Consider the following 72,089-nt stretch of genomic DNA (forward strand, 5'->3'; position numbering starts at 1 on the left):
CAGAGCTGGGACTAGGTCCTAGTCTCCTCTTCTCTGGGACAGGAAGCAACAGAAGCCTGCTGAAAACATTGCCTGGTATCCAGGGAATTTGCTTGTCTGCGGTATGGAGACAGTCTGACCCTGGAGAATCTAATTCCAAGACTGTTACACATGCATTCCAGCTAAAGATCCATCTTCATTTTAATTGAAATAGAATGACAGACCAACACCTCCAATTTTTTTTTTTTTTTAAGAATAGAAAAATAAAACTCTTTATCTCGTATTATAAAAGCTCTGTTTCTTAATATAAGTGACCAGAAAGTCCTCCAGAGAGCCTCATCCAACCAGCAGCAGGTCCCAACACACCAGTGTAAGAAACTGCTGCGCCCAAAGCCTGCACTGGTTCCTTGCTTCTTTCACAGGGTGAGCAACGACCTCTTGCCCACTTCCTTCCCCACTCACAGATCTCCTTAGCAGCAGCTCTTCTCCTCAAATCCATCCATAATGCTTCAACCTCTTTCTCCTGGCCTCTCTTTCACCATCATGAGATCGCAAAACAAAAATCCAGAAAGTAGTTCCTCTTCACAAGTTTGGGACCATCTAATCTGGTGGCTCATAAATTATAAAATGGAATAATGAAGAGAACATGGACTTGGTGAGCACTCATAATCCAGTTCAAATGTGACTCTAACTCTGAACTCTTCAGGAAATCCTCAATCTCTCTGAGGCTCAATTTCATTATCTCTAAACTAGATATGATTAGTGCTTATCCCATAAATTGTTGTAGAGATTAAATGAAGACATACCTAAGCATCTACCACAATGCTTGGCACATGCTAAAACTCATTCTTTTCTGTCTCTCTCTACTGCTCACTTTTTCTCCATTTTCTAGGAATCCACTTGAATATTCAAGTATTATTTGTTATACAATTCTCTCTACTTTTATATACATATTGGAATTTCCAATGAGAATACATTTTAATGAAATAATTTAAAATGATCCTTTTCTGATGTTTAGTACATACAAATAATCTTTTGATTGTATAGATTTCACAAATAACATTTTTTAAAAAGAACAATCGATAATTTAGAAGCTAAAGAATATATTTCATTCAAACTGAGACAACTTTCAAATAGCCAAAGTTCTTAAGGAAGTTTTATTCTAATATGTAAGTTATATGACAAGACTGTACCAGCTGACCACCTTAACTATTGCCTATGAAATATTATTCTGATTATACATATTTAGAAAATATATTTTTATTAAGAATATTACCTATTTTCCTTTCAGTTTATGTAATTCATAATAATTATGGGATTAATTACCCTCAAATTGGGTATTTTTTCAAGCAAATTAGTTTATCATCAGTTGTCATATGTAGTTCAATGTTGATCAGAAACTGATGAAATATTCAGTTTGATGCATTTAATTAAAATCAGTGAGCTCATGGTTCAGAATGAATAACTTTATATTTTTTAGAAAGTACTGTTATCCACTTAAGAGGTAACATTTTGCCCTTTTTGATAAAATCTCATGCTTTTTCTGTCTCAACTATAAAATATACATCTTTTAATCCATGGTTCTGTGTGTTGCTTGAGAACAATATGAATAAATTCTTAGGGCCAACACATTTGGTCTAAATTTCAGTTTACCAAGTTAGATGAATAATAAAACCTTACATTTTCAATAACACTTTCTTTTAAAGAATTCATAATGTGTTGGACTACTCTGTTATTAATTCTGAAGCATTCCTAAAGACTTAGTAGAGGGCATCTATTAAATGTAGCTTCCAAATGAGAACCACAGCCATGGACTGAGTGCCTTGCCTAAGGTCACACAGATACAGAGTTATAAAGATCAAATGATATAACACATAGCAAGAGTTTGACTACCATAAAGTGATATATGAATGCAAGGTATGACCAGAGGTATGATCAGATCTGTGATGACTTCTCGCAGTTATTGACTGTTATTCTTAATACTATTTTCCCTTGACTTTCTCACCCAAACTAAAATAATAATACCACCAAAAACTCTCACACAGCGTAGTGAGGAATAAGGAGAAGTTGGGAAATAAACAGAAATCTTTGAAAATACCGTGCCATGCTATTGGTATGGATATTAATAGTGACCCTGCTATTGAAATAGCCATCATGATTCTTTTTTTTTTTTTTTAAGAATAAAGCTAAGTACTTCTATAGCTTTTCTTCTTGCTTCCTAATTACAACCCTTAAATAAAATTCATGCCATATATCGAATTTACTGAGTATCATAATTCTTCCAAGGGGTAAAGACACCTCAAGACAAATACTGGGCATAGAAGCCACAGGGCATAAATATGCAAAGAAGTAAAAAGCTAACCTTTTCAAACAATAAGGCTTCTCTCTCACTGATCAACTTTACATTTCCCTGTATGGCCCCGGAAGATGACTGGTTAGCCAGAGACGGGTAAGATTCCTCAAGGGAGGAACAACCTAAGACAGGCACAGTTGCAGGGGGGCCATCAGGTGAGAAAATGGGGATCAACAGAGGTGAGGCTTAGAACCTCCCCCCACCCCATTCTGAGAGAAATCTTCTGCATACGTGGATGTTTTATTGCCCATGTCTAGCTTGGATTAACACATAGTCTACAGACACACACCTGATCATCTACATTTGCTCTCTTACAACACTAAACTATGTTTTCTACCTTTATCTTGTATCTACCTACCACTTCAGCATTTTATTAAAAATAATAATAATAAAGAGAGAAATGTGGTATCCACATATAAATCAAGTATAAAAATCAAATGAATATTCATATTTGAACTGACTGTTTATAGTTCATAATGCATGAGCAAAACCGAAAGCTTCTGTGATGACTGCCCCTGTAATGTTCGCCATGTAACTTATTCACTATGTAAGAATTTGTACTCCATGTAAGAACTTGTTCATTAAGCTTCAAAAGATTGGAGACTGACGAAAATTAGGCTTGGGGTGGATTAATGATTGTGCATTGAGCATTGACCCCCCTATAGAGAATTTTATTGTTGTCAACAACCATTTGATCAATAAATATGAGAGATGCCCTCACACACACACACAAAATATATATATATATATATATATATACACGCACTTCCAATTGTAAAATAAATAAGTAACCGGGATGTAATGTATAGCATAAGGAATATAGTCAAAATATTGTAACAACTTGGTATGGTGATAGCTGGTACCTAGAATTATCATGTATATAAATGTTGAATCACTGTGTTGTACACCTGAAACTAATGTAATACTGTGTGTCAACTACCCTTCAATAAAAAAAATAAAAAAAAAAGAATAAAGCTAAGCTTGGAATTCTGAGCAAACTCTAACATGGGGATTGACTCAAGCACTTCTGAATCTCTCTGCTGCATCTACTCATTTTCCTACTTGGCTGGAGAATTATTAAGAGATCTTGTATTGCATTCTAAGTACTTTCTGTATGATGCTCTCTACACAGCTACAAGATATCAGCAAAACTTGTGTATTATTCTAACCTTATTCTCAGAACTGTTTCAGAGGGTAATGACCTGCTTCAAAGGGGTCCTAAGACTTTAATGAAAGGTGTTTAGGACATGCCAAATACCATGGTTGCTATGAAAATTATCAACCAACTAGAAACATTCACTATTTTATGCCAAAAAACTGTTTTAACAATTCATTTTTGGTCATTAGCTGATTATTCTGAGTTCTCATTATCTTGCATCTGTATTGGCATAAAGAAAATATATTTTCAAATTTTGCTTCTTATATGTGATGGCTCCAATCTCTCATGTACCAACCATAAATTCCTTGCCTCTGGGATTGCAAATGTTTCAGTATGTAATGCAAAGTTAGTATCACATGGCAAGACATTTGTTCCCATTGCAGTGTGAGGCCAAATCTGAAATTCAAACCCTAATGAGAACAAATATGTAAATGAGAGCAGTCAAACCAAACAGATGAAGAAAACAAAGCCCAAGGACTCTATAAAAAACATTTTTTTAGCCTAGGTATTCATTAATCCATAGCATTTAGACCCGGTGAATTTAAAAGAGCCTTTTTTCTCCAGTAGTTTGCTACTATGATAACATATTTATAGACCTACATTTAATAAACTAAATGATAAGAACTTTTTACTCCTACAGTTCTATTTATTAAATATTCTTATGTAAAAGAAATGTTATTTAAACTAAAGTACCAATCACTAAAAATATTTCAATGTGTCTTAAATATGATTAAAAGTACTTATTGTCAAAGCAATGTGCATTTTTTACCAAAACTTCAGTCTAATGTTTTCTACAGAATACTACAGATGATGTATTTTCAAGGACTGAAATTTCTACAGAACTGCTTCAATAAAAAAGTTTTAAAAATGTTTGCCTAATAATTTAAATGTGGTTTTTTTTTCTGCTTAGAGATACATGTTTATAAAAGCACCTGTTTTTGAAGGGATTTTTCCACTGTACCAATGTTCCATGTTTACTGGTTTTCTTCCATAATATTGAATGAAACTGTTGTAAGATGTTATAAAAGTGGAAATTCATTTATACAATATTTATTGAGACTCTAGTATGGCCAGGTTCTAGTATAGACCTTGAGAATAGAAGAATAAACAAGTCAGATGAAAGCCCTTGCCCTCCTTGGAGCAATCCATCTTAGTGTACGAATATAGACAACAAAATAAACAAATAACATAATATATTAGAAGATAATAAGTACTACAGAGAAAAACAAAGCAGAAAAGAGGGATGGGAGTGGGAAAGGTTTGCAGTTTTAAATAATGTAGTCAGAGTAAGACTCACTGAAAAGGTGACATTTGAACAAAGACTTGAAGTGAGCGAGGGAATTAGGCATGCAAATATCTCAGGGAATAAGCAGAAGGTACAGTAAGTGCAAATGTCCTGAGGCAGAAGGGTAGCTTGGAGTATCAGGCAATAACTAGCATATTTGAGAGTTACCATAACTGAAGCAAAAACACTTTCTATATCCATTTATATGTTGGTTGTTGCATGCAAAATCAAGACTCCAAACTTGTCCTTTAGGCGTCTAGATTCATAAAATCTTAGAACAAAAACAGTCGTCTTCTTAGTCAACCGTCTTATTTTACAGATAAAGAATACAAGACCCAGGGAAGTAATGACCTATTCAAGGACATATGGTTAGAATGCTGCAGAGCCTGTAACAGAACAAAGGTTTCCTCATACCCCATTTTCTTTCAACTTTACTTCTCTTATTTTAATTATTTTTCTGTCCTTTATCTCATCCTAATTCCTTTTTTTAATTTCATAAATTAACTCTTTAAAATGTCTTTGCATTAATTTGATTCAAGCGAAAAAGCACTCATCATTCCTAATACTATCTTGAGATGGTATTCAAATACATACTAACCTTGGGGGCAATTTATCTTGGGATAACAATTATGAAGAGTCATCTATCACAGGACTACAATTATAGTCTCATGTGTTGTTTACCTTTACAAAGTTCCTTTGGGTAGGTGGTGTGTGGGGGTACTCTTTTTATAAAAAAGTAATACATTCAGATAAAAATCATGTGTGATCATTGTAGAAAATTCAGAAAATATTTTCAAAGACATGAAAAAAAAGCCTATAATCTCATATTACATATGAGATAGCTGCTACCCTAAGGCAGCCACTATATATATAAATTCTGATGTATTTTCTCCAAAATTGTTTTCCTGTAATTACATGCATATAATTTTCCTTCAGATATGAATCAACTTTGTTTAATGTTTTTTAACTTGATATTCTACTGTATTTGACATTTTTAAAAATATCATCAAAGGATGATAAATGTTCATCTTCAAAATGATTTTGATTTTTGAAAATAGAAGTCAATTAGAAGTAAATTTCATTAATAAGATGAGCTATAAAAGCTTGAGTAATATTTTTCTACTTATAACAAGTAAGCTTCATAATTAAGTTATAAAGTAATTTAAGAGTTTTAGAATGGCATTTAATAAAAATACAACATTGGAACATGTGTTTTAAACAATTTCACAATGGCCTTGGCATGCTACCCTTCCTCTTTTTAGTGTTAATGCTCTATAACTATACTTAAAACACTAAATTCCATTAAATAATAATATGTTTCAAAAGTATTGGATAACATAAGCAAACTTCCTTTTCCTTTTTGTTTGGAAATTTATTCAAGATCATTCACATTTACACTGGGGCCTATGGTACAAAACATCTAGGTGTTTCTTCTCCCATGTTCCACCAGGAAAATAGATGAACTTTACATGCTCCAGAGAAAAAGCAATGGCCTATATATCTATCTTTGCTAAAGCTCTCAGATATGGTGACCCTGCTTTGGAGTTTACCATGGTAAGAACAAATGTAACCTTCATACACACAGACCTGGAACTGGGAAAATTAAAGGAAGGAGCAAAGAAAGTGGTCTGGCCAATAGTCGCAACCAGTGCACAAGAATGCAATCTTATTAAAGGATGCTATCTTAAATATGGGTGAATGTAATAACCACAACATTGCTCATGTGAAACCTGAGCATAAGATTGTATATCAATGATACCTTAATTTAAAAAAAAGAACACTATCTTAGCATTCTTTTGCTAATAAAGAAATAGCCCATGAAATAGAATAAAACTAACCCACTGTTCAATTGTACCTTACAAGGAAATTTTTAATTATCTCTAAAAGAGAAGTAACCCACCAATACCAAAATGTATGGCCTTGCCTCCTACCTCTTCCATAAAGGTCCCTCTTCTGTGGCTCTTTTATGATGTTCAAAGTGGCTCTAGATTTATCTATGTATATTTCTATCTCACTGGAAGAATGAGGCTCAGCCCTTTGAGCCTCCCTAAAATTAGCTCTACTTGTTAGAAGTTCTCGTCAGGTGGTTCTATCACACTTACCTAATAATTACATTTAAACAAAATGGTTTCTTTTTCACTGCTTTTCACAGTTGTTTTTCAAGTGGGGCATTTCAAATTCTTCTTGAGTAAACAAAATCACTGAGGGTAAACTTGTTAGGGTTTCATTAATAAAAAGATTTCCCTCTTACAGGTCTTTAATTAGTTTTTTGCTACAAAGTTACTAAATCTCTGTATAAAAATGTCATCTAGATTATAAATATATCTACCATTTTAGTATTTTAGTATAACACATATTACAGCCCAATAGAGAAACTTACCATTGAGTATGTTAAAGAAGCCTTTTTTTAAAAAGTACATCTTTCTAAACATAATATACATTTTCTAAACTTCAAGAAAACAAAAAGGCTTTTTAAAATATAAATCAGATCATGTTAACCCTCTGTTTATAACACCCCTGTGACCTCCCATATATTTAAAATAAAAGTTCCTCCCCTTGGCCAACAAGATCCGTAAGATCTGGCACCTGCCTGCTTCTCAGATGCCCCCAGCTCCCCCCCGACCACACTTAGCTTCTACCACAGGGTCATTGTCCATACCTGTCTTTCTTCCTTAAGTGCTGGCTCTTAACAAGAAGCTTGCACTTGGCAGAGTCTTTCCTCAGGACCACCTGCCAGACACCTAAGATGCTGTTGCCTCCACCTTCCATTGTTACTTTATTTCTTCTTAACCCTTATGAATCTTTTAAATTACCACATTTATGTGTTTATTTCTTTGGTCTCTGTTGCCCTATTAAAATATAAGACACATTACAGCACAGACTTTTCTTTTCTTGTCTATTTTACAACTCATTTCCCCAAGGCTAGCAAAGACAAAAACACATAAGTCTTCTAAATATATGTTGAATGAATGATTAAGCAGATATTTGGAGATATTTGTTCAAAAGATAAGCTTGATTCTACTAGGGTTTTTTCTTACACCAAAGTAAATTGTTTCAAAATAAATATTAATAAATAAATTTATTTTAAACACAGTAGTTAAGCTTAAAGAAATTCAGTGGAGAATACTTGGACAATGTGAATGAATCATTACCACATTTATCTTTCTTGAAAATACGCATTTTTGTGAAAGTGGTTGCTTTTTCTTTTCTAAGGTGGTAGAACCACTGTATTGATGGAAAACCTATTAAAAAAGTAAGAATGAAGTATTTGTTCAAAATATAAGATTAATTCTACTAGAATAAACTACAAATCTAAGATGTTATCAGTTGTTGAATAAACATTTGCAATATGTGAAAAAGAATTAGTATCAAAATCCAGAAAAAAATGGCCTAAAGATGGAGAAAATATTCTAAAGATTTAAAGATGAAAATATATTTGTATTTAGTCAATTAGTTAAAACATAGGTAAATCTCACAAAGTGGTATCATGGCAATACTGCTATTATTCATTAGAGATTTGATAGCCAAAATTGGAATAGCCCTATGGTTACCGTTTTATCTTGATTTTGCATTTTCCCCCTATTCTTTACTTCTTAAGAGCTTCCTTCTTCTCCAAAAATCCCCTCCCCGATGGGGGAGGGAAGCAAGTATTAATTTGCAGAAAAGTAGCTCATTAAATGGCCATTTTAAGTAATTCCCAAATCCTTGTGCAAACATGGATCTTGGGTTGAGCTTTTAATGTGTGTGAATGCTGTCAAAGTAGGGTTTCAAGTATTCTAAAGTTAAATGCTAAAAGTGTTTTGTTTCCAGTGACTAAGGAACTAGTTATTTTGGAATTAAAACAGAACTGTGAATGCAAAGTAGTCGAGATTTTATCTGTGCTTTTCAACCTTTGGTTCATATGAATTAAAAGCCCAATCTGCCATGTTAGAATGACCTTCAGATAACCAGTCAACACTTATACCATCCTTCAGGTCTAAACCCAGTTTATAAACTTGTTTAGACAAGTTTCTATACACATTTTTTTGAAATTTATAAGCCAACAATAGTAACATACAGAAGGGACTATGACCCAGACATCTAGAAATTGGCAGTATCTTTCAATGTTCTTTGTGTTAGTTACAACTTAAAATTACAGGTATATTGCCACTTGAAGCAATACATAATTATACCTGTGCATACACCAAATTCACATATACAAGAAAGAATAGATGGTGATGATTCATCTTACCAAAGAATATTCCATTAAATGTCTGTAAACAACTAGCTCATCTACAACAGAATATGACTGCTTCATAAAAAGCATGTATACCCAGTAACTTTATTTTTTAATTAACAAATGGTATTTGAAAATTTTACTGCCAATAGTATCACGTTGAGGTGCTATCTTTTCTTCTCAAGATGCCAAAACACTGTCACATATTATCATTTTCCATCCACTCTTTCAGTGGGATTGGTAGTTTAACACCTCTTCACCACAATCTTGCTTCTTCTTAACAATAAGAAAATTGAGGGATTAATAGACTTGTCAGCTGTCACAACACAAGTTTCTAGCAAAACTGGAGCTTACACTTCATCTCGTTTTCTCCAATTAGTATAAATTTCTTTAATTATATCCCACGTGGTCACACATAATGTTTAAAAAAAAGTAATACAGTCATCAGTACATTTTCTGTTGAAGTTCCCTTACATTGCAGCATTTAAGCTATATTTTAGAACCACAGAATTAGTATTTTAGATTCTAAATTAAGTTCCATAATAAAAGAAAATAGATTTACTAGAATATTAAATTTATTATTAGTTTAAAACGCACCCTTTCTTCTACTAAATTGCTACATTTTGCCTGAAATTCAAAAGTCTTTGTGGTTCAAGGAAATCTTCACTATTAAAAAAAGACATCATTGTTTCATAGTATATCAAACTCTGGAAAAATATCTCTTTAAATGTGAAACTTTTACTCACTTCATTCTCATCATTTACTTTCAGATGATGAAAAGGATTGTGCATCTCAAACAGATTATATTTATATTTATAAAAGTATTAATGGAATTTCATTAGCCTTAGTCCTCTTCCATTGCATTTTTTTTCCTTTTTAGATAATATTACACAATGGGCATACTGCAAGGAGTTATTAATATGACATTGTTCCAGAAATGGAACCACAGAAAAATCATATAGTAACTATGGTTTATATAAAAAATAATAGTAATAAATCAAGTACTACTTGTTTAGACAACTGATACTTATTTCTAGCAAATGTTTATTGGAACCTGAAAACTAGTCTTCCACTTTATATTTTTCTAATAATTTGGTCATAAAAACAGAAAATAAACATTTCTAAATCCCAGAAAAACTTGGCTGGGATACAAGCTATCGAATTCCTGATGCACACAGGGAGGGCTCAATAAATGTCATTATCTGATAGCATTACTTCTAAAGGGTTACTCCTCTTAGCCTAGGCCAGTTGGCTTAATTTTTACTGAAAGAATGATTTTCTTTTCTCTGTGCCAGTGTTTAGATTAATATACCATTACTAAATATAATACGCATTCATTGAAAAAAAAAACGTCAAGTTTTCCTGAGTATCTACAGTTCACATTCCAGGATCTCAAGACTATGAAACAAATGACCTTCTGTTAATCCTCTTGACACAGTTAGATGATAACCTAGTAGAATTTGGGAGTATGATGCTCTCAAATGATGAAAAGGTCTTACTGCAGTAGTTGTTCTTTTTGTGTTTGTTTTCTGTTTTTCATCAGTAAAACTAGTCCTTAGTCTCTTAGTCGTCCTCCTCATCCCACCCCATTGTTCCTCCTAAATGTACTTCCTGTACATTGCTTCACATTAAGTCTTTGAGGGCAGTACTAGGTGTAGGACAGTCAAGTTGAGGGTTCTGAAGCATTAATCCAGGATTTCCACAGTTTCCACGTATGGTTTCTAGGTGCAGGCATGGAGCCAGGGTAGCTGAATTAAGACCCCTAATCTTGAGGTTTGGAACTCCAGGGATCTCCCCAGTTCTAGGGAATTAGGCTACCATTTTATTTACTACCAACTCTCCACACATGGTGCACACATACTTGCACATATACCCTGCTTTCTATCATCTTAATCAATTATGTGAAGGCTTTTAATCCTCTGTGGACCAACTATGAATTACATAGCTTTTTGTAATTTGATGATAGGAATATGATTTTTCTGTCCTTTATAAAGTGATTTCAAACCTATTCGCAACAATCAGAATTTCTTCATAGCAGTTTTATGCAATAAATTTTCTTTTTTAAAAAATTTTTTTATTAAGGTATGATTGATATACACTCTTATGAAGGTTTCACATGAAAAAACAATGTGGTTACTACATTTACCCATATTATCAACTCCCCACCCATACCCCAATGCAGTCACTGTCCATCAGTGCAGCAAGTTGCCAGAGATCCACTATGTCCCTTCTCTGTAATACACTGCTCTCCCCGTGATCCCCCACACCATGTGTACTAAACATAATACCCCTCAGTCCCCTTCTCCCTCCCTTCCCACCCACCCTCCCACACCCCTCCCCTTTGGTAACCACTAGTTCATTCTTGGAGTCTCTGAGTCTGCTGCCATTTTGTTCCTTCAGTTTTTTATGCAATAAATTTTCTATGTTTTAAAAGAGCAAATGTACAAAAGAAGTTAGGGCCTTTAAAACTTTTGGAAAACTTTCAAAATAACCACTGTATTAGTTTATATATACATAAACCCTTAAGTATATAAATAAAACATTTTAACCATATAAATCTTATTTTTTGCTAAGATATCTTTTAATATTGTTAACCCTATCTTTACCAGAAATAGAGCCCACTTACTGATCTCTTCCAAATTATATTTAACAATACTTTCACTTCATAATAAATCCTTTACATGTTCTTCAAGGAGCAATGGTATTATGGATTAAGGTTTTCTCCTTTAAATGTGTGACCTAAGAGAATCATAACAAGTAATCAAAAAGTTTATGTAAGAAAGTAATGTAATAGGACTAGCAGGCATCCGATACTTATTTTTCCAAAAGCCACCTGCTCAACATCACCCATAGACCATCACTTTTAAAAATATGGTAAATCAACCCAAAATTAAATTAAGCTCTTATAAATTCATATAGGATTTAACCTGTTTATCTAATTTACTGATGAAAAACTATAACAATAATGGAAATTACAGATTTAGAAACAAAACATTCCATTAGGTATCTTTGCCACAACAGCATAATGTTATACTTTGTTCTTTTACTTTCTCCCAACCCCTAAGAAACAGGGATATTATTATATGGTCTTATTTCACATCCTAACCTCAGTCACTTGGATTTGGAGGACATGGTTTCTACTAAGGTTAAAAGACATACTTCTGCATATTATTTACAGTAAGGATCTAAAAAATTATAAATTTTAATTATTGTAACATCCTTGGGATAAAAGTATTTTTACTCTTCAAAGATTAGAGAACTGAGTATAATGATTAATTTATTTATATAAGTCATCATGATATGATTGCTAAAGCTGTAATAGATATGAAATCTTTATTTCCAGCAGGACTTCTTAGATTTTACCTAAATGGTGTATTGGTATATCAAACTTCAAGAGCCACCTTCCCCATTTTTTAACTGTTTAAAAGAATGGCCTTACCATTTTTTATCTTTTTTTGCCAGAAAGTAGCTAAAAGATAATAAATTCATTAATATCTTCATATCTGCACTCTTCACTGGGACAGGAATGAGTGCTTTCTGACTCTTTCTGGTTGTTTGGTTCTGGACCAAACCAAACCTTTTAACACTCTGGCTCCAAACTAAAAGTTTTAGAATAAACTAATGAAATAACTGTTACTATTTAACGCAGTAGGTTCTACATGGAGCCCATAAGCTGACTTCGTGCTAAAAGTAAAAACAGCCTCAAGAGTTTCAATGAACTCTTCGAAGCTGGAATCACAACAAATTCAGGAAAATTAGGATTATGCTGGAAACCTCCAATCTTTTTTTAAACTGACCTCACCCTGGGCAAATAACCAGCTCCTGATGCCATTGTTGGAGACAAAATTTCTGGCTGAAAGATCATTTTTCTGCCTCAATCTGGCTTGCTATTGTTAGCTAATCATCACTATTTCTCTCAACATTTCATTCTGACCACAGTGGTCAACATTTGTTTTCAGGAAAGGCTTCTTAAGTGATTTCGGTTCTTCCAGCCGTCTCCCTTTTTATCCTAGCTAAATCCCCGACTCCCATTCCTATCGCCTTGTTTCACTTAAGATTTTGCTAAACAGTAGAGACGGCACATGACCTCCAGCCTTCTAGTGTTTCGGAACAACCGATATAAAAACATTCTATTGAGATTATAAACTTCTCTAGGCTTGGAATTTAAGAGTCTTTAGCTTTTCAACAGTTAAAAGATCTACAGCGCACAATTAAAGTTTTTAAATTTTTAAATTTAAAAAAACTCCTCTTTTTTATTCTTTAGCCCCGCCCACCGCCTCCCCCCTCAGGACTCCACGCGAAACTGCAGGAAACCGGAGGAGGCGGGGCGGTGACGCCACGACGCCGGTGCGTCACGGAACGGCGGCGGCTGCGGCGCTGGCGGTAGCTGCGGCTGCGGGGGCATTTTAGTCAGCAGCGGCGGCAGTGGCGGCGCTGCTACTCTTCCCAGCATCCCTGGCGCGGCCATTTCAGCCCCATCTTGGACGAGGGGAGGGAGCTGCAGCCGCTGCTTCAGCAGTTTGAATTTGTTTCTCCAGGGTCTGCGAACCAGGCGCACCGAGGAGGAGCCGAAGAAGCGACCACTGGTCTCTCACACAGCCGGAGCGCCTCTGCTCTCCGGCCAAGCCGGCCGCGGCCGCCGCCGCCCCTCACTCGCTCAGGAGCCGCGCGGGGAGGCCGAGACCGCCGTCGCCGCCGCCCGCCCGCGGGGGCGGCTCCCCTTCTGAGGGGAGAACCGAGCCGGCTTTCCCCTCCCCCGGAGCGGGTTTCCGCCAGAGACAGTCGACATGTCTCTGGGGCTGAGCTCCGGCTAGGGCCGGGAGGGAGGGCCTCTCGCCCGCGCCGAGGCGCCGAGGCTCCGTCGCCCGCCCGCGGACCTTCAGTCAGCCCCAGCCCCACGGCTTCTGGCTGAATCAGGAATCCCCGGCTCCAGACTCTCCACTCCTTCCCCTTCTCTCCTCAGCGTCCGGGAGCCCGAAGCTGACGGCGGCACCGGCCTGAGAAGCCCGTGCGGGGCAGCACCGCCCCTCCCGCCGTCGCCGCCTCCCCTTCGCCCTCCCACTCCCACCCCCCGCTAAGGCCTGCTGGCCGCGCGGTGCGCCGAGCTGGACTGACCACGGCGGCTCGGAGGCGGCAGGAGGAAGCAGCCGGCCCGCGCCTGAGATCGCGCCCTCGCCGCCTCTGAGGGGGGTTGAATTGAGGCGCCGCGACTGCGGGAGGCGAAAAGGGAGGAGGAGCCGCCGCACGAGTGAGGCGGGTAGAGCCGAGGAGACGGACACACAGAAGGAAACGGCGAGGAGGATGTCTCACAGAGCGGCCCGCGTCCGGATCTGCCAGTGACTTAACAGCGGCGGGCCTCAGACCCCAGCGCGGACTCGGACTTTGTCTTTAGGGGCCCGTGCTCTGCCCTTCTGGTTTCCAGCGAGATCACAGAGGAGCTGGCGTGCTTCTGCCCTCCAGCCTTCTTCACCATGTCCAAGATGCCGGCCAAGAAGAAGAGCTGCTTCCAGATCACCAGTGTCACCACCGCCCAGGTGGCCACTAGCATCACGGAGGACACCGAGAGTCTGGACGACCCGGACGAGTCACGCACAGAGGACGTCTCCTCCGAGATATTCGACGTTTCTCGGGCCACGGATTATGGCCCTGAGGAGGTCTGCGAGCGCAGCTCCTCCGAAGAGACGCTCAACAATGTGGGAGATGCGGAGACTCCCGGGACCGTCTCCCCAAACCTCCTCCTGGACGGGCAGCTGGCGGCCGCAGCGGCTGCTCCAGCCAACGGAGGAGGAGCCGTTTCGGCACGGAGCGGGCCTGGGGCGCTGGCTAATACTTTGGCAGCGGCCGCCGCCTCGGCCCCTTCCTCGGGGGCACCCGGCACGCCCCCGGTCGCGGGCTCATCTGCCGGGCCAGGGACTGCAGCCCCGTCGCAGCCCCCCACCACTTGTAGTTCCCGTTTTCGTGTGATCAAACTGGACCATGGGAGCGGGGAGCCCTATAGACGCGGCCGATGGACGTGTATGGAATACTATGAACGAGATTCAGACAGCAGCGTTCTGACCAGGTCCGGGGATTGCATTAGGCACAGCAGTACTTTTGACCAAACTGCAGAGCGGGACAGCGGTTTGGGCGCCACCGGAGGATCAGTAGTGGTGGTAGTGGCCTCCATGCAGGGGGCGCACGGGCCCGACTCGGGAACTGACAGTTCCTTGACTGCTGTGTCACAGCTACCCCCGTCGGAGAAAATGAGCCAGCCCGCTCCGGCCCAGCCGCAGAGTTTTGGCGTTGGGCAGCCACTGCCTCCGCCGCCGCCCGTAGGTGGGGCTGTGGCTCAAAGCTCGGTTCCAACGCCGCCGTTCCCTGGAGCCGTGGCCGGGCCACCGCAAATAATGGCAGTCGCGCAGCCAACCCAGCCCCAGGGAACCGGGCCCGGCGTCGGTCCCCAGACGCCCAGTGGACAGGGTCTGCCGCTGACGAATGTAACCTTGGCGCAGCCCGGCATGGTTCTGCCTCCGCAGCCGGGCACAGCGGTCGGCACTTCTGCAACGCAGCAGCCCCAGCAGTTTGCGTATCACCAGACTCAGCTACCGCCGGCGCATCTGTTGCCTATCCAGCCCTCTGGTCAGAGTGAGTACCTGCAGCAGCACGTGGTCGGCTTGCAGCCACCAAGCCCCGCGCAACCCTCGTCCACCGGCGTTGGAGCAAGCCCCGCCGCGGCTGCCAGCCTTCCCGTGGTCACCGGCCAGAATGCCGTCTCAGTTGGCGTGCAGATAATGGGCACGTCTTCCCTGCCCGGTGAAGCTGTGGCCCCGGGGCCGGGACCCGCGCAAGGCGTACAGGCCGTGCCTTGCCAGCCGGCTGGAGTGTCCCCGGCTGCAATGGGAGGCGCGGTGCAGCCGGGCCTGGTTCCTACCGGGGCTGGGCAGCCCCAGCCCGTGCCTCCACCACAGCTGGGTGGCACTAGTGCGCCATCAGCCGTGCCTGGTGGCTCCCACGCCATGGTGCCCGGAGTTTCAAATGTGCCTCCAGCCATGCCCGCTCCCAGCGTGCCTAGTATGTCTACCACTTCTGTTGCTATGCCAAATGTACCCGCGCCTCTGATCCAGTCGCAGCAGCTGAGCAGCCATACGCCAGTCAGCAGGAGCGGCAGCATAATCCAGCAAGTTGGGCTGCCCTTGGCGCAAGGCACACCCAGTGCACCAACAAGTCTACCACAGTCTGATCTAAGCCAGTTTCAGACCCAGACCCAGCCTTTAGTCGGGCAAGTTGACGATACTAGAAGAAAATCAGAACCCCTACCTCAACCACCACTTTCTCTCATTGCTGAAAATAAGCCTGTTGTGAAGCCTGTTGCAGATGCCCTGGCAAACCCCCTTCAGTTAACACCTATGAACAGTCTCGCCACTTCTGTATTCAGCATAGCTATTCCTGTTGATGGTGATGAAGACAGGTATGGAAATCTTACTTAAAATATTTGATAGGCATGCTTGGCCAAACATTGTAGTTTCGGATACAACTTTGGGAGAATTCTCTTTTCAGCTTGAGACCCTTAGCATTTTTAAATACAAAAATTTGTGTTTAGTAAAATTGTTTTATCAGTTCTTGAAAAGACATTAGTTTTAGATTGTTGATATAAAGGTGTGTGATGAGAGAATTGGTCTTGTCACAGTTTTAAAAGCACTAAAATGGGTAGAGATGCAACGTTGTTTTTTCAAAAAGGCAGATTTTAGCTTAATCCTCTCAATTTAGCATCTGTAGCTAGAAGGTTATGAGATACAGGATTGTCCCTTTCTTAGGTAACAATCACACTTGAACACCTAGGCAGACAGCTTTGTTCAGTGTGTTTTGAGACTGAGACATAAAGCTAGCAGTTTCCCATTCTGGAGGCCCTCTAGTAGAGAAAGATCCAAGTAAGATACCTTCTCCAGTGTATCTGGAGAAGCTGGGTAGACTAATGGTGAGGTGTCAGATCCAGCTTTGAAGATCATATCTTCATTCAACCTTTTAATAAAAAAGGATAGATGTCAGGAGGCTTCCCAGTAACTTCTCTTAAGATTTTTTTTTTAAGCAGTTAAGTGTGTTGAAAAGATGTTCTTATCATCTGTCGGTCTTTTTACTATAGGAAAGGGAGGTATGAGATAGAATCTTTGACAGAAGTAAAAGCTCTAGGTCTTGAAGTTAGTTTAATTTTTACTAAAAGTATGAATGTCAACAATTAGCTCCCTGTATTTAAGGGATGCTTTTTTAATAGCTTAAGTGAAAATTGGTGTATTGCCACATCAGTTCTACAAAAATTGATGCTTGGTTATGTATGGTTCAGTGAGAATTTTAAGTGGTTTTGAGGAAATGTCATGAAAATTTGAGATACGGTATGTAATGCAAATTCTTAAAAACTGATGTTACATCGCTTTAAAATTACATTTAAAGATTACAGAGTGTCAGTTATTTCACAGTTAACCATTTATTTGCTGGGGTTTTTGAGAGAGGTTAATTTTAGATGAGTTAAAAGATGAAAACTATTTTTATGGATTTCTACCATAATTGGTATGTAGACTACAATGAGATTTGCTAAAACTTTTTCTTCCTATGTTTCATCTGAGTTCTTCACATTCTTTTCTTAACTTTTCATTTCTAATTAGCTTTGTATTTTTGTTATATACTTATGTTGGTTTAAAAAATGCTCACTGAAATTCATCTAATCTGCTTTTTGTAATTCAAAGTTCATATTTTTTTGTAGGTGACTTGTTTGTGGGAGTATTTCTTCCATCTGAAAACTCTCTAGAGAATACCACATGTCCATAAGTCAGCTAAGCTAGCTAGTTATTAAGAAAATTTATATGGATGGGAGACAGGGAAAGAAACTGATTCCACAAGCCACTCAGAAAAATCCTTTACATGTGCTCCCATATATCACCTTTCACACATAAGGGCACACCTGAAATGCAGATTGTGCTTATTTGTTCATTTTAGGTAATAAGTCAAGAGGTATCTTCCTTATCTAGCTGTCAGAAGCCAATTTTTTCTGACATGTTGGTAAATAACCATTTACTTACAATTCTGTTGATCTATACTTCTCCCATATCTCTTCAAGAAATTACGGCTGATTTCCCAGTCTCCTTCCCCCACCCCCAAAAAAGAAACACATGCACACCTATGAATGAAGAATATATTTTCTCTCTTAATTAACATCTCTCTCAGTTTACAGCATATGTAATTATATTCCCCAGAACTTTAATGTGATGATATGGCATGAAGTAGAGATCAAGTGGAAACTCTGGGATGTATTCTTCAGGCTGTGACCTCAAAGATGCATTTATTTCTCCTCTTACTTTATTAGAAGAGTCGATCATTTCAAGAATCTCATTTCCAAACCTGTGAATATTTGAACTACAGATACTACTGTATCAGTGTTCTTATCAACTGCAACAGTTAATCCAGTGCAGGGGTTTTGATGTGTGTGCAGTCCTATTTTAAATGTGGCACTTCCCTCTCCCACCCCATCTTTTAAAATCTGCATTGCTTATCAAATGTACATTTCTAATTTTATTAGTCTTTTGTTCGTTTCTAATTTAACATGCTAGTTTCCAAGATGTAATCTTACACATTTGACTATATTGTCACTGGAGCAACACACCTGGTGAAGGAATAAATCCATTAAGTAGAAATAGTTTTTTTGTTTTTTAATGGAAAATCATTGTAAAAGAAAGGGCATTTTGAACTTGAATGCTTGAAATGAAATAACAGTTTTTCCAGGCGTTTGTTTAAATTATTGACATGAGTATTTTGAGGAGACAGTACTAACAAAACCATAATTTTAATATGGTGATTTGGGGTTGCCCTTCTAAATTAAAATCTGCATACAGTTTTATTTGCAGTCATTCAAATGTAAAATAAAACATTGGAGTGAGAAGTCTTGAATAATTATGACTTAAACTTTGTGAATAGGATGAAATTTCATATCCTAAGAAAAAATTTGTAAATAACATGTTTGCTCTTTTAAAAAATGTGAAGATGTTAGTAAACACATCCTCTTTGAGAAAAGGAAGGAAAATGGAAGATGAACAAAAATGATTGACATTTAGGCTGACATTGAAAACTCTGTCTTGTGATTTTTGGTTCTGTTACCTAATACAAGATTCTATGTTTGCTCATTTGTTTTAAAGAGTCAGACCTTTAAAAGGGTTAATGGCTGTATATACAAAGTAAGAAAATGTTCTAAAAGTTCTCAGTTAACATTGCCTGTTGACTCTTTATTATTAATTACCATAAAGTTCATATATCATTCTAGCTTGTCATCTCATTATAAGGACTCATAGTTACTGAGATTCTAAAAGTTGATTTTGTGTCAACTGGAAGATATAATAATGATTGAAAATATAGTTCATAAAAAAATGAGTAGTCACTTTTACAGTGAAAGTTAAAAAAATTTGTTCAAACTACCTACACCTAACAGACTTCCTTTTGGTAAGGGGGAGGAGATACAAAATATTACTGGCCCTTTTGGAAGAGGAACACAGTACAGATCATTTTCCATAGATAGCTGACCAATGTGAACCTTGTAGGCCACATTCCAGGAACTATTATGAATGGCTGCAATTGTGAACTGTCAACTGCAACCAAAAGACTGTTGAAAACCTGATTGTAAGGATCCCTTAGTGGAAAATATGTCTATTATCTTGTTATTGATTTTATTTGTGCAGTTTGTTAATGACTACTTATGAAGTATTATAAATTGTCAATATTAAGTGGTCTGTCCTGGTAGGTGCTATAAAAAGTTTTGTTCATGTTAGATACGATATATGTGTATCATATGTACACACACATTTTTAATGGATTTTTTAAGTGAAAGAAGTATGTAAATGTATAATATCAGGAGAAAGAGCTGTCACTCTTATTTTTGTTACTTCTTAGAGCTCTCAAAATCTTACTGCATTTAGTCTTTAAAAACAAAAGCTGTTTACTCGAATCTGTGTTTCTTGGGAGCTTACGTTCCCCTATCTAAATTGAATTATAAAGGTAGTTTTGCCCTTCCAGTTTTTCAGCTGATGTTTAAATCACACATTGGATACCATCTTATGCCTATCTAAGTAAGTACTCTTAACAAGGATTTTGGGATCAAAGTGTAAAATCTTGTGTATGAGTGACATTGTTTAGTATAAAAAGTGATAACTGCATTCATCAAAGTACTGTGCTGATTACTAAAATACATTCTAGTCACAAACAGCTCTAAGTAAAGGAAATTATCTCAGAATTCCAGAAAGACCAATGTCTAGAAGTGCCTAAAATTTCCAAAACTAAGCGTTGTATCAGTAGGTCTATGGCTTTTTTTAAATTCCCATTGACACATACATTGTTCAGAATTTTGTGTGAACTAAATTATAGAAGCTGAACACTAGTTAACTTTTTAGAAAATATGGGAGCTTGGATGTATGTGGATAAGACACTCTAACTAATTTAGTAAATCCTTGTTTTTTCCTTGTCAGGAAAAAGGAGGGTATCTTGGACTAAAGTGCCTTTATGAGAAGTCATTTTTTACAGTACTCATAATGAAGCATGTATGTTTTCTACTTCCTGAGAATAAATACAATACCATTGTATTCTTCAGTAATTCGGATAGCACTAATTTGGGAACAGTAAAACATGATACTGGATTTATGGATCTGATACTTGCTAATTTGGAATGGAATTTAGTCTTTCTGTGCATCAAAAGAGATTGAAAGCAATCATGTTTTCTAGGGTCCTTCAGTTAACAGAACCAATGAGATGGTGAAGAAACCAAAATGAATCTCTTTCCTGAGGAATGGTTGATAGGGAATTCTAAAAGGATCTTGACTTTTCTTTACTAAAATGGCAGAAGTTGGGGGAGTGGGAGTAGACAGTGATCACAAATAACCAAGACCATATATAGTGAATGACAAAATGTGGTCTCAAAAGGAATAGGAACACAAATGGTTACTAGTGAGGAACAATGGTCTAATTCCTTCTTTTAATAATTGTTTTTAGGCCAGTATGTCTAAACAGATTTCCTTTTCTGAACAGATACTGTTTGTTTTTTAATTGCATTACTCTCTAAATACTTAAGTTTGAGGAAGAGAGACTTTACAGAAACACATCTGTCTAGTTAAGTGTAGCCTGAATGGTGCTGTTTCCTAAGTGATTTTTTATGAATGGGAAGAGCAGATTTTTAATAAATCTTAGTAGCCGACAAAATTTAAGGGGTATGTGTAGCAAAATTCCTGAATTGGAATAAGTCCTTTTAAGTTTGGTTTTTCTTTATGTTAAACTAGTGGACTTGTGATTTGAGGCTGCTCTTCTACATGATATAATACAAATTAGTGCATCCACAAAGAATCTGCATACCTGAATCATTGGTATAATTTTGGTCTTTTCTACAGTAATTCCTGAGCATAACAAATTACTCAGTATTTGTTATATTCATAATCTGGCATTATTTGGGGCAAAAATTGGGATTCCTCTATAAAGATTTAGGAACAGTAGCCAATTTGTCATTGTTATACATCACTACATGACTTTCATAATATATTTTAATGTATGCACTTCAAATTTGGCTGGTAATATTAAAGGTGTATTGATTATCTGCTTTATCTCCAAGAATATGTGCATAATTTATACTTTTAAATCTGGTGAATTAAATTTCATCTATGTTACTCATTCTGGAATGCTTATTTTTCTAGTTTGAAGCCCAAAATCAGATTTAAGTAATTAGTTTTATTTCTTTGTACCCAAGGTAATACCTGTTAAAGAGAATGAACTCTCATCCTTTCAGTTATAAATTGATATTTGATGGCTATATGAAAATTCTGCATATCATTGAGTTGATAATTTTAATGGGTTCACCAAAAACATAGACTATTAATAAATGTCTTGCTAATTTATACTAATCAGAGCAGGCAAGACAAATAAGTCTGATGTTAAATTACTTAAAGCCTTTTCCCTTAAGCTTTCACTAAAATTTGACTAAAGAATATTGATATACATGAGAAACTGTAATTAATGTGTCAGTTCTTGTAAATAATGCTAGTGTATTTTAAATGTTATTTTTAATCTTATAGGTTATCCTTCCTCATTATTACACAAGTAAATTGTTCAATCTTTGGTGAAAGATACCCAAAGCAAAGTTTTAATGCCTAGTAGTTCCTAAAGTAGAACTAGAATTCAGTTTTACTAAATGGTTTTATAAATTAAACCAAAACAAATTCTTCCTTGGCATGTGATCTACCTAGCCTTTAAAAAGATAGCAAAAAAAAGGGGGGGGGGGGCTCTTTATCACAATAAATAGTGAGTTTAATTATATCTTAGCATATCTCATGCATAATCATTACAGACAATGGAGTCAGACATGTCTGGGCTGAAATGCAACTGTCATACATACCTGAGGCATTTGACCTTGAGCTATTTTTTTAGCCCTCTAAGCTGCTTGTTTCCCCATATGAAAAATTGGGATAAATGGAAAAATACCTACCTTGGAGAGTTTGAGAGAATTAAATGAGGTGTGCAGGTTAATTTGTGAACAATCCATACATAAGACAGTATGTTTGGCAGCCCTGTGTCACTGAAACCAATATTTGAAATTGTTTCAGTATTTCCAAACCGCTTTCCAACATCACCCCTTGACATGCCACATGTCTACTAAGAGTGTTCAGTTTTGATAGTGTAATTGCATGGTATTGATGAAATCAGAGAAAAGGAGACATTCTTTTAAGCCATAAAAGTCATGATGTTGTAAGAAGTTCAAGTTGTGTTCTAGTTCTGGCTCTTCTACCACTCAACTGGTTTCTTTGGTCAAGTCATTTAACTTCTCTAAAGTTTCCTCTTTAGTATAATGTAGAGTTGAGATTTGGTCAGATTTTAAGGCTCTGTATGTGTGAATCCATACATTTATGCATGTTTCATGAGGGAGCTACCAACCTAATAAACCTTCCTCTTGCCAAACCCTTTTCCTGACCCCATACTACGGTGGAACAAAGTAAATAAAGTTTGTAAATATTCACTAAGTAGGGTGAATGCCCAAGAAAACATTTAAAGCAACAAACAATATGTCAAATCATTCAACTTTGCACTTTCTGAGTAATAAATACTGGGATACAGAAATAAAACTATCCTGCCCTCCAAGATCTCAGGCTATATGAAAATAATTATCCGATGTTACTTTGATATACATTACAGGCTGTGTTGAAGTAAATATAAAGTGCTAATGGGAACCATTTAGGACATCAGACTGGTGGGGGGAGGAAGTAGTTAGACTGACTTCTGTTTAAAATTGATTTGTTCCCTGCATAGATAATACATTTATACAGTCCAGAATTCAAACTATGCAAGAGTATAAATTGAAAACCATTCTATCACCTATGCCCTCCAGCCACCTAGTTTCTGTCCCCAGAATCAATCTGTTAGTACTTGTGCATTCTTCTGAAGCTACTCTTGAACTGAATCTTAAAAGGGTCATTCAGATTAGGTCACAAGTAAGAGAAGGGAGTTATTTTCCAAGTAGAGGGAGAAGACAGTTTGCATAAGAAAGTGGAAGAGTGAGAATGTGTCAGATTTGGAAAATGATGTGATTTGATGGGAACCAGAGTGAAAGGCTTAAATGTCATGATAAGAAATTGAGATTTTTATCCTAAGTTTATAGTTGCTGTTAAAGGTTCTTATTGTTAAAAGTAGTATGTATCTTGGAACCATTTCAGTACCCTTTTCAGTGATTATTGTACTTTTAGTTAAAATCTTCCTTATACAGGAAGGAAATCCTGGGGAAGATCCGAGTCCCTGAAGTCAGGATTCTCATCCAGTGGAATGGATAATAGCTTGGTATACCTAGCTCTAAGTTTAAGTATTCTGTTTGCCTCAATATTACCTTAATAATGATGAGATTAGATATATGTAAGAAAATCTACTAAAGGCTTATTTTTATACAGCATAATTTGGAAACTGTAACCTTATATTAAATACAAACCAAGCTTGTGTCAGGCCCTATGTAAACATACACTCATTTGATCTTTTCACCATCCCTAAGGAAGTGTTTTCTTTCCCTTTTTATGATTTAAGAAAAACTGAGACTGAGGATATGAATCACATAGTTAGCTATTAAGTAACAAAGCATAGATTTAGGCCTTCTGACTCTAAAAGTACTCTTGGATATTCCCAGAGTTAGTTTTGTTTTATCACTTTGCTGAGCATAAGAAGAAGGAAAAGCTACTATAGACTGATGTGTTGGAACTCTTTAACTAAAGGACATTTTTAATCTTTTAAAATCCCTAAATAGTAATGTTGGAGATGGCCCTTTTTCCTTTGCTTTTTGTGTTTCCCTGGTTTCTATTTATAGAGATCTCAAATTGAATTTTGACATAAGAGAAGAAGAAGGTATTTGCTGTGTTCAGGGCTCATTCATGTACCTCATCCTTTAAGCTTCAACAACTTTTGTAGCTTATTTTGAGGTATGCTATGTATGTATGTTTTTCCTCTCTGTTAGTTACTATGCAAAGATAGTTTCTCAGTAAAGTAGGTAGACATAAGTCACATTTGAGTCATTTTTTGATGTTCTGCTTTCATATACTTGGAAATCAATATGAAAGACTATTTAGTAGATAAAGCCAGGGAGAAAAGAGTATATTTTGTACATTAGTTTTGAAAAACGTCTACAAACAGGAAAACAGCATATTTATTTAGGTAGCTGAAATGAATTTAAAATAAACCACACCTCAGTCTTCCTAAGAAGTGCTTTGTTGTCTCTATATTTAGTAGCTTATGTTGACATCAAATATGTTACTAGAAAACTGGTTTTAAGTTTGATTCCTTGGACAAAAGAGAATTTGTGACTAAATCTGCATATAAAAATCAGTATTTCTGTAATATATTTGTAGTATGTCAGTTGTCTCTTGGTGCCTTCAGATTTTATAAACTGTAGCCTTGAAATGATCTCCATTAACAGCGTGGGGAGGGTGGGGAGTGCGCGGTGTGCATGTGCTCACGAGAGAGTAAGAGCGCTCACTACTGCCTGCATTCTTTTAATTTCCTCGATTTTATGCCATTCCAAAACAAGTCTTTGATGGTCAGGCCTTTCAGTTTTTACAAATGGCTCCTTTGAAATGCTTGGTCATCTAGGTTTTCACAGATTTGACTCCTTTAATCTATGCTTCTTAATCAATGTTTAGGCACTAATTATTGTTGCTCTTTGCTAAAAATCCCTCAGTTTATGGATAACATACCTGCTGAAGTATTGCAGAAGCCAAAAATTTGATATTTTATAAGACTGTCTAAATGTTTATCCTTGGACTCTAGACTATTTAAATTTTTCTAGAGTACATAGATTGCATAACTCCATATGGCTTCTTCATTTTGAGTATATGTAGAAAGTGTAACTGCCAGCTTTTGCAACCTAAGTGTATTTGTTCTGACATGTTCTAAAAACTTTAGGTCCATTTATAGTATTATATTTCACAGGTTCTTTTCTCACCCAAAGATATACAACGACTAGCTGCTGATATATTCATTCTCACTTCTGCATTTGACTGATGAAAAACATTCCATTATTAGAGTCTATGCTATAAAAGTGGTGGAATTTCATAAAATAAGTCATAAAACTTCATTTAAAACCAAGTTATTTTGTGTATGAATTTTCATAGTAAATGTTATGTACATATTTTTCCAAAGTCAAGGGATCTAAAGTCTTGTAAAGAATGTCATCCTTATAAATATGCCTTAATGAATTTCAAATTCTAGACGTCCAGAATAACTCCCAAGTTTATTACTCTGTTACTCTCTTATGTTTACTACTTTCTCTTTGAGTCACTCTATTTTAAACCCAAGGTCTCCAAACAGACCTGTGTGAGTAGTATACTTGTTCCCATATGGTCCCAGCTAAGCCTGCTAAAAAAGCCAAATTGAGTTTTCAGTTTGTTCAGTTGGCTTTCATTTAATTTGGCAGATTTCTAAGTACAGTCAAAAAAGCCTGACAAATGTATCATAAGAGGATACAAGCTGTTAAATATACAGTAGTTAACAGCCTCTTAATCCTTTCTTGATATTAGTAGGGCTAATCAGTGCATGTTATTGCCTTATATCTAGTCAAGAGAAAAGGAGAGAAAGGGTTAAAAGAATAGAAAGGGGTTGAATTAGGGCTTGCAAAGTACACATACCGAAGACTCCTAATTAAGACTCCTAATTAATCAATTGCTTCAGTGACACTCTGGCATCATCTAAAAGGTACCCTACTGGTTAAAATTAAAAATAACTTTAAAAAAATTTTTAATTGAGTAGGTAATATAGTGAGTCTTAATCTGAGTTTTGAAATCATGGAATTCTATCAAGTATTTCTTTTATTTGATGATCATTGATAATTTGATTCCTATTCCATCAGAACTTGGAAATAGTTTTCTTATTATATTAACAATACTGCAGAAACTCTCTTATGATACTTGTTAAGATCTCAGAATTGCCATGTTGTATCTGAATTTCATTTTGATGATAAATAAAAGCTGTTACTTCGTGAGAATTGACTATATCGAAGGAGCTTTACATCTAGTCTGTTCTTGAAACAAGCTCAACAATAATAGCTGCCACTTAACTGATAGAGAGGCAGACCTAAGAGGTTAGAGTTTAACTCTGCTATATGTTAGGCATCGTAGTTCAAGAGCATTAACTCTGGGACCAGATTGCTACCTACTAGCTCTGTGGCATCAGGCAAGTTACTTCTATCTGACTCAGCTTCCCTATCTGTGAAATGGGACTAATAGAGACACCTACCTCTTAGGGCTGTTCTAGAATTGAATTAATAAATGTAAAGCACTTAGAATAGTGTCTGGTATATAATAAGCACTTACATTCTTAGCTTGCTGCTGTTATTCTGCTACAGAATGAGTCAAGAATTTTAGAAGTGAAAATGTGGCAAGTTTTTGGTAGTTCCCTAATGTACAGATTGTTGAGGGAGACTGGAAATATGCTTAAGTGGAGGGAGTCTTTAGCAGGTTTGTCCCCCTGCAAAAGTTCAGTAGTCCCCTGAGAAACCTTTCCTAAGATGTGAGGTGAATCATGCATGCTGGGAGTTTGCCATGCTGAGCCCATCAGTTAAGAGTCTATGTTAAAGCTCTAGAGAATGTATCCCCAGGGAATAGTAGAATTGGATAGTGATTGTGCTGTATATATAAGCTCTTACCCTTTAAAGGGCCACTATATTAATGCAAGAAATTAGGAAGCTGCCATACAATTGCAGTGGTAATTTTTACCTTAACCCAGAGAAACCATGCATAAATGGATTCTGAAGGTGTAAATTGTGTCAAGTCCAACTCACAAAAGGACTCATTGTTCATCTTCAAACCCTGCCAAATAGATCTTAGGAAGAATTTTTATATTACAAACTTACTTTGCATGAATATCTAAAACAGCTTTGTTAAACTGCTAATATATAGGGCTTTAGAAGGCATTTGATAGGGTAGTGTTGCTAGGCTATGAACTGGTCACATTCCTGTGTGTATGAATGTACACACAACTGGATGCTAGTTTTTAATTTTATCTGTATTACCCCTTTCTTTTAGAACTGTGATCCTGAATTGTTGTCAGGGTCTGCTGGATTTTGTCCACTTTTCAAATTTCTTTCAAAATGTTTTTAAGTAAGCTTATGTGTTTTTTCCTCTTTTTTATTAGAGAAGTTACTATATTAGAAGTCTAAATCTTCCATCTTTTTTGTGATTTTACTGTACCTTCTCAACTTCATTTCCATTTGATTCTTGGATCCCACAGGAATCCTTCAACTGCTTTCTACCAAGCGTTCCATTTGAACACGTTTCAGGATTCAAAGAACCTCTGGGATAGGTATGAATACTTAAATATGGAATGCATACATGCAAAAGTGTATGCATGAATTGCTTCACGTTGTACCAGTTTCTCATCATTAAAACTAAACTATTACTTTGGGGAAAAATCATGTAGTATCTAGTAGCATGGGACAAAGCAGCAAAATAAACCAAAAGGTCAATCTATATTTTAAATAGAATATAAACAAACTTTTCTTTTAACTGCACTTTTAAGTATATTGTTTTTTGAAGTAGTTACGTATTCAATTGGATTTTATTCTATGAAATAATCCACTTACCCATGTGTATTTTACTATAAACATATATTCTATAAAATAAAGGCACTACGGTTATTTTAATTTTATACTATTTTATATGATTTCTCTGTAAAAATCTTAGTGATTCAAAGCAAAATGTTAGTTCATATTAAGTAGGAGGGACAAGTCCAAGGTATCAAAAGGAGTAGTTATTCTTGATGAGAAACTTTAATATCAAGCTTATTTGCTAGAATTCACTGGATCTGCATTACTGTTTTATAAATCCTTAAAAAACTATTTTCTCACAAAAAGGTGTATACTTTATTTTTAACTTTAAAATGTAGAATGAACTCTTGGAGTCCATTTATGGCAAAAGATACTTTGGTTTATCTTTCTGCTTAATATACATTTTCAAGTAGTATGTGCTCTGTTCAGTTATTTTGCTGAATATTTATTAGCACTCCATAGTTCTGTATCTAATTAATTGAAGTTGAGCACAAATGTTTTTAAAATTCACACAAAGCTTTGCTAGATTCTTTTAACTCTGCCTGGCAACGTATTTGTGTCCTCTTGCATAGTTTGGATAACATCATGGACTCAACTCCATCTCTTTCATTAGAAAAGAGTATTGCTAAGTGCATGTACATGTCATGTTATGACATGATCTGCATTGCCTAGAAATGATAACAGTCTTTAGCTTTTAGGCTTGATTTAATGTGTGTGTCACTCTAAAGAAATTTTCTTACGAAGTATCTTTTGGAGATGTGTTCCTTAGCTGAAAATGTTTTAATTTTATAGTATGTTTGTAATTTCCAGTTTTTAAATTGCATAGCTATAGCATCATACATTAAGATGTAAATGTAAATTGCATGAAATAAGCATGATTGCTTTAATATTCAAATGGCTTATCAGATGTAGCTAGGGTGAGTACTTTGGGGTGTACTTCATACTTTTCCATTAGAAAAAGGCAAAATAGCACTCTATTTAGAAATGTAATAAGAATAGTTTTCCAGATGTATGCTAATTTATTTCAGATAGCTAATTTTCATGAGGTATCATGGTATCTATGTGAACAATATTTTCATCAAAACAATATAGAAAGGTTTGAGCTTTATTTTTTTATGTTTGGATCTAATATTAAAAGTTTTGTTTTGGTAAAAAACAACCAAAGAAGTTGCCTGCTCTTCATTTGTTCTTACACCTAAATATGCCTTACCTTTTTTTTTTTTTTTCTAATAGCAGAAACATCTAAGGTATCAGAAATGGAGCTAGTTGCTGTTTCAGTAGTTTCTCATGGGTTGAAAATACTCTCTTTTCTTTGTGGAGCCTATTGTCCAGAACCAAAGAAGTTAGTGGATACTTGCTTACAATGTGTTAATACCAGAATATAATCAGAATTTACATTCTAGATCATTATTCACTGTAAGTTGACCTATTTGTTCCAAGGTATATTGCACCTGTTGGTACAAATCCAACCCAGTAGAAACTGACTAGTGGCTTCCTTTTAACTTTTCAACTAGCTTGTTAAATTTTAAGTTAAGAAGACCAGTAGTGGCCAGCTTTATTCTAACTACAACTTCATTTGGCAAATATCTACAGATTTTTTTAATAGGTGTATTAGCTAATAAAATACTGTGAGAATGTTCTTTCTTTTCATTGCAGACCAGTTGAAGATTTGTGTGTTGAGGCTTGAAAATATTAAATATAACTTCTGACCTCATTTGTGTTAGATTTCACCAAATTGCCTTGTCCATTTTTCACTATAGTAAATTTAGGACTTTTAAAATTTCACTCCTAATTTGGTAGGTAAGTATTTTGCAGGAATGATTCTATTAGGTAGAATCATTCAGGGGTTTAACCGACTATAAAGCTCTTACATTCTCTACTTAGTTGAGGTATAAATTTGCCTGTCAGTGTCTATAGATACCATATTTCAGACTCCTATTAATGAAATCTTGGAAATCATTTTCAGTAGGGGCAGCTTTTAAGTTCTTTGCTAGTCTTCATTAAACCTGCCCTAGATAGCTAGGATCCTTCGTTTTGCCTTGCTTGAGAGACCGGAATCTTTTTTCCCCAAGATTCTTTTATAAGAATATCTTTTAGTCAAAATGTAAGAAACTAGTATACCTTTCTCACGTTGACTTATTAGAGTTCTCTAATGTCCACTTTGCTTCCTTCCCTGTTTATATTAGAAATAGCAAATTGAGATGCTTTTCATCAGTGTGTCCCTGCCTATATTTAGGTATTCTCTCTTTGCATTGATATCCAATGCTTTATTCAGTTATTGTACTAAAGTTGAAGCTGCCGTCAAGCCTTCCTCTCCCTTTCCCTGTAGGTGCCATCTGTCTTCCCCATTTGTCATTTGCAGAGTCTTCAAAGAATCAGTCATCTGAAACCATCACCAAATAGGACAATAGATACTAATAGTTGAAAAATAATACAGCTCTTTCTTAGGAAGCCCTAAGCCTGTTTTTGTTGACTTATTAAAATGAATCATATAGCTTCCATAGTGAGCTTTCTGGAGATTATCTTTTTATGAAGAAGTCAGTTTCTATTGGTATCCTGCTCTATTGGCATTTCAGAATAGTAACTTTAAAATTTGACTGTTTTTTTTTCTTTAAAAAACAGCTTTCCAAACTTAATTATTGGAATTGCCTTGTTACATTAACAGTATTAGATTAGAAACCTATCTTGATCAGTGAGGAGCAGATTCTCATTGGGAGTCTATTGTCTAAGCTTAGGGTAAAAATTTACAAATTTACTCTCTTATAAATATCAGGTCAGTAAGGTAAAGGAGCACTAGAAGGAGGAAGCTTTAGTTCAGGTAGACTAAAGGAAGAAATCAGGTAGCTTGTGAGGATTTGACCTTACTGGTAAACAAGAGTATTTGCCATAGTGAAGGAAAATGCGTAAATGTAGCAACAAATGAGATAACAGTTGCTAGGTGCACCATCACCTTGAGTCTCTTGTCCTTTCTTAAGATAGCACCAATATTTAAAGAGAGAATAGAGAAAGTTGTACAGTTGAGTTACTGATTTTAAATTTATATCTAAGTAAATTTATAGTATGTCTTTTACTGGATACTTGATTATTTGAATTAAGTTTTTTAACACAGTAGTTACATCTATTTACATCTAGTTAAAAATTTAGATTTTACAAGTTCTCATTTAAATAACCTTAAGTGTTTTATGTTGAAGAAGGCTTCCAGTATTTCCTCTTTGTTCCCTATGAGATTACATTTTTGAGGATTAAATCAGAACCAGGTTGCTTGCATGAGACAATTTGTTTTGTTTTACTCATCCCCCAAGAAGCTTAGATATATCATTAACACCTGCCAGTACTTGTTAACCCAAATGGTAAAACTCAGATTTCAGAACTTGGATAATCTGGTTTTTGAATGCTCAGTGATAAGACTTTTTAAAAGTCTTTTTATTGAAGTATAATTTATATCAGAAGATTACACCATTCATAAACATACAGCTCAAACTGAACACATCTGTGTAACCAGCACCAGATAAAGACACAAAATATTATAAGCTCCTTCATGACCTTTTCATGCCCCTTCAAACTACTATCCTTGCCCTATCATGATTTCTAATAAGTGGAATCATACATTATGTATATTGTATCTGTGCTCCTTCACCCAGAATTATGTATGAGACCCACCCTTATGGTTCTGCATAGTTGCAGATCTGAACCATGTAACTTGAAGGAATCATCATAGTGAATTACTTGGTGGAGATTGATACTGATTAAATGTCCTCTCCCAACAATTATGTTGTAAGTACCTTGAAGATAGGAACCTGAACTGTTTTATAACCCAAATATATTCCCTAATAATTTGTACCTAGTACTTATGTAATTTATTATCTGATTACATTTTGACCTATTTCAGTGAAGGCTATTTCTTAGAGGATAATCAAAGATGCTAAAAATTAGAGGACAAATTTTTAATGACCTATTACCGTTTAGGCTGGATCTCATGAAAATCTAAGGACATACTTTTAAAATGTTCACATTAACATTAAAGCAAGAAGTCAAAGCTATTATTGCATGACAATATTTATAAATTTAACAGTCTGAATCATGAGAAATTGAAAGAATTTGTATGTAAATTGAGGGAGGTTGAAACTTGCGTTGAATAGATAGAATAAAAAATACCTAGATGCGTTAGTTGCCTGCATTTTATGGTGTTGGTTAGCTAGTAATAAACCTGCCGGAAAAGCTAATTAATTTTAAGGCAATGTTTATATAACAAAAATAAACAGGAAAATATGGTGACAGACCTGTTGTGTTCCATTTCTGTAGAATAGTTGTTCTAAACACAGAGATGACTGGGAAATCTGCTTTCTTTGTACTCTACCTGGACAGGCACATGGGTGTTTCAACAGGCAGGCTTGAGCTTAATTTTTTTTCAAAGTACACAGGGTCCCCCAGAAAACAGTCTTGCCATCACTACAAATAACAGTCTTACTGGCTACTAGTCAGGAATATTGACTTTGAGTGAGGTTTAAAGCCAAGTATTTTTTAAATCTCTGCTCTGAAGAGTTTTATTCCACCCACTTAATTCTAAATGGAAAAGAAAAGAGGTAAGGAAAGCATTGGAATTGCTTAACTTCTGGTTTGTCATTGTTGGCCGTGAATATCAGAAAACCTCAAAGAGGAATCAAGCTGGGATTTTAATAATCTTGAGTTGGAAAAGTGGTGTAATACGAAGACATTTTTACTTAGCACTTGGGTTTCTAAATTATGTAACTCCTATCCTTTATATTCTGTTGTAGCCTCCTAGTTTTATTCTGAAAGTTGTTTAAAGTAGATTGTCTGCTACCAGATTAATCATAGATATATCTGATTCTTATTGTTTGAAATGGTATTTCAGTAGCTCCTAAGCTTCTTCTCTTAGCTTTTCTATTGCTACCTGAAATGGGACATCTAACATACTGACATTATTTTCAACATATGACCGCACTTCAGAATTGTTGATGAGAAATTGTTAACTGCTCATCCATTTTGTATGCAGCTGCTTATGTGTTTACCATCTTCCTCTTTAGTCTGTTAATTTTCTCAACACCACCACAGCCTACTCTGAGAAGTCATGGTAATTATTTTCAGAGTGAAATTTGAGAATCAGTTGAAAACGGTGGAAATATTGGTAAGGTCTCTTTATTATTGTAATAGGTATTTCAATTTACTTTATTTTTACTTTCTGCCAAATGGCTTTTAAGTAAAACCAAGCCTATGAACAGGATGTGTGTATATATGTAAGTGTGTGAATTTATTTGCTAAACCCAACTTATTTTTTCTGCAGTCCAAAGCTTTTTAAGAAAAAAACTTAATGAACTTGTTCAGATGAGAAGGAAATTTAGATATAGACTAAAATTGTTGAACCACAACAAACATGTAACTTCTGTTTGGTTTGGTTTTCTCGTCTAGTCCTCAACAATTTGAAATTTTAAACTCACACCTCTTCAATGTATTTAAACTAACAGACAGCTTGGCAACCTTTTGGGAAGAAATATTAAGGAATTACTCCCATTCTTTGTTGTCATTAAGAGAGTTGGTAGGTAGATAAATGACTGGCTATAATCTATTTGGCATTATTTGTGTGTACATGTGTGCATTCTAAATCACTCAAATCGAAAAATGTATTAGATTTTTTTATTAATACAAAGCATTTAAATGCATTAGCTTACCAAAACTTAGCTTGTGTTTAGGTGTCAGTTGACTACTTCTAAAATATTTTTCATATTTGACAGAAATACATTTAAACAGGTGGCAATCTTTCTTGATATTCTTAAGAAATAACATTTTTATGCCATTGTGTTTTCTGGTTGTTTTCAAAATTTGAAGATCCTTGGTTATAAATACTAAAGATCTGAAAGTGCTCGTTGTATTATTTTAAGCTTTTCATTATGATATTTGGCCTAGAAATAGTGGTGTATATAGTCTGTGTCCTGGAAGCCAAAAAATCATATCTTTCTTCATATCTACCTCGTGGTAGATACCAAGATAAAGAGGGTATTCTGTCCCTAGACCTATTAGAAGGGGAACAAGGAGGGAAAAAAAGTTGTAGTGTCTTGACTAATCCCAGTCCTGTGTTCATAGGGTTAATGAAGATCATTAACCACTGATCTTCAGAAAACTTAAGTATTTATTTGCAGCAGCTGTTTTTATTTTAGATATTGCTAACTTAGTCCAAAAAATGTTGCAAAATGTATGTCTGGAATAGTCGCAGCACACTGTTTCAAGAAATGAGATGTAAACTCTTAAAACCATAAAATACATGATGGTATCTTAAATTTTTAAAAATTGTGTTCCCTTTTTGTTAGGTTTCACTAACAAAAAGTTCAGAGTCAAATATGAGCTTTCTTTTATCAAATTCTGCAGTTCCTTGATGCATATATTTGAGTAAATAATAACTGGCTTCCATTTACTTTGTGTTTTTCCATTTTTGTCTTCCTCCACCCCCAATTTCATTCTCTTTTTGTATCTTCTGTAAGCTGTTCCTACTCTTTTCAAAAGAATGAGGGGTATAAATCATTTGTGAATAAATATCCATCAAAAATATCAAAAACCTTTCTTGTTAAAGCTATTTTTTAAAGCAGTATGTTAATGAAATTCTTTAAGCTGTATATGCATGTCTTCCACCAAGAGGTGTATTTGATACAATACTTAATGTGCTAAACACCTTTTTTTATATTTAGTTTTAACATAGCTAGTTGTCTTAAATTACCTCTTGCCTCAACCACAGGTTTATGTGGTTTCCTGTAATTGTGTATGTCCTTTATATGTGAATTTCTTGGAACACACTGTCTTTCCAGTGTTCTTATCCTATTAAGTATGTTTGGGCTAATTTTTTTCTCTGAGTTCATCTTTGGTATTTCTAGCCTCAGTTATCCATACGTAATCTGTGGAAAGACTATAACTTATTGGGGTCATACAGGGTTGCCCCATTTCCCCTTTTTTTCTCTATTTAAAAAATAAGCATTTCTGATCTTTAGGAAAGCAAGCATTGATATATCATGTTTAGGATTTCTCAAAACAGTGCAGTGAACCTGTGGTTTACTCTTGAAAGTGAAATATTTTGTATCAAATGAAGCTTAAGCACATTCATTGATAACAAGTCCCTTTAGGAATCCTTGTAGGTTTGATTTCCCATTTCAGTTTGCAAATAATGACTTGGAAATTGTTAATCATCCACCTTTTTACCCCGTGCTTTCTATTTTGTTCTATTAATATAAATTTACCATAAAATTAGCTAAATAATGGCAAACTTAAGCTTAGTTCTTGCTGGACTCCAACTTTTAATAGCATGTCCACAGTTAAATGAGATTTTTCCTCCTCGGAAATTGAAAAAGAATGAAATATGTTCTATAGGAAATATTCAGGATTTGTTTTTGATGGCAATCTTGCCAGAGATTCAAGATTATGACTGATATATTAGAACAGCTTTCTAAGTAAATAGTCATTTTTAGGAGAATTCTAACTTGAAATTTTAAAGGATAGCTGATTAATCTTAATTCTGTTCATCCACAAGCACTTCATTTACCAAATTTTATTTCATATTTTTAATAAGGATTTCCTACATGTTGGAATTAAGTCTTTGGAACTCTTCAAATGTGACCCCTGTGCTTGTTAGCAAATAATTTTGAAAATGCAATAGACTTTAGTGTCTTTTTAAATGTATACAGCTCTTAAACTAAATTTGCCATACATTTTTTATAGTGCACTCACCTTTAAAAATTTTTTCTGTAAGTAAAATAACTAAGTTTGCTCTATATGGCTGGTTTAATTCTATCTTCCAAAGGCTTTTCAGGCATTTTTATAACAATGTTTGTTGCTGGCAGGCCCTTTAAAATGGTCAGGCAGTCTGCCCTTTAAGTGACCAGTTCATCAAAGCCTTAGGAACAAGCAAATTCCCTGCAATTACAGATACATGTATTTCAGGATGCATTTACTTTACGCAGTATAGCTGCATGTTTTATCTTCTCACAGGGATTGTCCCACAAGAGTAAGTCCTCAAAGAACATTTTTTTTTATTTTAGTTTCATTAATCTACAATTACATGAGGAACATTATGTTTACTAGACTCCCCCCATCACCAAGTCCCCCGACAAACCCCATTACAGTCACTGTTCATCAGCATAGTAAGATGCTGTAGAATCACTACTTGTCTTCTCTGTGTTGCACAGCTCTCCCTGTGCCTCCCCCACATTATACATGCTAATCGTTATGCCCCCTTTCTTCCCCCCCCATCCCTCCCTTCCCAGCCATCCTCCCCAGTCCTTTTCCCTTTGCTAACTATTAGTCCATTCTTGGGTTCTGTGTTTCTGCTGTTGTTTTGTTCTTATACTCCACATATGAGTGATCATTTGGTACTTGTTTTTCTCCACCTGGCTTATTTCACTGAGCATAATACCCTCTAGCTCCATCTATTTTGTGTTGCAAATGGTAGGATTTGTTTTCTTCTTATGGCTGAATAATACTCCATTGTGTATATGTACCACATCTTTATCCATTCATCTCCTGATGGACACTTAGGTTGCTTCCATTTCTTGGCTATTGTAAATAGTGCTGCAATAAACATAGGGGTGCATCTGTCTTTTTCAAACTGGGCTGCTGCATTCTTAGGATAAATTCCTAAAAGTGGAATTCCTGGGTCAAATGGTATTTCTATTTAGAGCTTTTTGAGGAACCTCCGTACTGCTTTCCACAATGGTTGAACTAATTTACATTCCACCACCAGTGTAGGAGAGTTCCCCTTTCTCCACAACCTCTCCAACATTTGTTGTTGTTTGTCTTTTGGATGGTGGTGATCCTTACTGGTTTGAGGTGATATCTCATTGTGGTTTTAATTTGCATTTCTTTGATGATAAGCAATGTGGAGCATCTTTTCATGTGCCTGTTGGCCATCTGAATTTCTTCTTTGGAGAAGTATCTGTTCAGCTCCTCTGCTGATTTTTTAATTGGATTATTTGCTTTTAGTTTGTTGAGGTGTGTGAGCTCTTTATATATTTTGGATGTCAACCCTTTATCAGATCTGTCATTTATGAATATATTCTCCTATACTGTAGGCTGCCTTTTTGTTCTGTTAATGGTGTCCTCAAAGAACATTTTTAAAATTCTGGTAGTATTTTGGTTGATTGGAGACAAGAGTTGCATAAAAACTTCCTAAAAACATTTTGGTGATAATGTTGATGAAATAAATGATCACAACTTTAAACTATTATTTACCTTCATAAATAAATGGATTTTTGCCTTCACCAGGTCATTACATTATAAGGCTGTGCTTTGACAAAGGATAGTAAAGTTCCATGATTTTATTGAAGTCAAATGTGTTGGGAGATTACATTTGAAAAGATTATATTTGTAAATTGGAAAAATCATAATGGTTCTTCAGATTGTATGGGAGACTTTTAAATGACCATGTGTAATAGAAAAATTCCATTGAAAGTTAAAATCTGTAACTGCATAATTCCAACCTCTACATTTGGGTCAAATATCTCTGGCGATGGCTGCAGTTTCCTTTATAATGCTGTCTTTGAGTTTTCTATGGCTTTGCATGTATTGATTTTTTCTCAATAATAGCTTCCTTCTTCTCCCCACTCCCTTGCCTATTATGTCATTTAGAGGGATAATTTAAGCAAAATAATGCCCATAAATATGTGGGTTGCCTTTAAATAACTATTCTTATCAGACATAAAATTTCACTAATACTACCTTTCAGTGATTAAAATAGATGCCCAATTGAAAGCTTTCTTGTAAAAAAATTTAAGATTATATTCTTAATGAAGTAGTTTTTACCATTATTAAATATTCCTATTCCCAATTTCCTCCTGTCCCTATACACAGATGATCAGTAGGACCACCTCTGAATAGGATACGTTGTTATGTCTCTTATATAAAACACATAATAAAATGGTATTCTTTCCATCATGGTGTCTGATTTTAAAATTGGGGGTGGTAGAGACAGACTAGAATTTAGGTATAAAAATTGAGTGCTGTCTTGATCATTTAAATGATCAAGTATAGATTATTACTGCTCCATCCACCTGTGCTTTAAGTGTAGCTCATACATAGATGTGAATCAAACAATAAAACTCAAATGCCATTCTATAGGATTACAAAGTTGTCTATATCATAAAGTTATGGTGTTAAATCATAATTTCTGGATCATAATCTTAAACCTTTAATGGTTCCATTTCTACTTGACTCTTAACTAAAACGTATTCCTGATAGCCTGAAAGTCCATGTTGAAAAATATGAGGTATCCAGATCAAATATGAAAGTATTTCACATTTTAAAAAGTACTTAAGTACAAAATATCAGTTGTATAATCATGGTGAAACATAAAACTTTGCTATAAAAGATTTTTTTAAGGCTATTTGATTAAAACATTTATTTACTTAAACTCTTTGCTAGAATTTTTTTTAGAATTCAGCATCGGAGGAGGAATGTGACATAATAATGATCGAAAGCCGAAAGTTTAAAAGTTGAGATGCCCTCTCATGGTTGGAGGGTTATTCTAGCTTCTAAGGACTGAATGTTGTCCACAAGAGTGTCTCATCAGGTCATAAATTGGTAAGACTTAATGGATTAGATTTTATGTATTATACCTGATGTTATTGTATTGAGATGAATATTTATGAACAAAATGAGCACATTGTATAACAATATAGTATTAAACGTAAGTTAAAATTTGGAATTTTAAACACTTGGAGTATGTAATTCTTTCAAAGTCTCATGAGGCTGAAGGCCATATCTTTGCAGTGGTTTTTAATAAATAATCAGTTTAAAAAATAAAGTGACATCCTGTATTACAGTAAGGTTATTTAAATATTGCATCTGCTATAGATGCTTGCAGTAGAGTTAAGAACCCCAAATATTATCATCCCAGGACATAATTGAGAAATAATGTATTAATCTTTTATTTTAAAAAAGACATATCCATTTTCTTCATAAAATATGGCTTAACTTAATTTTATTGCTTTGGAGATTTTATTTTTCTAAATAAAAGACATTTTTCTTCTATATGTCTAAAAATAAAGCCAAGAAAATTTTCTCAATTCTTACATTGAGAATACCTAAGATGTCAATATTAAATGACAGTGATATATTGAAAGTCACTATACATTTTTTGTATGCCCTGAAAATTATAACATTTCCTTTCAGAATTGTATTCTGCTTAGAAAACAAATTTGTAACTTGTTTTGTGTACCTTCTTATTTTGCTTTGTTTTACGCAGCTGTATTTTGTAGATGGACTCTTAGATAATAAGATTTGGATTAGGATAAGATCCTAATCCTCATTCTGAAGATGATCATATTTTGCAGATGAAGAAAAAGAACCTGGGTTAAATGACATATCTGAGGTCATACAATTATAGAATTAATATTTTTCTCTAGAGTGTTGTGCCCATATCCTGTATGTCTATCAGAGATTATTTGAAATTATCATCTAAACAGGCTACCATATCTATTTCTGACTTATTCCTAACCAGAGATAGTTACTGTCTCCCTGATACACACACTTACATCTATTCTATCTTTTGAATAATATTCTAAACTTTTTCTGGTATGGTATCCCATGACTGTGTTGATCATATTCTACAAACTTCCAATTTCTTAAAAACCAGTAATTGGCAACCAATGATAGTCTGAAAGGAAATACAACAAACATTTAATAACAGTTTTTCCTTTCTCCTGTATACTTACTTTATTTTTTTTTTCATTTTCTACAATAAATCTATTAGGAAAATAATTTCTAATTTCTTTATTGTAGGATATGAAGAATTTTAGATAGAACTTCATATGTTTTCTGTGGAAGGTTCAGAGCATTTGTCAAGATTTTTCAGAGTAACATTGTTAATGAATGTTTGTGCCTAAAGGGAGAAGCCTTGTTAGACACCCAAGTAGGTGACATATGAAAGAAATCTTTAGTGTACACTGATTCTATAGCTCTTACTGGTATTTATCCATGGCTTGAAATAAGTGACCGTTAGACTGATGGAACAAGTCAGCCTACCTGCTTTAAGGAATTTCATACTGTCAGTCTGTGCTCAAATACTGATACTGATTTCTCCTTAAAAGTAGTTTTGTTACTGCGTAATTAACTAGGTGTGAAGCGCTGTGCTAAGTGTTTTTGGCATGTTATCTCATTTAATTTTCACAACAATCATATTATATAGATACTGTCAATATTCTCAGTTTACAAGAAGGATAGTGAAAGCTTAGAGAGATTAAGTAACTTGTTCAGGTCACATAGCTTTTAAGTGGTAGAGTTGGGATTCAAATCTAGTTTTCTAACTACAGCCTTTACTCTTAGTTGGTATACTGGTATGCAGAGCAGCCCTGGAAAATCTGAAGGATAAGATAAGGGAGAATTTGATACTGTATGAAGATGTGAATCCATAAATTTGATTTCATTTGAACTTTAGTAGCAGTGGGTCATCCTTTATTATAAAACCATCTTTGAAAGCACTTGCCAAAAAGAAATTTGGTAAGTTGCTTGCGATCTAAAATTAAGTATTTGTTGCATTAGAAAAGAATCTCTATTCAAATTTAATGCTTGTGATTATAAACAAATATGTATATATTAGACAAGTGTTAGTATATAACTAGAATAGTGTTGCAATAAGTGTAAACATTAAAGAATTCACCCTTTAGTATTTAGAATTTATTAATAGCTGACACTGGGAAGCAGTTTAAAAAGCTATTTTGAGCTGCAACTATATCTTGGGGTAGGGGGTTTAATCATATGTAAAGACCACCTACTAAGTGTTCATCAGAGTTTCCCATTTGCCCTTAGTTGTAAATAATTCTATTAAGAAATCTCTTTAATATCTACTTTTAAAACATGTATGCAACACAATTTATTTTTTAGATACAGGGATTTTATTTTAATTGAGCATCTACTTTGTGCAAATCCTTTTGGTTGGTTGAACATTATTTCACATCTCCCAACCTTACTGTTTTTTCCAGTTTTAGCTGTTTATAATAAAGTTCCCATGTGTAAATATGGCTTAAAGTTTAATTCACAATAATAGTACTGCTTAACACAAAAACAAGTAAAACGGTAAGAATTCATTTACTTGTCAATTAAATTGAAGTTGTCTACAGATCAAGTATAAACTTAATTTCTTCAGGGCTGTGGTTAAAAATGTACAAAAACTTGATAGGTCATCAGAATATGAGAATCCTATCTTAAAAGTCTTCTTTTAGATAATATATTTGTACCCCAGTTTCTTTAGTAGTAATATATATTTGCCTTATCAAAATTGAAACTATTGAAAGTTTGGGAAGTAGAATTAGAACAGAACAATCACATCTAACCCAAATTTGTAACATAATTACTTAGTGTTTGCATATTCCTTTCCAGACTTTGAGTACATATGCATGAATATTAATAGTGCAGTTGTGGTTAAGCAGCTTTTAATAGTTTCAGTATTCCAAATATTTGTCCATTTGTCCAAAGCTAATACTGATATGTCATAGGTTTTGAACTGATATTTTGACATCTGTGATACTATCACTTCCTGTTTTTCTTTCTACATCTGTTTTTCTCAGTCCTCTTGGCAGGCTTTTCCTTTTAAGTATTACTGATGTTCTCAGGATGCTGTCCAGACCCCCTTTTCACATTCTTCATCATTCTAAAAGCATACAGACAGATTTGGGTATCATCTATATGCTCTAGGTGCTCAAACTTGTTACATAGGCATCTCTCCCTACATTCAAACTTCTCTGATCTCTCGTAGCTGGTTAATCTGATTTCTTAGCCAGTTAATCACAAAGTACTGCCTGTCTACTTCCTGAGTATTTATTCTGCCTTTCCATCTCTCATCCCCCCATTCAGGTCACAATCCTTTCTAATATGGAAATGCAGCAGGCTTCTAACTGGTCTTCATTATTTGAGTTTTCTAACATGGCTAACTGAACTACTGTTCTTTTTACTTGGAACATTTGTGTGTGTATCTTTTTCTTCTCCACCCAACTGTGGCACTTCCTATACTAAATATTCTTTCCTGATCCTCAATGTTGATTATGTTTCCCCAAAACAGTCTCTAAAGTCTTGTCCTGTCTTACAAGCATTTACCTCACCTCCCACTTGACTATCTCCTGCACTAAACTATAAATTCACAGACTTTGGGATAATGATTTTTTGATATTATACCTCCATAATCAGCATCTGATAAGCATTTAAGTATATTATTACAATCCTGTGGCACGTGGCATGACAGATTTGGTATCTGAAAAGAATGTTAGAAATTATTGTATACAGTTAGAGGCAAGAGTTAAGATGTAGAAATCTAATAACCAGAACAATCCTAAGTCAGTGTTCCTTGTGTATTTCATGATACTTAGATTTTGGCCACTATACCTTACTAATACAAATTATATAGTTAACTAAGTGTGTAACATGTGCTACTCAAACACTAATGCATTACCTCTCTGCATTGTAGTGTCTAGTCCTATTATTATCCTTTTGAGAAGCTAAATAACCTGTGTGAAGTCATACCATAAAAGTGATGGAATTGGGGTGCAAACCTGGGTATGACTGCAGAACCAAATACTTTTATCCATTATCACCTTTGAGGTTAGCTACTGAGTCTAGAATTACAAATCTGAGTTGGAAGGGAATTTAGTGATCATTTTTCCAACCACTTGTCTCATATTTGAATTGTCTACAACACACCTCCCAATTTGTCGTCTAGCCTTTGAACACCTCTAGTGATGTTTATCTTGGCATTCTTATCTCCTTTCTCTTTCCATTTCATGTTTAAACCTTTTATAAGCCCTCCCTGTACAATGGAGAATCTAAAATGTGAAGCAGAAAAATCAGATGATTGTCATCACTTAAAACATTTTAGTAGAGATTAGGTTCCTGTAAAAATATAAGCTGTTTGGGCTCTCTTGTCCCCTCCTGGCATCAGCCAGGAGCTCTATTCTCTCACTTTATTTCTAAATAAAAGCCTGTACCTTGCTCTCCTAAAATATATATATATATATATATATATATATATATATATATATATGTATATATATATATATATATACACACACACACACACACACACACACACACATACATACATATATATATATAAGCTATTCTACAAATTGTGTGGAAACATTGACCTGAGAACATTCTTTAGTTAGTTCTGTGTTTTCATAGCTGCCCTAACCAAGAATGGGTTCCAGTTCATGGCCAAAAGTCATCAGTGTTAGTACAAATGTAACTCTAAAGTTCCTTCAAAAATGGATAAGCAGATGTTACTTAACATCTTAAGAGATCACAAGGATATTTTCCCACTACGTAATTACTGATTCTAGTGATGATGCAAGGATTGCACAGGACTCCTTTTATATGTGCTTTGATCCACCAATGTAGAAAGAGTGAAGCACGTCTGAATTTCTTCAGACTCCTAAGTCTGGTTCACTTAGAACTGCCACTTGTTCATGAGGCTTGCTTAAAGTCATGGCAGTTTAAACTGCCTTCTTTATTTGACCTGACCAAACCAATTGGCCTCCTCTTTCCACTTTTAAAACAGCATTTAGTTTATTTCACTTCTTTCCTTAGATTCAATTCTAATTGTCTGTAGAGAATGATAAATAGCAGTTGAGACCCACAAATGGGTATTTATGAGGTATGATTATACAGTTAAGCCTTTGACTACTCTAAATGATTTCTCCCTAAATTCATGATTCCAATGTAAAAAGAGCTTTGCCAAAGTTTTTATCCAAATGTCATTAAGAGTTTTTAAAGTCCACTTTATTTTCCACAAAGTCTTCTGTGACTTTGTTATCACTCTAGTTTCACGATGATTTTGTTAGAAGTAGTCTCAAAATCCACAGAGCTCTAGCTTTTCTATTCCTTGAACTTAGTTTTTCTACTTACTTCAGTTGCCTATATTATATTGAAACTGCTAACATGTTTTTTTTTCCTCAGTAGGTAACAACCAGATGCAAAGAAAATCACATTAAGATTTATTGGTTTTTTTATTGAAGCTCTCTTTGTCAAGGAGAAAAAAATTCCTCAGGAGGTGTGTCCATTTTTACTGTATTACAGTGACACCCTTCTGATTAGTTTCTAATAGTTGAAATAGCAGGTTAATATCTTAGTTTAGCTTGATAAGCCCAACATAACATAAGTTCCTGCTCAAGTTTACAAAATTAAATGAGATAATTTATTAAATACAGCTAATCCTTAAACCACATGGATAAGTATGTTGGAAAATTTTAAGGAGATTTTCAATAATTAGAAAAAACTCACAGACAAACCATGTAGCCTAGAAATATCAAAAAAAGAAAAAAGGTATGTCACGAATATTAAACATATGTAGGTACTAGCCTATGGCTTAAATTTTGGAGAGTCAGAGTTAATACATGGATTTTCAGCAGTGGGGGTCAGCTCCCCAATCCTCACATTGTTCAAGGGTAGACTATATTCTTTTATTCCATCTTTTTATTCAACTTACTGTTTAATATCAGTTATATACAGAATCTTATAAGTAGACCCTTGAGATGGATACAGTTCCTGCCTTTAAGGTTTTAACTCAAGGGAGAAGAACACAATAGACAACAAAAGCAAAATTATTTATGGAAGGGTAGGGCTTATAAGCAAGAGAGGAAGAGAGCAAGGAGAACATAAGTGAAGCATCGCATTCCAGTAACAGCTTTATCTCTAGAACCTAAATTGATATAACAAATTTCAGTTAGTTAGAGATGTTAGTCTAGAATTCATCATAAAAGATTTTATGCAAATTGATATGTACAAACTATTATAAAATTTTGTCATTTACTTTAGCTATGCTATAGTGTTGTTACTTGCCTAGAGGAATTCAGGGACATGGATCTAGATTAAAATGAGAAAAAGTCATTAGCTATTAAAAACTTTGTGACTGAAAACATACCTATTTGAGTACAGTTCTGCTTGAATGAAAAAAATCTTACTGATCCTTTTAATTTTATGTTAGTACTACTTTATACTTTTCTTTGTTGCCCTATACCAGAATGCCTTTTTAAATGAGGTAACTCTAAAGCGATAATTCTCAACTAGAGTAATAAATACATGACTTAGAAGCAAAGCAGTACTTTATCTCACTCTTGATTTGTCTTTAATAGTATTTATTATTGAAATTTCACATAACACTAAAGGAAGGATATTTTTAGTTAAGCACTTACTTGGAAAATTTTTATGTTGAATTAAAATATGTGTTGAATTCAATTATATCTCAGTACCCTTTGGAAAAATTTCCCATAGTAAATTAAGATTACTTTTAACTTAAAAAATGAAACATTGAGATCCTATAGAGTATTAATAAGAAATTTATTAATATTGTAAATACTGTGCTTAAGAAATAGTCCACGGGAATATTGTGCTTAGTAAATATTGATGTTAGTTTAAATCTCAAGTCAGATAATATTTATTAGCATGTATATCTTGTGACTGCATGCAATCTTTAACATTTGACTAATTGAGTACAAAGAAATAAGGAAAATTTATGGCATAACTAGGATTATTACATTTTGGGGGTAAGATTAAATGCACAGACTCTTTCTTACTACCAATCAACTGATTTTTGTTTGTACCTTGCTTCATTTGTAGTCTAAGAGACACTGGGATAGTAGACCTTCTACTGTGTCAAACTTCAAACTGATCTAAGCAATAGAAGGAACTAATTTTTTCTAGTGTTTACTGTTGTAAAAAGTCCCACCTAACCCTCACAGCAATCCTTTAAATAAGGTAGTTAAGACCATGACCCCATTTTACAGATGAGGAAATTGGTTTCAATATGTTAACTTGCTAGGATCTCTACACTAAGAAATAACTAGCTTTCCCAAGAAGAGCAGTTTCTTCCCAAGTCCATCTTCCATAACTCTTCACATGTTGGTATTCTCCAGTGTTTTGGCCCCATTTGTCTTCTCCATGTTTAAGCAAACTTCTTTCACAGTTTTAGCTGCCTACCACATTCTGACAACTCTCAAGTCTAGACTTATTGGCCATTGATTACTTTAGAGTAATTCTAAACACCTATTTCCATTGACCTTTTTTCTATACTTCTCTCCCAGTATCTACATCCCAGATATCTCAAAATTCAACAGTCCCAAGTGAAACTTAAATTTCTCATGTTCTCACCTTTATTCCCAGCTTCCTCTGTGGGTCACTCCTTATCTGTAGCATTCTTCTCTGGCACATTTAACCACCTTCCCACTTACACTTGCTGCAAGCTAAAAACTCTTCATTCTTTGCATTTGCTTTGTTTTAAGTGAGTCCCTTTCATCCCTCTGATCTTAACAGATTCTCTGTGCTTCTATTGTTAAAACTATCATTTTACCTTATTTAATGCCTGCAACCAAGCATTTTCCAGTGTTCTGCTATCTCTTCTCCTTTGCTTGTTTAGGTCACTCTTTTTTTCAAGACCTATCTCGAATAGTACTGTCTTGACTGCTTACTTACCACCCCCAATATATACCCCTCCAAAAAAAAAAAAAAACAAGAAAACAAAAAAACACATTCAAGTGGTTACACTAAGTTTCATAAAAGTCTTTGAAACTAAATGATGAAAGAAGAAAGCCCCCTGAGAGAAACTTGCCTTAGGATACTTGGCAAATGTGAGTTAAGGCCAAGCTGCAACTTCTATTTGCTAATTTTACATCTAGAGATCTTACCACTGGTGGACATTTTCTAACTTTATATTCTTACAACCCAGTATTCACCGAGTGTTGAACATCATACAGAGACAGACCAGAATTTATCATTTTTTACTAAAGTGTCACCAGAAAGAATTACTAAGATTTGGCTGTCTAGTAAGTAAGAGGCAAAGTTTGTTCAGTATTTATGACCTTTTGCCTCCAAAGGAATTGGGATTACCTAGATATATGAATTAGATTATTAGGCAGCAAGAACATGTGGCAAGTTTAGTTTCAGACTGCAAATGAGGAATGATGTTACTATTTCCCTGATTATTATTTTCTTTTTAGTTTAGTTAAAGTGGTAGTATTACCATGCATTAGATACCAAGGACTGCTTGGAAAGAGTCAATTTTGCCAATAAGTGTAGGAAATTGCTTTGGAGGTGATCCAGTACAGCTATAGCTATATTATAGCTAGAGAAAGAGGCCCCATAATCAAAGTAGCAAGTTATATATATAGTTAGGACTCAAATTCTAAGTACATACTATTCAGGCGCCCAGGCTTCTACAGCATTCTTCAGTAGATGGCTTATCAGCCTCATGGTAGCTTTTATAGAGCACACAGAGCTTTGTCTAGTAGTAGATAGATGCAACTCCTGTAATACAACCTGTGTGATTAGTGCCATAAGGGTAGTGTGAGGCATGACTACACTCTTGGGAGGGTTAGAAAGCTTTTACAGAAGAGAAAGTATTTGAGCTGAAAGCTATAAAATAATGACAGAATTTCCACAGAAGTATTTAGAATGAGAACAGTATGAGCAAAGAGAGTAAACCATGGAGGGTGTCAAGGAGTTTAGGATATCCAGTTTGAAAGTTGAGGATAGGGGGAAGAATGTAAAGCATTAGAAAGAAATTAGTAAACTAGTTCATGATTTTTTCCCCCTTTGGCCCACTTTTATGTCACTGCTGAAGTATTCTGGGTTACTTTTAGGAGCGTTAGATGGATTTAGCTATATAAAAAGGTTTTTATAATAGGCCCACTGCTGGGTGAAAATTTATTCAATGTTTATTGGTCTCTGAAATGAGCTGCAAATCTTGAAAGTTTTACATTTTTGTTTTATTTCCCTTAACATAGTTTTCTATCATGTTCCTTCTCCAATTTTGTTCATTTTCATACACTTATGCCCTGAAATTTTCCTTAGCTGGTGTAAAGTGCTATTAATTCCTCGTAGTCAAAGAGAAGGAATGCTATTGTTAACCATTTAAAAGAGAATTGATCTTTACTGTAAAATGGCTGTTAATAGTCCTTTCCCTAGAAAGCTTTTTAAAAATCTTTATGCTTTTCCTAACATAGCTGAAATAGTTTGCACCCTTGTGTGTTTTTAATGTCTTCATTCGTATTAACAATTCCTACTGAACTTTCCCTTTATATTTAAATTTTGTACTTCCAGGAAAGATAATTCTACAATGTTGAAAAACGTAGGTCTTTTACTAGATTAAAGTGTACTCTAATCTCTAAATTCTGATTTTTTAGCTATCCTAGCAGACTGAAGGAATGGTTTTAGAATATCTAGAATGAATATGTGGAACTGCATCTTCTACTTTGTCAGGTATCAATTGGCAAAATGTAGAAATCCTTTCTAATCCCTCTCCCCTTTTCATTCTTAGGTACCAGTGTACATCTCAGTCTAGGTAATTGTCAGTCATACATTGTTTTCCCAGTCTCCAAGAAGTAAAAATTAAAGTAGCCAGGCCTGTAGTGTCAAATTTTTAATTTGGGATTAAGCCCCTTGGTATATATCCTTCATTTGCCAGTAATGGATTATGCTGTCATCATATTACCTATTGTTGCTGTGTAAAACAATACAGTGAAATCCCTTTCAAGAGAGGCTGCTCTAAATGTAAGCACAGCATTTGGGAAAATGCTGTCCTCCTACCCCTTTCTCATACCCTTTCTATTTCATTCAGACCCAAAGGAAGGAAATAACTTTTTCTTCCCATCAAACCTTACCTAGTGTTGGTCTGATAAGAAATAAAAAGCTAGTTGAATAAGCTCATTTATCTAGATAGAGAAGTGATTCTGTGTCTTTAACATTTAAGTATTCAACTTGAAATAATAGAATATTAATTAAATTTTCTTAGTTTATTTGGAATATTTAGGTTGTAATGGTAAAATGGCTGTGCATATTTCACTTCTATATCAGACTCCAGTTTTTCTAGATGAAATTTTTAAATCTTGAGTGTTTTAATGGAAATAATTTTAGTTCTGCTAGTTTTTGTTTCCTTAGAATGTGGCTCTACAAGAAAAAACTACATCAGAATTTTACTACCAAATACTAAAATAATTCCCCCAAAACATCCTAACTTGAAAATGTAAAGATATCTGGAAAAAGAAGGTGAAGTTAATATTAACCTTATCTACACCTTCTTTGCAATGCATTTGTAATTTAATATTTTTATTGTGTAAGATTATTTAGCCTATTGTATCATAGATTTTTATCACATACATTTACTGTTTTCTTACCAGAATTATTTTGAACAAAAATATGCTGGGAATTACAAGCATTATTTACATCATTTTTTTTTTTTTTTTTGAGAGGGCATCTCTCATATTTATTGATCAAATGGTTGTTAACAACAATAAAATTCTGTATAGGGGACTCAATGCACAATCATTAATCAACCCCAAACCTAATTCTCAACAGTCTCCAATCTTCTGAAGCATAATAAACAGGTTCTTACATGGTGAATAAGTTCTTACATAGTGAATAAGTTCTTACATGCTGAACAGTGCAAGGGCAGTCATATCACAGAAACTTCGGTTTTGATCACGCATCATGAACTATAAACAATCAGGTCAAATATGATTATTCATTTGATTTTTATACTTGATTTATATGTGAATCTCACATTTCTCCCTTATTATTATTATTATTATTTTTTAATAAAATGCTGAAGTGGTAGGTAGATGCAAGATAAAGGTAGAAAACATAATTTAGTGCTTATTTACTTCATATTTTAAGTGGTTATAATTCATCCTAAACCAAGGAGATAAATTTTACAAGTCACAAATACCATTTATATTGATTATTGTTTCATATGTTGAACATAATGCCTTTTAGAATGAAATAGTTCCTAAAGAAAGTGGAGTTGTTGGCCCTTCTTCCCTCCTTTCTCCCTTTACTGTTTTCTGTCTGCCATCTTCATTTCATTCTCTACAGGGTAATAACTCCTTCACAAGTCATTTTCATTTTGGAATGTGTTTTTTCAGTATTCTACAAAGTGTAAGGAAAGTAGTCTTCTGTCCCTGTCCCCCATCTGCCTACCTTCCCAAACAGATAACCACTTTCTTTGTGTGTGTGTATCCTTCCAGTTTTCTTATGCATAAACAAGCAAATAAAATATGTATGATCTCCCCCTTCACACAATGGTAATATACATACATCTGTGCCTTTACTTTTAATGATCTCCAGGATACATTTTCCCCACTCAGTACACAGTAAAGCATTTTTGTGTGTTGTTTTATAGATGGGTAATACTCAGTTGAGTGGATGGCTGTACCATGATTTATTAACCAATTTTCTATTGATAATCAGAAGCCTTGCTGTTAGAAACAGTGCTGTAAAGAGTAGCCTTATAAACACATTATTTCCTATGTATGTAAAAATACATATAGGATAAATTCCCAGATGTGGAATTACAGGCTCAAAAGTGAATTAAGTGTGTTTGTGTATATAGAATTGTGTTAGATGTAACCAAACTGCTGCCTATAAGGATTTATACCTTTATACCACTTGTAACAGCACTGTATGAGAAGGCCCATTTCCTATAGCCTTACTAATAGTGTATTAAATTTTCATGTTTGCCAGTCATTTTAGAGAAATGGTATTACATTGTAGTTTTAATCTATTTTTATTATGAATCAGATTTTGAGTATTCTTTTCATGTCTTTTCTTGTCAACAGTCCATGTGAATTCTACCCATTTTTCTATTGGGCTTCTAGTCTTGCAGATTTCTAGAAGTACTCCATATTTTAGGGAAATTATTGAACACATTTTTTTTCTGTGTTTTGAGGCATATAATTAGGCTTCTTCCACTCTAAAGTATTAAAGAAATTCTTCCTAAATGGGTTTTTTTTTAAAAGCTATTAATGCAGATGATGAGGGTCTGAGGTAGGAGAGGGACTTTGATGGATTGTGTATATAATACATTTGTGTATACTCTTTGATTTACTTCTTACCATGTTCATGTATCTTTTTTTAACTTTTATTTTGGAATAATTATGGATAACATATAGAAGTTGCAAAAAAAAAATGTACAGGCAGGTCTTATAAACCCCTTCACCCAGTTCCCTCCCAGTGGTAACATCTTACATGAATATAGTATGATCCAAAGTCAGAAAATTGATATTGGTACAATCTACAGCATGTATCCTTTGTCCTTTTTAAATATTGTTTTCTGGCCAGGATTTCAACCTAAAAATAATTAGATGAATGTAAAATATGTTGAGGGCATTGGTGAGCAAGGTTTTTATAGATACTAAAAATGAGTATTAATTCTTTTATAAATATTTAGCTGGATTTTTAATAGTTCCTTGGTAAAAAGCTTCTTTTGCACCATTGAGAAAATAGTAACATTTAGTTTTTTGAGTGTTGGCTTAGCATGAATAATAGCTTTTATCATCCACAAAAATCACTTATTTTGTGTTACTAATAATAAAAATCTCCACATGAGGCATTTGTGAATTTTTTTAATCATGAAATTAAGCTGTTATTTTTTTGTTTTTACATTTATAGAACTTAAATGGTCACTAATTAGAATATATAAAATTTTGAGTTCTTAGCTTAATTTATTATTAACTTTGATAGTTTCATTCTTAACTGTAGAGGTTTGCATTTGATAAGTCTATAAGAATTTTATCTACTTAGGCTCCGTTTTGGAAAGAGAAGTATTATTTGCTGTTAACTAAGGTGTTAAGCTGTAAATATTTTTTAATTCCTCTTACAGAAGAATGATTTTTTTTTTCTATTTAACCTTGATAGGCTTGCTGAGTTGTAGATTGACTAGATTTATCTTTTTTCAATTAGCAACTTACTAGTTCTTTCTAAAAGATAAAATATGCATTTCTTAGGTAAAATGTTACCCAGGTTAGAATTAATGCATTTTAGTAGTGATGATATTATAGAGCTTATTGTGGGAGAATGCGGGGTAGGGGGTCAGTGGATGAAAGTTGTAGATGATTTACTGAAAACAGTATTTGATTCCTAAGGCCTAGCCTCTAAGAAAGATGGTAGCATCTACTTGTGAGTTTATGAATAATCATTTTTACCTGGTTTGGGTATGGGGCCTTGAACATAAGTATATCATATTTGCCAACTCAAAGTTTTTTCTTACTTCTTAATCATTTTTCTTACAAATGATTTGATTTTGTAATTTGGGAGATTCCTATAGTGGACTCTAATTGTGATTGTGACACAGCACACAAAGTTAGAAGGGTCTTAGATCAAGGAGGATAATTGTTTTTACAATATTCTGCATATAGATATATATAATTTTAAGATATCTTCAGTTTGCTAACCAAGAAAACATTTTAGTTCTTAGCAAATAGGTAAACTGTACTGCCTGTATAAAGATCACTGAGCAAGTGCCTTTTCCAAGAAGTTACCTCCCTGTTCTCAGAGCTGAACCTCTTCTAGGAATGTGCTAGATAAGATAAATGGCATATTATGAACATAGCTTAATCTTTGGATCCATGCTCATGGTTTCACAACCAGCATTTGGTGCCCAGCTAAAGCACTCTTCATATATACCTCTTACTTGTTTAAGACTACCATATTGGTGTATTTATTGTAAATCAGGCTATTTAAAGCAGTGGTTCTCAATCTTCAGTTTCTATCAGAATCCACTAGAGGAATTACTAAACTAGATATCCTAAGTTCCATTTCAAGAGTATCTAATTCAGTAGGTCTAGGGTGGACCCAGATATTTACATCTCTAACAAGTTCCCAGGTGCTGATGCTACTGGTCAGGCACTATACTTTGAGACCTGTTGATTTATCCAAACTCAAAATTTTTTAATGGCTTCCTAGTCTGAACCAATAATTGTTTCGAGTCATATTGACTCTTTCAGTATGCATTTAAGCTCCTATGTGCCAAGCACTGTGTTCACTTCTTCACCAAGATAAAGATAATAAGGAACTTCTGTCAAGGAGCTCAATCTGATAGAGTTAACAGGGGTAGTATTAGTTAAACTCATTAAATCTTCACAGGAGTTTTTTGAATTGGGGCATATAATCCTTATTTTAGATTTTAAAAACCTGAGGTCTAAAAAGGTTAAATTCCAAGAATTCATGCAATGAGTATATGGAGGAGCCAGAATTTGCTATTCTGCTTTCCTGGTTATGCAATATAAAAAATTTGTTAACATTAGTGTACCACAGGAGGGATAGAGTAATTCGTTCTACCTTAGGAAATCAGAAAGCATTATAGAGAATGCACTGGAGCATCTTAAGGAACAAGTAAAAACCAGATGAAGTGGAACCATGAGCATTTCCAACTAAGGGAGCAATTTCTCCATGGAAACATGAGAACATATATTTCAGAATGCAAATAGTATGTAAGACCATAACACAATAGGCCAGATGGACCAGATGGAGTAGGAGAGGAAAGGAGACCACAGTAAGTAGAGGTCAAGGTCATGAAGGGTTTTTTATACCAGACTAAGACATTTTCCAGGTAGATTTTTTTATTCTTTCTCTCATTTACTTCTGTAAGCCAGGGGTTCTCAAAGCATGGTCTATCAGGCAGTAAAGTTAGCCTCACCTGAAAACTTGTTAGAAATGCAAAGTCCTGGGCCTCACCCCAGACCTACCAAATCAGAAACTGAGGTGACCAGAAAGTTTGAGAACCACTGCAGTAGGTTATAGAATTGTTAAGTAACAACCTTCAGAATATCCAAAGGTATCATTATAATGATAGTAATTCTGTGACTGATTTAACTCTCTTAAAGAACAATGCCTAACAAAATTGAAATACGAATACCTTTTAACAGACACTGTCTTCAACATAATCCTTTTATACTTTGCATACCTGTTCCTCTGTTGCTACAAGATTTCTGAATCAGGACTAGAGTTTATCATCAAAAAATAGGATGCTAATTATTGTTCCTTAGTTAAGGGAATGGTTTGGAAACTACTTTTATTTTAATACCAAAAAAATGAAGTAATAAACCCTTTTTTAAGGATCTGGTGTTTTTTTGTTTTATTGTTAAAATATAAAACTGATGTCAAAGTTAGCATTTAAGGTGTTCTATTTAAAGCAGTGTTGAAAGAATTGAATATAATAAAGTCATGAAATGACTAAAACTAATTCAGTTTTTCCTTGATATATTATTAAAATATAGAAAGCATAATCTAAGATTCTCAGGCAAACTCTAAATGCATATCACTATCTTTTTTGCCAAACTGGCCAGTATTTGGTGAATATATCCACATGATGTCTGGGCTGAACTTTACATGGAAACCTTATGGTTTATATAGTTCTGTAGTTTATAGTTGCATATAGCAATGCTTTGCATAGCTTTCTACAAGCAGTTAAAGAATAACATTAAGTATTTATTAATGGTCTATACAGTTGACCCTTTGAACAATGTGGGGGTTTGGGGCACCAATCCCCTGCAATATCAAAAATTCATATGTAACTTTTAACCCCCAAAAATCTTAACTCTTAATAGCCTATTGTTGACTAGAATCCTTACTGATGATATAAACAGTTAATTCATTTTGTATGTTGCAGGTATGAAACACTATATTCTTAAACTAGAGAGAAGAAAATGTTTTTCAAATTGTCACAGATCTCTAAAAGTTTTTCCAGTATATTTATTGAAATAAATCTATATGTAAGTGGACTCACACAGTTCAAACCCATGTTCTTCAAGGGTCAACTGTAAATGCTTTTCAATTATTAGGTATAAAGAAACCCCTTTTCATTTTATAAATAGGAGCAGCAAAAAATGAAGTAGTGCACTTTATTAATGTGGCTAATGCTCGGATAAACAAGCTTAGTGTTTCCCCTGTATTGATTAAGCGTTTCAAGGATTTAAAAGTAGAAAGTCTGTTGAGGCATTGACACCAACCCCTTTGTTTTACAGATGAGGAAACTGAGGTCCAGGGAAGTAGCAGAACCAGAATTATAACCAGATCTACTTGGATTAAAATATAAAAGTCACCACTGTGACTTTGTAAGCCTCAATCTAACATTGAGAGTCTACATCATCTAAAGTAAAATAGTCTTCAGATACATTAACACCTAAATTTTCTTAGGTGGGGTGTACTTTATGAAGAGTATTTAGTAAAGTTTTGTGTAAAAATTGTTAAAAGACTTCTTTTCTTGCTGATATAATAGATTATAAAGTATCAGATTCATCTTTACAAGCAAACCTAATAACTGTTCTTCAAATTTAGAAAAACCCAAAAGAAGATAGATCCTCACTACTTTTATGTTTAATACATAGAAGATATAAACTGCCAAAGAAGACAGCTATTCAGTCTTCTTTGTTATCACCATACAAATGCTAAGGTGATATTTGAACTTGGGATGTACTTAAAAGATAGACTACTTCCAATTATTTCCAGGAAAAACTGGTCTAAACCACATACTTGGTAGGTGATTTTCACCAGCTACTAACCTACAGTCAAAGCATGTAGGTCTGCCAGAATGTTGAGTTGCTTGTTAACCAACCCTGCAAGTGTTGTTTGCCCAAAAGCTCATTAAAAGTCGGCTCTAAAAATTTTTAAACCAGGTATTAAAACAAAATCTATGGGAGAAAAACCATCATCTGACTTCTAATGCAATAAATAACTGTATGAAAGGCAATTAGAATACCTAGTTGGTAAGTGAAGAAATTTGATGTGGAGAGGGTACAGCTCATTCAAAGTATATCTTTTTAAGTTCACTGAATGGAGAACTGAACAGAATTGGGAATTATTTTTAAAGTAGCATATGTATGTCGTAGGCAAATTAGAAAAGTTTAGAAGTCATCTATTTACTGAGATCCTCATTTTCAAAATGAGAGCTCTGAATACTGAAATTGTGAGAATAGACTTAAGCTATTTTAAATTACTATTTTTGGTTTTAAGTAAAACACAAGTGTTTTTAATTACTTTAAGAGTTGGAAGGAAGGATATATTTTTTAGAATAATTTAATGAAATATTCTAATTTTTTCCAGTGCATCTGGGGGAGGTGGTGTAGCCATTGACAACAAAATAGAACAAGCAATGGTAAGTAAAGTTTATAGCCCTCTTGTTTCATAGACCGTTGGTTGCATGAAGTAGATGGTTTTGATTCTAAAAAACAGACACCTAATTTCTTTAAACCAAGATGACAAAAGTATATTTTTTGATACTGATATCTAGTGGAAGATACTAGAACATTGAGAATTTTTAGTCTAGAAATACCAATGGAGTAAATATTTTCCCCATAAAAACATCTCACATTTTGTTCATTTCCTCTATAAAGGCCATTCTGGGGGGGATTTGTATATAATCAAAATGTATTTTTTCCCTCCCGAGCAATTCAGCATCAAAAATAGTTTAGAGAGAAAAGAGTATTAAAATGAGATTTTCAGCTGGAAATCTTTTTCATCTTTTGGTTATTTACAGATACTGTTTTACTCAGCTTTAATAAATAGACTTGTGTTGATTCTGGTTCTGATTTCTGATATTACTATCAAAATTTTTTGCTACCTTAAAAATAATGCTGTTCATATTATATAAAATATTTTGGTTCAAGTTTAGTAAAACTGTAGATAGGCTATATAAATAAGGACTGTTAGACTCAAACTATTTTTTAAACATCCAGTGGTTTTAAAAGCTGGAAATTGCAGGTCACTTTCTCTCTTAAAGCAGTACTATAACTAGGTTAGAATCAACAGTTTCATATCCTTTGTTCTCTTGGTCTAACATCTAAACATGTGATTTTAAATTTTTTTTAATTCTAAGCTTGTAATTGACAAAGAGCTAATATTTTTGGAAATCACTCCAAACTTTGAAAAGAATCTCCTGGGCTTGCCACATTAGTTGGGAACTGGATTTTTTTCCACCCCATGTCCCTTAAGTTCAATCAAGATACAGTAGGAACATTAAAAGCAGGAGCAGGAAAACAAATATAAAAATGCCTTGTGTTTATAAGGCACCAGATAGGACAGAACCAAATAGCAACAACACCTTTCCCTTTCACTCTTTTTGACATTCCTAATTTTGTTTTTCACAGGATCTGGTGAAAAGCCATTTGATGTATGCAGTAAGAGAAGAAGTGGAAGTTCTAAAGGAACAAATAAAGGAATTAGTTGAAAGAAACTCTTTACTTGAACGTGAAAATGCACTGTTAAAATCTCTTTCAAACAATGATCAATTATCCCAACTCCCAGCCCAACAGGCCAATCCTAGTAGCACTTCTCAACAGCAAGCAGTGATAGCACAGCTTCCACAGCCAACGCAACCTCCACAGCAGCCGAATGTCTCCTCAGCATAGAGCTTGCTTTCCTTATTAAGAAAAAACTGAAAGCAATCTATCCTTGTGTGCCACTGGTGTTCTTTCCACTTTATACGAAAGCGAGTAGCCATGCTTTGGTTGTGTGTTTGGCCTTTTCAGTATTAGACAATCATTCTACAAGAGCTTTTCCTCTCTTTGACATGTCGTGCAGCATTGTTGATGTCCAGTTTCACATCATGAGTACACAAGGAGAATAATAGCTGGGGTTTATTATAGCAAGCAAAGTCTGCATTTACCTGGTGCACATGAGTGGGGTCTTTCAAGAGCTTTGGTGGCTCTCCCATGTTTCCTATTACCCATGGATATACCCTGAGCCTTCCTATCACATTATAAATAACAGTTCATCTAAAGAGCCACTTTTCTTTCAATATCAGTACAATTTGCCTACGTAACTTTTCATTTATTTGTGTTTTATTTATTACAGGGCTGCTATTTTCATAATTACATGAACAATGTCACAGAACTTTTTTAAGTTTTTGAATAATTATATGTATCAGTAAAGGAGTTGAAAGACAGGATTGCATTTAATAGATAAAACGTTTAGGCAATAATTGAACAAAAGAATCCTGGCATATTTCTAACACTAATGGCAATTTACCTTCGGTATTTATTTTCAGTAGTAAAGACCCAGCTTGAATGTAAATTTTGTATAGTGTAAGTATGAAGAACATAGTGCAACTGTACAGGTAGTCACCAGTTATTGTGATATAATGAATAATTGGGCTATTTTGATGAAGAAAACTTTGTTCATTTGTTTCTACTTTCTATAGAAAAATTGCCACAATTCCTCTGCTTTTTGACATTTCGTATGACTTTTTTTTTTTTTTTGGGGTGGGAATAAAAAGCTGTGAAATTGTTCAACCTACTTTGTAACCAAAGAAGCAAAGCTGTGTAATGGAGTTCTTTTTTTTTTTTATAATGCACATTCTTTATGTATTTTTATTTAGTGTTTTCTTGGTCACAATTTTCTTTGCTGTCTAGCATGATCTGCATGACCTATAATCTTTGAACCACTTTCGTACCTCATGTTTTTATCCAGCACTCTTATTGTAATATGTACTAGTCTGTGAACAATGTCAAATAAAAAAGAACGAACAGGTAGTATGGTGGAGCTGAGCTAGTGTACTATACACTAGTTGTAAAAAAAAAAAAAAAAATGAAGTGAGCCATCTTTTGTTCATTTAAAATGGTGTTTTGAATTTCGTATGCAGAAAACGTTTTGTTACATTGCAGAATTTTAATGTATTTAATAAATGCAACATGCAGATTAAGTGCAGTGTATACTGAGTATTTAAATTAAAATGTACATTTCATAAATACAGTTTCAAGAGAAAGCATCATTTTGTGTATACTAACACATTAAGTGTATGTCAGAAATTGATGTATAAATATATATTTTAACACATTTTCTGAAATTAAACTGCAGTTTTGTTGAAATATTTGGCTCTATATGTGTTCAAAATTTAACTTAATTAGACTTGTATTTTCACAGTTCCATATTCTTTAATGAAAACCTGTGTTACTAATAACTTAATCATAGTTCTTAAATTTTCAAAGTAAAATAATTTAAAGAATGCAGAAATGGGTGAGCAATATTTGTACTCAGTATTCATGCTATGTCAGTGACCTTTAAGTTGGAAATCCTTGTCTACCAAAACTTTTACTTGAATTCAGAAAGGTGCCTGTCGAAATTAACATGCTCTGTATCTGTTGCCAGCTAGCTAGTCAGGAGTTAATGAGAAACAATAGTTAGCTCTCCATGTTAAAAGATGTCAGGAATTAATGAGAACCAATAGTTAGCTCTCCATGTTAAATGAGGATAAATAAGTGTTCTTTATCTTTTTAAAATCAAAACTTAATCAGATTAGCCACAAACTAAATGCATAAATCTGGGGTATATGTGGGATTACCAAAAATTTTATATCCTAGGTATGCTGCAGGATATATCTTTCAAAATAAAATTTTAATATTAATAATATTAGAAATAACTAAAGGAACTAAGTACATAGGCTTGAGAAAGCACCCTAAAGATGTGGAGTAAGATTTTAAGCGGAGCCACCACAGATGAGATAGAAAGTGAAAATTCCATGTTGGAATGTTAACCAAAAGTTTCTCCAGGTGTGCCCTTCAAGTGTGAACAGTGTGATTTAATACAGGCAGAGAAAAACTAGTATTTGAAAAGGTTGGGATTTTGTGAAAGTATAAATTTTGGTTCTGGAGATAGGAAAACACTCTATAAATGTAGAGTCACAAGGGACATGATTAATATGTTTAAAATGGTAATTAAAAGCGATTATTACTACTTTTATGTAAATCACAGTAGAAAATATGGATAGTTCACAGAAATGGCAGTTTCTGAAGTTGCAACCTCTGGTATCCTAAGAAATGCAAATACTTAAATTGTTATTTGTCTTTTAAACAGCAGAACCTAATGTAGAAAGGCAAGTGTTCTGTGTACTTCTAAAAGGTAATTTGGCAATATGTATCAAGAGCCTTAAATATTAATAAACTTTTGAGTTTAATGATGAGAAGATATGGTGCAGTTTTGAAAAAAACGCAAAATTATGATAGTGCCTCTCCTCTGCTCTTCCATTCCCCTACCTCCTTCCCTTTGAATCCATCCCCCACAAAAATAGCTATGAATGGACTTTACATAAACCTACTCTCATGAGGCATGTCCCCCATTCCAAAGTCAGGGACAAACTTTAGGAAATCTGTTGTGCTTAGCAGCATCAGACATACTGTATTTGGAAACAAAATTAAGCATTCCTTCAAGTGATTAATTTGTTTAGGATCTTAAGTAAATTTCAGTTTCACCTTGGAATTGTAGGGTCTCCTCCACACAGCTGGAATGTTAACTTACTGAGATGCTAGTTTGGGGGCACCATCTTATAGGAATGCATTTACCTGGAAGTCTATAATTTCCTCAGGGCAATATCTGTAGACTAATTTCTGTAGGCTTACTATAGCTGACCAAAAACCATAGGTAGAAAATTTTGACAGAGCAATTGTGACACAATTCTGACAGAGCAATTGTGTCTGCAATACCAATCTAACTTTGCCCAACAAAAATTCATTTTAGGTAGTTAACAGTGTGATTTTACAGCTTGCTACACCCCCTCCTCCCAAAAATGGTTATGAGTTATTAAGTATGCAGTTACTTTTAACTCATAACTGCATGCCCAAAATAGTTGGATATTTCCAATTATATTACCAATGCTGTGAGCTATTAGAAGTGTTAAGAATGTTTTACCATTAAGCCCCCAGTGATAATCACAACTGCCGTTCACAAAGAATTATCACATGTCAGAGATAACAGTATTTCTCCAAGCTCCAAACTCTAGTCACTCCTGGGCCTTTAAAAGCATGGGAAAGAGGAGGGAGTCTTAAGATTAGAGTAACCAGAATTTCTTACCAGAAATTTGTCAGCATAGGACCAGAAATATCAGCTAATTTTCTGGAAACATACTTAAGATGATTTGAAGTCACGTTTTTAAAAAAGGAAGCTTTGTAGCTCAGTGGCCGGCATATCATTCATGACTCAGTTCTCTTAAACATAATCAAGTAATTATGTTAAGACAAAAGCCAACCCTCAAGATTCACAGTGTGAGGATATAGACAAACCAACAGATACAATGCAATAATAAAGGCATTATTAAATACAGTCCAGGATGGCTTTGTTAGGAAATTTTCCTCTAAGAAGTGACTCTTAAGTCTTGGAGATAAGTGTAAGAAAACTGCTTTTGGGCTTAAAGGAAAACAAAGCTCCTTGGATAGCCACAGAATTATTTCACAGGAGGCAGACACAGGCAGTGACTGACTCATCCACCTTAGCAGTTTAGGCGTCTACTATTTAGAAAGCAAAAATGATTTATTGAATGATTTTAAGCAGTGGGATTGTGATGAGATTTGCATTTTAGAAAAAATTCTAGCAGCAGATGAGAGGTAAATTGGGGGACTGAAACAAAGCTGAGAAATAATTTAGAAAGGACAATAATCCAGAAAAGAAATGATGAGTAGACAAAATTACATAGGCAATCTTGGACATTCATGAAGGAAGTTTGTCTTTGGTCTTTCTGTACCATTCTTCCCTCAATGAAAATCAGTCCATTCCCAGTATCAGGTGCCTGTTCTTTCTTGCTCCAAGTACAGATCAGAGAGCCCAAGTCTTAGATTGAGTCAAACCTTCTCTTCCAACAGCCATGGCTCTCTGAAATGAAAGACTTTTGTTTCCTATTAAAGGAATTTCAAAAATTTATCAAAAGGATTGGAGGAATTATAGGAGCCCAGGCTGTTACTTTATGCCTCTGTAAAGTCAGCCCTAAAATAAAACAAATGTGGTTCTTTATGGTGGCTACCATTAGAGTGGCCCAGAGGCATGAGTCCAAAGCCTGTCCCTCACACGTTTCGCTTCTTCCCCAGAGAGTATGGGTTCTGGCCCCATTACAGGTACTGACAGCCCAAGTCGAATAGGCTTTGCTAGGCTTCAACATTTCATTCTTTGACACAGTTCAATGCAAAAGGCATCTTCATAGTAAGTTCCCTGCCTAAGCAAAACTGAACTTTTCCTCCCACATCCTGCCCCAAGCATAGTAATCCATGCTTCTCTTTTTTTAGCAATACTAATTATTACTTAGTGATGTATATTTATACCCTATTTTCCCTTTTCACATTCCAGAATGCTCCCTTGTTTCTTATATTTCTATACCAGGTCACAGAATTTCTATAACAGAACCTTTTCTTTGAATGCATTTATTTTGTCATTGGAGAGATACTGTACAAGTGCTATTTAACAATTTCCTTAGGCCATGATCAGTATGACAGATGAATATGTGAGGCACTATATAAAGCAAAGGTCATTGACATCCTTTTTTTTTTTTTAACAAAATCATCAAAGTTATGACAGCCTTTTAGGATTGGTAATTGTAAAGTAAGAAGTGATATTCTGCACTGCAGTCTACTTGGTCATAGAATTTGTTCAACATAATTGCATGGTGAGTTAGCTTTATTTTTTCTTCTCTCCAGGGAAACTGATAAGAGTAGACAGTTTGGGAAATTTTCTCATGATCTAATGTCATGGGTTTAGCTATACAAGAAAGCATCTAAGTTTGTAGAAAAAGACTGTTCACAGAAGCCAAAGTTATCACTTTGAAGAGAGTAGAAAAAGATGGGCTTAGATTATAAAATAACTGAATTTTAAAACAAAGCAAAAGCCACACTTCTTTCCTATAAAAAAGCTGAACTGACCTCTTCATTTCATTCTTTTGCATGCCTGAGATATTTCTATATAACAACTGTAAAATATTCTTGCGCAGTGCAATCCAAAATGTTTTCCAGATCACAGTTCTTGCCATCATTTCACAGGCAAGCAACATACCTATAGATCTTACCTGAGTAGTTCCATGGACAGCAAGGGAACATTTTCCTCACACTTGAGCATGAAATAGTATCAATTCAGTGTCTAATTCTAGTGTTCCTACTAAAATAAATATATTTCAATTAGATGGCAAATGGACAGAAAAAAACAAATGTGTGTAACTTTGTAAAGCCCTAAAGTGAAGGTTTTACTGTTAAGAAGTTTGGGTGTTTTTCTTTTAAATAGAAACATTGTTGAAATCCACTTCAGATCTATTTCAATTCAGGTGTTGCACCCCATACTAGATGTTTGGGAATAGAAAGATGAATGGGACATGATTTGTGCACTCCAGGAGCTCACATACCATGTAAAAGTAAAAGCTAAAGTACCATATTGTTTATTCAAAGTATATGGTAGGCATCATAACATTTGTTGAATGATAGGTTCATATAAATCAACAGTAATATTGCCATGCCATATGAAACCTTTTGACATTGCCAGGAAACAACTTTAAATCACCAAAAAGCTTTAACATCAAATAATACTTTTTAGAAAGAAGGGACCTCATGAAAAGCCTCCCATCTCTACATTGAGCCTGTGAGGTGTTCCCTAAAAAAGAGAAACTAATCTGAGAGAGAAGTTTACACATTTTTTAAAAACTCTTAAATTTCATAGATAATGGACCTGATTTAAACTTTATAGAATAGGATTTGTATGTCATGAATTATATCATCTATTGTCTCATAAGCAACACACTGATTATCTTGGCTAACAAAATCAACTACCTTTCAATGAGTGCAGTTAAGAATAACTCAGGTGCCCGATGGCAAAAATACATCGGGTAGAGCTGAGAATCCAGAAACAAACACAAATATAGAGTAAAAGACAAAAGGGACATTTCAGATCAGTAGAGGAAGAATGGATTATTCAACAAATAGTATTGAGACAACATAACCATTTGGAAAAAGGTTAATTTAGATCTCTAACTCAAAAACACTAATTCTAGCTAGACTAGCTAGTGAGTTTGGGGCCGTTTGGTCACATACTCCATTTAGAATTCTCCCTGTAAAAATGCACATAAGCAAAAAGTTTTACAAATAGGTTATTAAGAGATGCCCAAACTAAGAAAAATAAGGGAAATGCACAAACACTAGGAACTATACAGATCCAACTGGTGAATATTTAACAAAAATCAAGAGCTGACAAGGATGTGGGAAAATAGGAGTCCTCTGTCCTTGCTGAGTGTTTAAACTGGCACTTTTAAAGGCAATTGAGCAGTACCCATTAAAATGTGAAATTCACATGCTCTGTGACCTAACAAGTCAAATTTTTAATGAAACACCCTTTATACACTTTTGTTCACAAGGTGACTTATACAGTGATGTCAACTGCACCTATGCTTGTAATAGTACAAAATTAGAAAAACTAAAATAACCATCAAGAGAGTGGAGCACTATAAAATACTAGCTTTCAATGAAAAAGAATGAGAATCCTACATGTACTAACATGGAAAGATCTCTAAGATACAATGTTAGGGTTTTTTTTAAAGTTTGGGAAAAAATTGTAATATATATGATACCACTGATGTTAAAACACATACCACACACATTCACACACAAAAATACTGTATAGTGTACTTCTTAAGGACCTATCTGTGTATTATAAAAATGTATAGAGAAGGTCTGGAAGGATACTAACCAAACTATTAACAGTAGTTTGGTGGAATGCATTAGCTTTAACTGTAATGTTTGATGTTTTTGAGTATGCATTCATGTATCAATTGTGTAATGACAAATTAATAAATTAGAAACAAAATAAAATAGAAGGTGTTTTCTTCTCATCTGCTGCCATTGTCTCCCCTGGGGCTCTGGGTCTCATCATTTTAGCCTTCTCCCCTCCCCATGATTGTTTTTCACTCTCTCTCTCTTTTCTTCTATGTCCTAGTCTCTGGCTTCATCACATCAGTATTTATTCAGGCTGAATAAGTAAATAAGTGATAAATATTTAAGTAACCCTTCTACCCAAACTGGGAATGTGTTCCTTCCACTAGCTTTGTCTATGACCTCTTCTGCCTTTCCACTGCTGCTTCCCAGCCTGGTTGGGGCTCCCATTGTCCCCCAAAACCATTCTTGTCACATTCGCCCATAGTCACTGTTGCTAATTCAATTGCATACGTTTCAGCTCTTATTGAACTGCTTTACCTAATTTCAGTTTATTATCATGTGTTTAGTCTATCAGCTTCTTATCCCTTCATTTTCCTTCTTTGCAGTTTTTTAGGAATTTTTCTTGTTAAAAAAAAATAGATGAATTTTTTAACCCAATCTGTCTTTTAATAGATTGATCTGTCCCCATTTATTCTCATTACTGGCATATTTGGATATATTTCTACCATCTTATTTTGTGTTTCCTAGGTTTCTTTTCCTTCCCTTTCTTCCCATTTCCAGGTTTTTATTTAATTGATTATTTTCTTTTACTCAATTGATTTTTCTATTCCTCTAATGTTTCGAAAGTTATACATTCCATATCCATTCTTCCAGTGGTTTATCCTACAATTTTTAAAATCAATTTGTTGTGGAAATTTTTAATCATAAATAAAAGTAAACAGTATAATGAACTCCTATTTACCTATCACCCAGTTTAAACAATTATCTACTCATGGCCAATCTTGTGTTATTTTTCTCACACCTATATCCCCCAAGGTCCTCTGGACTGTTTTGAAAGAAATTCAAGGCTGGGAGGGAAAAAAGATGGCAGAGTAGGAAGGCAATGCAGAAACCTCCTCCCACACACACACCAAGGAAGCAATTACAGTAAATACAACTAAACCTGAAAATGACCTGAAGACTACAGAACAGACCACCTACACCTGGTGAAGAAGAGAGGACCACACAGAAAAAGGTAAAGTGGCAGAAAACCCAATCAAGCAGGGCTCAAGCCTTCCCCCACCCCAGCCCACAGGCAGGAGGAAAAGGAACAGAGCAGGGAAGGGATAGGCCCTCAGGAACTCTGCACACCTGGCCCTGGAGATCTGCTCTTGGAAGACAAGTCCACATTGTACTGGGTTCTGGTGGTTAGTGGGCTAACCACCAGGGACAGTTGGAGCACTCTGGGAGGCTGAGATTCCAGCTGCTTGTGGACGCGCATGCTCTGCTGGTCTGCTGAGATCCAAAGCAGAGGCAGCAGTTTGAAAGATTTGCCAGCAGCAAGAGGGTTGCGAAGGGGTGAGGGTTGGATGGAGCTTTCTCCTCAGAAGAAAGGACAGGTGTACAAACCTCCCCAGCCCTCCCTGGCCCAACAGGTCGAGCAGTTTCAGGAACCCCAAAAGCTCCATCCCCCTCACTGGCAGCCCAGCCCAGAAGTGCTTCCCTGGGCTCCACTGATGCATTTGGCCCAGCAGCACCAGACTTAGGGAGGTTTTCCAAGTTTTGTCTGCCTTGTCTCAGCTCAACTAGGAAGACACCTGTGTGTGCCAGCTCCAAGTATTCCTTCTTCTTCTGACCAGCCCAATCCGGAGCCATGCGCCCCTCCGCCATCCACTGACTGGCTACCACACGCCTGCCCCAGAGCCACATGCCTACCCCACCCACTCTGTCAGCCCAGAAGACCTGCCATTGCTACACAGAAGGCAGAGAGCAGCCCTGCCCACAATGATCCCAGCAGAAGCCACTGCTCTCACAAAGGGCCGGCTGAAACAAACTGCTGGCAGCAATGGTCTGAGATAGACAACTACCAGCAAACAGAAAGGCAGTCCACCCATAGCCCACCGACAGCAACTGGGGCTCCACCACAAAGGAAAACCAGGCACTGGAAAGTAAAGAGTCTGAGCTTCTGGGCACCACAGGATGCCTTCTTCATAAAGCCATTACTCTCTAGACCAGGAAGCATAGCAGATCCACCTAATACAAAGGAAGAAACACAGAAACCCTGACAAAATGAGGACACAGAGGAATTTGTTCCAAACAAAACTACAGGATTAGGCACCAGAAAGAGGGTTAAATGAAATGGAGATCACCAATCTTCTTGATAAAGATTTCAAAGTAACAGTCATAAATATGTTCACTGATCTGTAGGAAAGTATTGAAGATCTCAGAGGGCTTCAACAAAGAGAAGAACTGAAAAAGAATCACTCAGAGCTGAAGAATACTGTAACTGAAGTGAAATATAAATGGAGGGAATGAATAATAGATTTCTACAAGTAAAGAGGACAATCAGTGAGATGGAAATTAAAGACCAGGAACACAGTGAAGCTGAGGAATAGAGAGAAAAAAGAATCTGTAGGAACAAAAATGCTAAGAGATATGTGTAACAACTCCAAATGAAACAATATTCATATAATAGGGGTACCAAAAGGAGAAAAGAGAGACAAAGGGATAGAAAGTCTCTTTGAGGAAATAATTGTTGAAAACATCCCCAGTCTGGGGAAGGAAATAAATACCCAGGTCATGGAAATGCAGAGAGGCCCTAGCAAAAGGAAGCCCAGGAAGACAACAACAAGACATATAATAATTAAAATGACAAAGTCTAAGAATAAGGAGAGTGTATTGAAAGCAGCCAGAGAGAGAAAAAAGATTACTTTTAAGGAAAACCTTATCAGGCTATCAGCAGACTCCTCAGCATAAACTTCATAGGCCAGAAGAGAATGGCATGAAATATTTAATGTACTGAGATAGAAGGACCTTCAACCAAGAATCCTTTACCCAGCAAGATTATCATTCAAATTTGAAGGGGAGGTTAAGCTCTTACCAGATAACAAAAGCTAAAGGAATTTATAACCACTAAAACAACATTATAGGATATATTGAAGGGACTGCTGTAGATGGAAATGTTCCTAAGGCTAAATAGTTTCAGAAGTAAAAATAAACCCACAGTAAAGGTTATAGACCAATTACCAAGCAAGTACAAAATAAAAACAAAACAAATCAAAACATAAGTAGTAAAACCAACTATTCACAAAATTACTCAAGGAATACACAAAAAAATGCAGAATATGACATCTAATACATAAAGTGTGGAGGAGGAAGAAGAACAAAGAAGTACTCTTAGACTGTGTTTGAAATAAAGCAATCATCAACTTAATATAGACTTATATAGTTCAGAAGTAACCCCAGACTTAAAACCTGTAATAGATAGACAAAAAATTAAAGGAGAGAAATCCAATCACAAAACTAAAGAAAACCATCAAACAAGAGAAGAGTATAAGAAAGGAAGAAAGGAACAGAGAGGAACTACAAAAACAACCAGAAAACAAGTAATAAAATGGCAGTAAGTATATATCTGTCAAAAATTACCTGAAATGTAAATGGACTGAAAGCACCAATCAAAGGAAATAGAGTGGCAGAATGGACCTGCCTATAAGCTGCCTACAAGAGTCTCATTTCAGACCCAAAGACATACACAGACTAAAACTGAAGGTATGGAAAACAGTATTTCATGTGAATAATAGAAAAAGCAGGAGTAGCAGTACTTATATGAGACAAAATAAACCCCAAAACAAACAAAGTAATAACAGACAAAGAAGGACATTACATAATGATAAAGGGATCAGTCCAACAAGAGGAAAACCATCATAAATATCTATGCACCCAACATAAGAGGACTTAAATATGTAAAACAAACACTAACAGAACTAAAGGAGGAAATAGACTAGAACTCATTCATTTTAGGACATTCTTACCACAGCACTCACATCAATAGATCAACCAGACAGAAAATAAATGAGGAACACAGACACTGAACAACACATTAGATCAGATGGACTTAACAGATATCTATAGAACATTTCACCAAGAGCAGCAGGATAAACATTTTTCTCAAGTGTATATGGAATGTTCTCCAGAATAGATCACATACCAGGCCATGAAAAGAGCCTCAACAAATTCAAGAATGAAATTGTATCAAGCAACTTCTCAGACCACAATTGTATGAAACTAGAAATAAATTACACAAATAAAACAAAAAACCTACACACCCATGGAGGCTAAACAGCATACTTCTAAATAATCAATGGATCAATGAACAAATCAAAACAGAAATCAAGCAAAACATGGAGACAAATGAAAACAAAAATGCAACAGCCGGTATTTGTGCGACGCTGCAGGACTGCTTCTAAGAGGGAAATACATAGCACAGGCCTACCTCAAGAAACAAGAACAATCCTGAATAAATAGTCTAAACTCACAGTTAAAGAAACCAGAAAATAAAGAACAAATGAAACCCAAAGTTAATAGGAGAGACATTATAAAGATCAGAGCAGAAATAAATAAAATACGGAAGGATAACTGATAGAAAAAAATCAACAAAACCAAGAGCTGGTTCTTTGAGGAAAAAAACAAAATAGAAAACCCCTAGCCAGACTTATCAAATAAAAAGGAGAGAGGACACAAACAAAATCAGAACAAAAAAGGAAGAATCACAGTGGATACTATAGAAATACAAAGAATTATGAGAACTGTTTTAAAAAATTATATGCCAATAAATTGGACAACCTAGAAGAAATGGACAACTTCCTAGAAAAATATAACATTCCAAGACTGACCCAGGAAGAAACAGATAATCTGAACAGACCAATTACTAGTAATAAAATTGAATTGGTCATCAAAAAACTCCCAAGAAACAGAAGTCCAGGACCAGATGGCTTCACAGCTGAAATATACATACCAAACACTTAAAGAAGAGCTAATAACCACCCTCCTTAAAGTATTCCAAAAAGCAGGAGGGATTTCTTCCAAACTCTTCTATGAGGGCAGCATCACTCTAATACTAAAACCAACAAAGAAACTACAAAAAAAAGAAATACAGGCCAATATCCCTGATGAACATAGATGCAAAAATTCTTGACAAAATATTAACAAACTGAATTTAAAAAATACATCAAAGGATCATCCATCATGACCAAGTGGGATTTATTCCAGGGATGCAAGGATGGTATAGTAATCATAAATCAATCAGCATGATACACCACATTAACAAAAAGAGGATAAAAACCACATTATCATCTTAACAGATGCTGAAAAAGCATTTGACAAAATTCAACAGCCGTTCGTAATAAAAACTCTCAACAAAAATGGGCATAGAGGGCAAGTACCTCAACATAATAAAGGCCACATATGATAAACCCACAGCCAACATCACACTGAACAGTGAAAAGCTGAAAGCTTTTCCTCTGAGATCGGGAACAAGGCAGGGATGCCCACTCTCCCCACTTTTATTCAACATAGCTCTGGAGGTCCTAGCCACAGCACTCAGACATCAGAAAGAAATAAAAGGCATCCAGATTGGCAAGGAAGAAGTCAAACTGTCACTGTGTGCAACTGACATACTATACATAAAAAACCCTCAAGAATCCATTCCAAAACTACTAGAACTAATATCTGAATTCAGCAAAGTTGCAGGATACAAAATTAATATACAGAAATCTGTTGCATTCCTATATACTAATGATGAACTAGCAGAAAGAGAAATCAGGAAAACAATTCCATCCACAATTGCATCAAAAAGAATAAAATACCTAGGAATAAACCTAACCAAGGAGGTGAAAGACCTATACCCTGAAAACTACAAGACACTCATGAGAGAAATTAAAGAAGATACCAATAAATGGAAATACATCCCATGCTCATGGATAGGAAGAATTAATATTGTCAAAATGGCCATCCTGCCTAAAACAATATACAGATTAAATACAATCCCTATCAAAATACCAACAGCATTCTTCAACGAACTAGAGGAAATAGTTGTAAAATTCATATGGAACCACAAGAGACCCCAAATTGCCAAAACAATCCTGAGAAGGAAGAAAAAAGCTGGGGGAAAACACTCCCCAACTTCAAGCTCCACTACAAAGCCACAGTAATCAAGACAATTTGGTAATGGCACAAGAACAGACCCATAGATTAATGGTACAGAATAGAGAGCCCAGATATAAATCCAAGCATATATGGTCAATTAATAAATGATAAAGGAGCCATGGATATACAATGGGGAAATGACAGCCTCTTCAATAACTGGTGCTGGGAAAACTGGGCAGGTACATGCAAGAGAATGAAACTGGATTGATTACTGTCTAATTTCACACACAAAGTAAACTCAAAATGGATCAAGGACCTGAATGTAAGATATGAAACCATAATAACTCTTAAAAGAAAACACAAACAAAAATCTCTTGAACATAAGGATGAACTATTTTTTCCTGGGCACATCTCCTCAGGCAAGGGAAACAAAAAATAACCAAGTGGGACTCTATCAAACTAAAAAGCTTCTGTACAGCAAAGGACACCATCAGCAGAACCAAAAAGCATCCTTCAGTATGGGAGAATATATTCATAAATGATTCATCCAATAAGGGATTAACATCCAAAATACATAGAGAGAGAACTCATGCACCTCAACACCAAAAACATGAATAACTCGATTAATAATGGATGGAGGTCCTGAACAGACACTTCTCCAAAGAAATTCAGATGGCAAACAGGCACATGAAAAGATGTTCCACATGGATAATCGTCAGGGAAATGCAAGTCAAAACCAAAACAGGGAAATGCAATGAGATATCACCTCACACCAGTAAGGATGGCCAGCATACAAAAAACAAGAAATAACAAGTGTTGATGAGGATGTGGAGAAAAGGAAACCCTCCTATACTGTTGGTGGGAATGTCAATTGGTGCAGCCACTGTGGAAAGCAGTATGGAGGTTCCTCCAAAAACTTGAAATACTGTACAACCCAGTAATTCCACTCCTAGGAATTTACCAAAAGAAAACAAAATCCCTGATTTGAAAACATATATGCATCTGTGTGCTTATTGCTGTATTATTTACAGTAGCCAAGTTATGGAAGCAACCTAAGTGTCCATCAACAGATGAATGGATAAAGAAGATGTGCTATATATACACAATGAGATATATTACTCAGCCATAAGAAAATAAATCCTGCCATTTGCAACAATATGGATGAACCTAAAAGATATTATGCTAAGTGAAATAAGCCAGGCAGAAAATGACAAATATCATTTTATTTATTAGTGGAATAAAAACAAAACAAAATGAACAAAGTAACAGTAGACTCATTGATGCTTAGAAGTGACTAGTGGTTACCACAGGGAAAGGTTGGGTGGGGGAGGGGGGAAGGAGAGAGGGATAAAAGGGCACAGAAATTTTTTCATTCATAATAAAAGTTGGTCATGGGAATGGTGATACACCATGGAGAATATAGCCAATGATTCTGTAACATCTTCCTTGTTGACAGATGGCAACCACATTAGTGGGGTGAGGATTTAATAATATTGTTAACTGTTGAACTCCTGTGTTGTATACTTTGAAACCATATAAAATTGTATATCAATGACACCTCAATAAAAAAAGAAATTCAACATATCAGAAAACTTCATCAAAATATATCATATTTTAACATATCTCTAAAAGATAAGGATTCTTTAATAAAAACAAATAATACTATTAACCCACTCCAAAATTAACAATACTTCCTTAGTATCATTAAAAA

General features: G+C 35.1%; 1 protein-coding gene across 4 annotated transcripts; it reads left to right on the forward strand.

Annotated features, from left to right (window-relative positions):
• Positions 1-13,196: 13,196 nt before the first annotated feature.
• Positions 13,197-59,766, forward strand: TSC22D2 (TSC22 domain family member 2). Of its 4 annotated transcripts, XR_008996645.1 has the most exons (5): positions 13,197-16,439; positions 27,743-27,814; positions 38,475-38,633; positions 55,911-55,962; positions 56,954-57,036. XR_008996645.1 is itself a non-coding variant. In XM_036896330.2 (4 exons), exons 1-4 carry the CDS (start codon positions 14,464-14,466, stop codon positions 57,212-57,214), a joined length of 2,361 nt encoding a protein of 786 aa, XP_036752225.1. In that variant the 5' UTR covers positions 13,199-14,463; the 3' UTR covers positions 57,215-59,766. The 4 variants fall into 4 exon arrangements, 2 of the variants coding, with proteins under 2 accessions (XP_036752225.1, XP_036752226.1); XR_005026946.2 differs by lacking the exon at positions 27,743-27,814 and having other exon boundaries at positions 13,198-16,439; XM_036896330.2 differs by lacking the exon at positions 38,475-38,633 and having other exon boundaries at positions 13,199-16,439; positions 56,954-59,766.
• Positions 59,767-72,089: the final 12,323 nt, after the last annotated feature.

The sequence above is a fragment of the Manis pentadactyla genome, chromosome 1, assembly GCF_030020395.1.
Source record: "Manis pentadactyla isolate mManPen7 chromosome 1, mManPen7.hap1, whole genome shotgun sequence".
NCBI classification, from domain to species: Eukaryota; Metazoa; Chordata; class Mammalia; order Pholidota; family Manidae; genus Manis; species Manis pentadactyla.

Excerpts from the sequence above, each read along its gene's own strand:
- TSC22D2 (XM_036896330.2), top strand. The coding sequence starts at position 14,464 with ATGTCCAAGATGCCGGCCAAGAAGAAGAGCTGCTTCCAGATCACCAGT. Across the intron at positions 16,440-27,742 it reads GTTGATGGTGATGAAGACAG|GAATCCTTCAACTGCTTTCT; the intron begins GTATGGAAATCT and ends TGGATCCCACAG. Across the intron at positions 27,815-55,910 it reads TCAAAGAACCTCTGGGATAG|TGCATCTGGGGGAGGTGGTG; the intron begins GTATGAATACTT and ends AATTTTTTCCAG.